This window comes from Oryctolagus cuniculus, chromosome 7, assembly GCF_964237555.1.
Source record: "Oryctolagus cuniculus chromosome 7, mOryCun1.1, whole genome shotgun sequence".
Lineage (NCBI taxonomy): Eukaryota > Metazoa > Chordata > Mammalia > Lagomorpha > Leporidae > Oryctolagus > Oryctolagus cuniculus.
Genome location: NC_091438.1, coordinates 23,331,313 through 23,403,401, shown reverse-complemented (window position 1 = coordinate 23,403,401; position 72,089 = coordinate 23,331,313). Strand labels below are relative to the sequence as shown.

The following is a 72,089-nucleotide window of genomic DNA, read 5'->3' as shown; positions in this document are numbered from 1 at the left end:
AGTTCCACTGGGCCCATTGATGTTAATAAACTCCTCGTCCCCCACTCAGCCTCTAGTGCCTGTTTGAACTAAGGGGACTTCTAAAATCTAGCTTCTTGTAACCATCTCTCTCTCGATCTCTCAATCTCTCTCTCTCTCTGCTTCTCTCTCTGTCTGTCTTTCTTTGTCTCTGTCTCTATCTTTATCTCTCCCTATTTCTATCTCCCTATTTCTGTGTATATCCTGTTGTTCTGCCTTACAAGTTGAAGAAAATAAGTGAAAATTCTCATTCACAATAACTACCAAAACAATCAAATACCTCAGAATAAACTTAACCAAGGATATCAAAGATCGATACGATGAGAATTACAAAATCTTAATGAAAGAAATAGAAGAGGATACCAAAAAATGGAAAAATCTTCCATGTTCATGGAATGGAAGAATCAATATCATGAAAATACCCATTCTCCAAAGAGCAATTTATAGATTCAATGCAATATCAATCAAGATACCGAAGATGTTCTTCTCATATCTGGAAAAAAATGATCCTGAAGTTCATATTGAAGCACAGGAGACCTTGAATAGCTAAAGCAATCTTGTACAACAAAAACAAAGCCAGAGGCATCACAATACCAGATTTCAGGACATACTAGAGGGCAGTTATAATCAAAACAGCACGGTACTGGTACAGAAACAGATGGATAGACCAATGGAACAGATAGAAATACTAGAAATCAATCCAAACATCTATAGCCAACTTATATTTGATCAAGCATCTACAACCAATTGCTGGAGCAAGGGCAGTCTAATCAACAAATGGTGCTGGGAAAACTGGATCTCCACATGCAGAAGCATGAAGGAAGATCCCTACCTTACACCTTACAGAAAAATCCACTGAACGTGGATTAAATACCTAAACCTACTGCCCAACACCATCAAATTATTAGAGAACATTGGAGAAACCCTGCAAGATATAAGTACTGGAAAAGACTTCTTGGAAAAGATCCCAGAGGCACACGCAGTGAAAGCCAAAATTAATAACTGGGATTACATCAAATTGAGAAGTTTCTGTACTGCAAATGAATCAGTCAGGAAAGTGAAGAGGCAACTGACAGAACGGGAACAAATATTTGCAAATGTTGCAACTTATAAAGGATTAATAACCAGCAACAGTGGGTTAGTGTCCCTTTTTCCCCACATCCTCGCCAGCATCTGTTGTTGGTAGATTTCTGTTTGTGAGCCATTCTAACCGGGGTGAGGTGAAACCTCATTGTGCTTTTGATTTGCATTTCCCTGATTGCTAGTGACCTTGAACATTTTTTCATGTGCCTGTTGGCCATTTGGATTTCCTCTTTTGAAAAATGTCTATTGAAGTCCTTGGCCCATCTCTTAAGTGGGTTGTTGGTTTTGTTTTTGTGGAGTTTCTTGATCTCTTTGTAGATTCTGGTTATTAACCCTTTATCTGTTGCATAGTTTGCAAATATTTTTTCCCATTCTGTCGGTTGTCTCTTCACTCTCCTGACTGTATCTTTTGCAGTACAGAAACTTCTCAATTTGATGCAATCCCAATAGTTGATTTTGGCTTTGACTGTCTGTGCCTCCCGGGTCTTTTCCAGAAATTCTTTGCCTGTGCCAATATCTTGAAGGGTTTCTCCAATGTTCTCTAATAACTTAATGGTGTCAGGACGTAGATTTAGGTCTTTAATCCATGTTGAGTGGATTTTTGTGTAAGGTGTAAGGTAGGGGTCTTGCTTCATGCTTCTGCACGTGGAAATCCAGTTTTCCCAGCACCATTTATTGAATAGACTGTCCTTGCTCCAGGAATTAGTTTTAGATCCTTGATCAAATATAAGTTGGCTGTAGATGTTTGGGTTGATTTCTGGTGTTTCAATTCTGTTCCATTGGTCTATCCATCTGTTTCTGTACCAGTACCATGCTGTTTTGATTACAACTGATTGTTTTTGTAGCTATTGTGAATGGGATTGATCTTAGCAGTTCTTTCTCAGTCATGGCATTACTTGTGTATACAAAGGCTGTTGATTTTTGTGCATTGATTTTATATCCTGCCACTTTGCCAAACTCCTCTATGAGTTCCAATAGTCTCTTAGTAGAGTTCTTTGGATCCTCTAAGTACAGAATCATATCGTCTGCAAAGAGGGATAGTTTGACTTCTTCCTTCTTGATTGTTGAGAATGCAAACTGGTCAAGCCACTATGGAAATCAGTCTGGAGATTCCTCAGAAACCTGAATATAACCCTACCGTTCGACCCAGCCATCCCACTCCTTGGAATTTACCCAAAGGAGTTTAAATTGATAAACAAAAAAGCGGTCTGCACCCTAATGTTTATTGCAGCACAATTCACAATAGCCAAGACCTGGAACCAACCTAAATGCCCATCAATGGTAGACTGGATAAAGAAATTATGGGATATGTATTCTTTAGAATACTATACCGCAGTAAGAAACAACGAAATCCAGTCATTTGCAACAAAATGGAGGAATCTGGAACACATCATGCTGAGTGAAGTAAGCCAGTCCCAAAGGGACAAATACCATATGTTCTCCCTGATCGGTGACAACTGACTCAACACCAAAAAGGAAACCTCCTGAAGTGAAATGGACATTATGAGAAATGGTGACTTGATCAGCATAGCCCTGACTGCTAATGGACAACTTAATACATTATCCCTCATAGTATTTTTTTTTGTCTGTTCTACTTAATATGACTGGCTTAATTCTGTAATTATCACACAGTTATTCTTAAGTGTTGAAAATTAACTGAAATGTGATCCCTGTTAAACATAAAAGTGGGAATAAGAGAGGGAAGAGATGTATAATTTGGGGCATGCTCGGGCTGACTTGCCCCAATTGGTAGAGTTGGAAACATACCAGGGGATTCCAATTCAATCCCATCAAGGTGGCATGTGCCAATGCCATCTCACTACTCCAAGTGATCAATTTCAGTTCACAATTGATCATAATGAAAGGACTAAGAGTCAAAGGGAGCACATAAACAAGTCTAGTATCTGCTAACACTAACCGATAGAATAAATAAAGGGGAGAGTGATCCAACATGGGAAGTGAGATACTCAGCAGACTCATAGAATGGCGGATGTCCTAAATAGCACTCTGGCCTCAGAATCAGCCCTAAAGGCATTCGGATCTGGCTGAAAAGCCCATGAGAGTATTTCAGGCATGGAAAGCCAAGACACTCTGGCAAAAAGATCTCTGTGAGTGAGATCCCAGTGGAAAGAACAGGTCTTCAAAGAGGGAGGTGCCTTTCTCTGAAGGGAGGAGAGAACCTCCACTTTGACTATGACCTTGTCTAAACAAGATAAGAGTCGGAGAACTCAAGGGGCTTCCATAGCCTTGGAAACTCATGACTGGTGCATAGGGAGATTATTGATGCCATAAACAGGAGTGTCAATTTGTAAAGTCAACAACAGGAGTCACTGTGCACTTACTCCTCATGTAGGATCTCTGTCCTTAATGTGCTGTACACTGAGGCTTAATGCTATAACGAGTACTCAAACAGTATATTTCACTTTGTGTTTCTATGGGGGTGCAAACTGTTGAAATCTTTACTTAATGTATACTAAACTGATCTTCTGTAAAAAAAAAAAAAGAAATTATCAATTCCCAACTTGACTCTCACTGGGATTAAACATGACAATAGGTCTGATCTGATTTCATCATCATTTAAAAAAAAATCATCTATTATTTTTCACTTTATGTTTCTGTGTGGGAACAAACTGTTGAAATCCTTACTTAAGGTATACTAAGCTGATCTTCTGTATATTAAGATAATCGAAAATGAATCTTGATGTGAATGGAAGGGGAGAGGGAGTGGGAAAGGGGAGGGTTGTGGGTGGGAGGGACGGTATGGGGGGGAAAGCCATTGTAACCCATGAGTCGTACTTTGGAAATTTATATTCATTAAATAAAAGATAAAAAAAGGATTAATAACCAGAATCTACAAAGAGATCAAGAAACTCCACAACAACAAACAAACAACCCACTTAAGAGATGGGCCAAGGACCCCAATAGACATTTTTCAAAAGAGGAAATCCAAATGGCCAAAAGACACATGAAAAAATGTTCAAGATCACTAGCAATCAGGGAAATGCAAGCAAAACCACAATGAGGTGTCTTGTCACCACGGTTAGAATGGCTTACATACAGAAATCAATTAAGTCTCGGGAGCCAAGATGGCGGAATAGTGACGGCGCGCACCGATAGTCCGGGAAAATTTAGTTTAATAAAAGGGGAGTTACGGTAGCCTCAGAAAAAAGAACCAGGAAAATATTGCAGAGGAAACCCTTCTGGATTGAGTGGTCGTGAATCGGAGGACCTCCTGGGAGAACAAGGTCGCCCACCGCGCGGAAGCTGAGCCGCGGGACCAGGCCGCGGAAGCCAAGCCGCGGGACCAAGCCGCGCAAGCCGAACCGCGGGACCGAGCTGCGCAAGCCGAGCCGCGGGACCGAGCCGCTGGAACGCGAGGTGAGCCGAACCTCAATAGCCCGAGACACTGGCAGGCAAGCGGAGAGAGGAGACTAGAGGGAACGACCCATGGGGGGGGGGAGGGACTTCACCAGGCTAACTGGAAGAGAGAGAGAGGAAAAAAAAAAGGTGACTGGTACGGACACGGGTTTCTGTCTCTCCGCTCACCACTCAAGGGCGAGCAAGACAAAGAGCAGGCACCATCTTGGACATACGTCATAAGCAGAGCGACCTCAGGTCTGCACCGGCCCTGAGCCTAGCAGAAAAACCTGACCCTGGGCGGGGCAAATTAACAGGAGATTAGGACCTAGTAAATTTGTGGTGCTACTGAACTGAGACTGTGAAAAAAGAGACGGTGGGGGAGAGAATTCACGTGAGCACTCTCCAGAGACGCTACAATTCCGTAACTTTGGCAACCCAGTGGGAGACTGAAGGAGAATTTGAGCCCACTCTGAGGGCCGAACAGATTCCCTGTGTGGTCCTCGGGAAAGAGCTTCCGATCTCTGGCTCCTGTGGGTATATCATTTGCCTGCTAACTACCTCCAACTTCATTCAGCTGTGCAGAATAACTTCCCTTTTGAATCAAAAAAAAAAAAAAAGAAAGAGAGAGAGAGAGAGGTTTACCACGCCTAACCTGGGAGTGTCACCTTTGGCACACCAAACAGAGCTCTCAGGCCACACCCATCTCAAGCCCTAAGGCTCCATCAAAAACAGATAGTCCACTTAATCTAGAGTCATAGTACAACAAGAAAAAGCACCACAGTGCAGAAACCAAATATCTCCAATATGCCAAATAACAAACGCAAAAACCGAGGTAATAAAAACAAGGAAGTCACCATGACGCCCCCAAATGAAAAAGACACCCCAATTCAAGATTATGAGGATGATGATATAGAAGAAATGCAAGAAGCAGATCTCAAAAAATTGATAAGAACATTAAGAAGTTCTCAAAAACAAATTCTTGAACTACAGAAATCCTTAATGGACAAGATAGAAAATCTCTCTCGTGAAAATGAAATATTAAGGAGGAATCAAAATGAAACGAAACAACTAGTACAACAGGAAAAAGGGATAGTGACTGAAGTGAAGAATTCAATAGATCAAATGAAAAACACAATAGAGAGCCTTACAAACAGAATGGGTGAAGCAGAAGAGAGAATATTGGACTTAGAAGACAGAGAACAGGAAAGGATACAATCAGACCAAAGAAAAGAAGAGGAAATTAGGAATCTAAAACATATTGTCGGGAATCTTCAGGATACTATTAAAAAACCCAACATTCGGGTTCTAGGAGTTCCTGAAGGCATGGAGAGGGAGAAAGGATTAGAAGGCCTTTTTAGTGAGATATTAGCAGAAAATTTCCCAGGTTTGGAGAAGGACAGAGACATCCTAGTACAGGAAGCTCACAGAACCCCTAATAAACACGACCACGTAATTGTAATTATGACACATTGTAATTAAACTCTCCACAGTGAAACATAAAGAAAAGATCCTAAAATGTGCAAGAGAGAAACGTCAGATTACTCTCAGAGGATCTCCAATCAGACTCACAGCTGACTTCTCATCAGAAACTCTACAAGCTAGGAGGGAATGGCGAGATATAGACCAGGTACTAAGAGAGAAAAACTGCCAGCCCAGAATATTATATCCTGCAAAGCTATCATTTGTGAATGAAGGTGAAATAAAGACTTTTCATAGCAAACAGAAATTGAAAGAATTTGTTGCCACTCGTCCAGCCCTGCAAAAGATGCTTAAAGATGTGTTACACACAGAAACAAAGAAACACGGTCATCAATATGAAAGAAGGTAAAGGAAGGAAAACAAGGAAGGAAAGCTCACAGCAAAAGATCACAGGGAATTCAAAGCATATTTTAGAACTTATCTTTGGCAAATGGCAGGGCAAAGTTACCACTTATCATTAGTCACATTGAACGTGAATGGCCTGAACTGTCCAGTTAAAAGACACCGATTGGCTGATTGGGTTAAGGAACAAAACCCATCTATTTGCTGCTTACAAGAAACTCATCTTTTCAACAAAGATCCATACAGACTGAAAGTGAAAGGCTGGAAAAAGATATACCATGCCAACAGAAATGAAAAAAGAGCAGGCGTAGCCATCTTAATTTCAGACAATATAAACTTTACCACAAAAACCGTTAAGAGAGACAAAGAGGGACACTACATAATGATTAAGGGATCAATTCAACAGGAAGATATAACAATTATCAATGTATATGCACCTAACTACAGGGCACCAGTTTATCTAAAAGATTTGTTAACGGACTTAAAGGGAGACTTAGACCCCAATACAATAGTACTGGGGGACTTCAATACTCCACTCTCAGAAATAGACAGATCAATAGGACAGAAGATCAATGAGGATACAGTAGATTTAAACGACACTATAGCCCAAATGGATCTAACAGATATATACAGAACTTTCAATCCTACAGCTAAAGATTTTACATTCTTCTCAGCAGTACATGGAACCTTCTCTAGGATTGACCACATACTAGGCCATAAAGCAAGTCTCAGCAAATTCAAAAGAATTAGAATCATACCATGCAGCTTCTCAGACCATAAAGGAATGAAGTTGGAAATTAGCAACTCAGGAATCCCTAGAGCATACGCAAACACATGGAGATTGAACAACATGCTCCTGAATGAACAATGGGTCATAGAAGAAATCAAAAGAGAAATCAAAAACTTTCTGGAAGTAAATGAGGATAACAGCACAACATACCAAAACTTATGGGACGCAGCAAAAGCAGTGTTAAGAGGAAAGTTTATATCAATAGGTGCCTACATCAAGAAATTGGAAAGGCACCAAATAGATGAGCTTTCAATTCATCTCAAGGATCTAGAAAACCTACAGCAAACCAGACCCAAATCTAGTAGGAGAAGAGAAATAATTAAAATCAGAGAAGAAATCAACAGGATTGAATCAAGAAAAACACTACAAAAAATCAGCCAAACGAGGAGCTGGTTTTTTGAAAAAATAAACAAAATTGACACCCCATTGGCCCAACTAACGAAAAAAAGAAGAGAAAAGACCCAAATCAATAAAATCAGAGATGAAAAAGGAAACGTAACAACAGACACCACAGAAATAAAAAGAATCATCAGAAATTACGACAAGGACTTGTATGCCAGCAAACAGGGAAACCTATCAGAAATGGATAGATTCCTGGACACATGCAACCTACCTAAATTGAACCAGGAAGACATCGAAAACCTAAACAGACCCATAACTGAGACAGAAATTGAAACAGTAATAAAGGCCCTCCCAACAAAGAAAAGCCCAGGACCAGATGGATTCACTGCTGAATTCTACCAGACATTTAAAGAAGAACTAACTCCAATTCTTCTCAAACTATTCAGAACAATTGAAGAAGAGGGAATCCTCCCAAATTCTTTCTATGAAGCCAGCATCACCTTAATTCCGAAGCCGGAAAAAGATGCAGCACTGAAAGAGAATTACAGACCAATATCCCTGATGAACATAGATGCAAAAATCCTCAATAAAATTCTCGCCAATAGAATGCAACAACACATCAGAAAGATCATCCACCCAGACCAAGTGGGATTTATCCCTGGTATGCAGGGATGGTTTAATGTGCACAAGACAATCAATGTGATACACCACATTAACAGACTGCAGAAGAAAAACCATATGATTATCTCAATAGATGCCGAGAAAGCATTTGATAAAATACAACACCCGTTCATGATGAAAACTCTAAGCAAACTGGGTTTGGAAGGAACATTCCTCAATACAATAAAAGCAATCTATGAAAAAACCACAGCCAACATCCTATTGAATGGGGAAAAGTTGGAAGCATTTCCACTGAGATCTGGTACCAGACAGGGATGTCCACTCTCACCACTGCTATTCAATATAGTTCTGGAGGTTCTAGCCAGAGCTATTAGGCAAGAAAAAGAAATTAAAGGGATACAAATTGGGAAGGAAGAACTCAAACTATCCCTCTTTGCAGATGACATGATTCTTTATTTAGGGGACCCAAAGAACTCTACTAAGAGACTATTGGAACTCATAGAAGATTTTGGCAAAGTAGCAGGGTAGAAAATCAATGCACAAAAATCAACAGCCTTTGTATACACAGACAATGCCGTGGCTGAGGAAGAACTTCTAAGATCAATCCCATTCACAATAGCTACAAAAACAATCAAATACCTTGGAATAAACTTAACCAAGGACGTTAAAGATCTCTACGATGAAAATTACAAAACCTTAAAGAAAGAAATAGAAGAGGATACCAAAAAATGGAAAAATCTTCCATGCTCATGGATTGGAAGAATCAATATCATCAAAATGTCCATTCTCCCAAAAGCAATTTATAAATTCAATGCAATACCAATCAAGATACCGAAGACCTTCTTCTCAGATCTGGAAAAATTGGTGCTGAAATTTATATGGAGGCACAAGAGACCTCGAATAGCTAAAGCAATCTTGTACAACAAAAACAAAGCCGGAGGCATCACAATACCAGATTTCAGGACATACTACAGGGCAGTTGTAATCAAAACAGCATGGTACTGGTACAGAAACAGATGGATAGACCAATGGAACAGAATTGAAACACCAGAAATCAACCCAATCATCTACAGCCAACTTATATTTGATCAAGGATCTAAAACGAATTCCTGGAGCAAGTACAGTCTATTCAATAAATGGTGCTGGGAAAACTGGATTTCCACGTGCAGAAGCATGAAGCAAGACCCCTACCTTACGCCTTACACAAAAATCCACTCAACATGGATTAAAGACCTAAATCTACGACCTGACACCATCAAGTTACTAGAGAACATTGGAGAAACCCTTCAAGATATTGGCACAGGCAAAGAGTTTCTGGAAAAGACCCGGGAGGCACAGGCAGTCAAAGCCAAAATGAACTATTGGGATTGCATCAAATTGAGAAGTTTCTGTACTGCAAAAGATACAGTCAGGAGAGTGAAGAGACAACCGACAGAATGGGAAAAAATATTTGCAAACTATGCAACAGATAAAGGGTTAATAACCAGAATCTACAAAGAGATCAAGAAACTCCACAAAAACAAAACCAACAACCCACTTAAGAGATGGGCCAAGGACTTCAATAGACATTTTTCAAAAGAGGAAATCCAAATGGCCAACAGGCACATGAAAAAATGTTCAAGGTCACTAACAATCAGGGAAATGCAAATCAAAACCACAATGAGGTTTCACCTCACCCCGGTTAGAATGGCTCACATACAGAAATCTACCAACAACAGATGCTGGCGAGGATGTGGGGAAAAAGGGACACTAACCCACTGTTGGTGGGAATGCAAACTGGTCAAGCCACTATGGAAATCAGTCTGGAGATTCCTCAGAAACCTGAATATAACCCTACCATTCGACCCAGCCATCCCACTCCTTGGAATTTACCCAAAGGAGTTTAAATTGATAAACAAAAAAGCGGTCTGCACCCTAATGTTTATTGCAGCACAATTCACAATAGCCAAGACCTGGAACCAACCTAAATGCCCATCAACGGTAGACTGGATAAAGAAATTATGGGATATGTATTCTTTAGAGTACTATACCGCAGTAAGAAACAACGAAATCCAGTCATTTGCAACAAAATGGAGGAATCTGGAACACATCATGCTGAGTGAAGTAAGCCAGTCCCAAAGGGACAAATACCATATGTTCTCCCTGATCGGTGACAACTGACTCAACACCAAAAAGGAAACCTCCTGAAGTGAAATGGACACTATGAGAAATGGTGACTTGATCACCATAGCTCTGACTGCTAATGGACAACTTAATACATTATCCCTCATAGTATTTTTTTTTGTCTGTTCTACTTAATATGACTGGTTTAATTCTGTAATTATCACACAGTTATTCTTAAGTGTTGAAAATTAACTGAAATGTGATCCCTGTTAAACATAAGAGTGGGAATAAGAGAGGGAAGAGATGTATAATTTGGGACATGCTCAAGCTGACTTGCCCCAAATGGTAGAGTTAAAAACATACCAGGGGATTCCAATTCAATCCCATCAAGGTGGCATGTGCCAATGCCATCTCACTACTCCAAGTGATCAATTTCAGTTCACAATTGATCATAATGAAAGGACTAAGAGTCAAAGGGAGCACATAAACAAGTCTAGTATCTGCTAACACCAACCGATAGAATAAATAAAGGGGAGAGTGATCCAACATGGGAAGTGAGATACTCAGCAGACTCATAGAATGGCGGATGTCCTAAATAGCACTCTGGCCTCAGAATCAGCCCTAAAGGCATTCGGATCTGGCTGAAAAGCCCATGAGAGTATTTCAGGCATGGAAAGCCAAGACACTCTGGCAAAAAGATCTCTGTGAGTGAGATCCCAGTGGAAAGAACAGGTCTTCAAAGAGGGAGGTGCCTTTCTCTGAAGGGAGGAGAGAACCTCCACTTTGACTATGACCGTGTCTAAACAAGATAAGAGTCGGAGAACTCAAGGGGCTTCCATAGCCTTGGAAACTCATAACTGGTGCATAGGGAGATTACTGATGCCATAAACAGGAGTGTCAATTGGTAAAGTCAACAACAGGAGTCACTGTGCACTTACTCCTCATGTAGGATCTCGGTCCTTAACGTGCTGTACACTGAGGCTTAATGCTATAACGAGTACTCAAACAGTATATTTCACTTTGTGTTTCTATGGGGGTGCAAACGACTGAAATCTTTACTTAATGTACACTAAACTGATCTTCTGTAAAAAAAAAAAAGAAAGAAATTTTCAATTCCCAACTTGACTCTCACTGGGATTAAACATGACAATAGGTCTGATCTGATTTCATCATCATTTAAAAAAAATCATCTATTATTTTTCACTTTATGTTTCTGTGTGGGAGCAAACTGTTGAAATCCTTACTTAAGGTATACTAAGCTGATCTTCTGTATATTAAGATAATCGAAAATGAATCTTGATGTGAATGGAAGGGGAGAGGGAGTGGGAAAGGGGAGGGTTGTGGGTGGGAGGGACGGTATGGGGGGGGAAGCCATTGTAACCCATGAGTCGTACTTTGGAAATTTATATTCATTAAATAAAAGATAAAAAAAAAATTGGCAAACAAAAAAGCGGTCTGCAGCCTAATGTTTATTGCAGCTCAATTCACAATAGCTAAGACCTGGAACCGACCTAAATGCCCATCAACGGTAGACTGGATAAAGAAATTATGGGATATGTACTCTTTAGAATACTATACCGCAGTAAGAAACAACGAAATCCAGTCATTTGCAACAAAATGGAGGAATCTGGAACACATCATGCTGAGTGAAATAAGCCAGTCCCAAAGGGACAAATACCATATGTTCTCCCTGATCGGTGACAACTGACTCAACACCAAAAAGGAAACCTCCTGAAGTGAAACGGACACTATGGGAAACGGTGACTTGATCAGCATGGACCTGACTGTTAATGAACAACTTAATACATTATCCCTCTTAATAGTTTTTTTTATCTGTTCTACTTAATATGACTGGGTTAATTCTGTAATTAATACACAGTTATTCTTAAGTGTTAAAAATTAACTGAAATGTGATCCCTGTTAAACATAAGAGTGGGAATAAGAGAGGGAAGAGATGTATAATTTGGGACATGCTCAAGCTGACTTGCCCCAAATGGTAGAGTTAAAAACATACCAGGGGATTCCAATTCAATCCCATCAAGGTGGCATGTACCAATGCCATCTCACTATTCCAAGTGATCAATTTCAGTTCACAATTGATCATAATGAAAGGACTAAGAGTCAAAGGGAGCACATAAACAAGTCTAGTACCTGCTAACACTAACTGATAGAATAAATAAGGGGGACAGTGATCCAACATGGGAAGTGAGATACTCAGCAGACTCATAGAATGGCGGATGTCCTAAATAGCACTCTGGCCTCAGAATCAGCCCTAAAGGCATTCGGATCTGGCTGAAAAGCCCATGAGAGTATTTCAGGCATGGAAAGCCAAGACACTCTGGCAAAAGATCTCTGCGAGTGAGATCCCAGTGGAAGGAACAGGTCTTCAAAGAAGGAGGTACCTTTCTCTGAAGGGAGGAGAGAACCTCCACTTTGACTATGACCTTGTCTAAACAAGATAAGAATCGGAGAACTCAGAGGGCTTCCATAGCCTTGGAAACTCATGACCGGAGGATAGGGAGACTACTGATGCCATAGACAGGAGTGTCAATTGGTAAAGTCAACAACAGGAGTCACTGTGCACTTACTCCTCATGTAGGATCTCTGTCCTTAATGTGCTGTGTATTGAGATTTAATGCTATAACGAGTACTCAAACAATATATTTCACTTTGTGTTTTTATGGGGGTGCAAACTGTTGAAATCTTTATTTAATGCATACTAAACTGATCCTCTGTAAAAAAAAAAAAAAGAAATTATCAACTCCCAACTTGACTCTCACTGGGATTAAACATGACAATAGGTCTGATCTGATTTCATCATCATTTAAAAAAATCATCTATTATTTTTCACTTTATGTTTCTGTGTGATAGCAAACTGTTGAAATACTTACTTAATGTATACTAAGCTGATCTTCTGTATATTAAGATAATTGAAAATGAATCTTGATGTGAATGGAAGGGGAGAGGGAGTGGGAAAGGGGAGGGTAGTGGGGGGGAGGGACGGTATGTGGGGGAAGCCATTGTAATCCATAAGTCGTACTTTGGAAATTTATATTCATTAAATAAAAGTTAAAAAAAAAGGAAATCAATTAACAACAGATGCTGGCGAGGATGTGGGGAAAAAGGGACACTAACCCACTGTTGGTGGGAATGAAAGCTGGTAAAGCCACTGTGTAAGATAGTTTGGAGATTGCTCAGAAACCTGAATATAGCCCTACCATACAACGCAGCTATTCCATTCCTTGGAATTTACCCAAAGGAAATTACATTGGCAAATAAAATAGCTGTTTGCACCTCAATGTTTATTGCAGCTCAATTCACAATAGCTAAGACATGGAAGCAACCTAAATGCCCATCAACAGTAGACTGGATAAAGAAATTATGGGATATGTACTCTATAGAATACTATACAGCTGTAAAAACTATGAAATCCAGTCATTTGCAACAAAATGGAGGAATCTGGAAAACATCATGCTGAGTGAAATAAGCCAGTCCCAAAGGGACAAATATCATATGTTCTCCCTGATTGGCGACAACTAACTGAGCACTTAACAGCAAACCTGTTGAAGTGAAATGAACACTATGAAAAACAATGACTTGATCAGCCCTTGTTCGGACTGTTGAGGAACAACTTATTATTTTATTCCTTTTATTTTTTCAGATTTTTTTGTATTTTTATTTAAAAATTAAAGTATTAGCAAACAATATCACATTAAAGATGAATCTATGGGTTAAGGCTTTGGTGTACTGGTTTAAGATGCCACTTGGGACACACACATCTCATATTGGAATGCCTGGGATCAAGTTCTTCTTCTGCTTCCATTATCTTCCTGCTAATGTGCACCCTTGGGAGAAGGCAGGTGATGGCTCAGGTAATTGGGTCCCTGCTACCCACAGAGAAGACCCGGATGAAGTTCTGGCTTTGGCCTGGCCCAGCCCAGGCTACTGTGGGCATTTGGAGAGTGAACCAGTGGATGAAAGATACCTATCTGTCTCTCTCTGTCTCTGCCTTTCAAATAAAGTGAAAAATAAAATAAAACTGTTAAAAGATTAGAAGACTGTAGAGTAGCATATGTTTAAGACATTCACATTCCATATCAGAGTGTCAGGGTCAGTACCTGGCACTTGTTCCTGACTCCAGCTTCTTGCTGGTGAAGATCCTGGGAGGATAATGTATTGGCTCAAGGAGTCAGATCCCTGTCACCCACATGGGAGACCTGGTTTGAGCTCCCAGCTTCCAGCTTTGGCCTGCCCAGCTCAGGCCATTGCAGGCATTTGGGAAGTGAATCAGCATAGGGGAATTCTGTCTCTCAAATAAATTGATTATTGGTTCAATGTTTGTTAAAAGAAGAAATATATCATCAGCTCTACAGATGCTAAAAAGGCTAATAGTGTTTTTTTGTTGTTGTTGTTCTATTTAATACCATTGGTTGAATTCTTTAATTAACACATAATTATTCTTAGGTGTTTAAATTTAACTGAAAGGTGATCTCTTTTAAATATAAGAATGGGAATAAGAGAGGGAGAAGATGTACATTTCGGCACATGCTCACTCAGACTTACCCCAAATGGTAGAGCTAGAAATGTGCCAGGGGATTCCAGTTCAATCCCATCAAGGTGGCATGTATCAATGCCATCTTACTTGTTAAAGTGATCAGTTTCAGTTCATAACTGATCAAAAAGATAGGATTAACTGTCAAAGGGATTACATCAGTAAGACCAGTGTCTGCAAATAATTGATAGAATTAAAAAAGAGAGAATGATCCTACATAGGAATGGGGATACACAGCAGACTCACAGAATGGCAAATGCCCTAAACAGCACTCTGGCCTCAGAATCAGGCCTTAAGGCATTCGGATCTGGCCTAAAAGCCCATGAGAGTTTCGCAGGCATGGAAAGCCAAGACACTGTGGCAAAAAATAATGACCTAAATGAAAGATCTCTGAGTGAGATCCCAGCAGAAAGAACAGGTCATCAAAGAAGGAGGTACCCTTCTCTGAAAGGAGAAGAGAACTTCCACTTTGACTATGGCCTTGTCTAAATAAGATTGGAGTTGGTGAACTCAGGAGGCTTCCATGGCCTTGGCAGCTCATGACAAGAGCCTTGGGTGATTACTGACATCATAAATAAGAGTGTTAATTGTTAAATCAACAATGGGAGTCACTGTGCACCTGCTCCCCATGTAGGACCTCTGCCCGTAATGTGTGTTGTACTATGAGAATTAATGGTGAAACTACTACTCAAACAGTACTCTATACTTTGTGTGTCTGTGTGGGTGCAGTCTGTTGAAATCTTTACTTAGTATATACTATGTTGATCTTCTGTATATAAAGATAATTGAAAATGAATCATGATGAAGAATGTGATGGGAGAGGAAATGGGAGATGGGATGATTGCGGATGGGAGGGAGGTTATGGGGAGAAAAGCTGCTATAATTCAAAAGTTGTACTTTGGAAATTTATATTTTTTAATTAAAGTTGAAAAAAATGAATTTTCTCACCATTCAATATCATCTGGGTTAGTGAGTTTTTGTTTAACCAAAACTTAATAGACTGAAAAAGGAGATGTCATTAATATCTCCCAGGAGCTGTGTCTCTTATACATGACTTAAAACATCTTGAACTTTTAAAAAGGACTAAGGGAGTAAGGGGAAGAGAGTGACCAAAGGGAAGGAAGACTTGTACTGTGCACATTCTCCAGTAAATCTACTATAACTAATAACAGAAAATGAAAGAAAGTTGAATATGAATTATTGAGTGAATACCAGGGTTCTTTTTTTAATAACATCAAAAATCACTGCTTTTAAGGTTCTCAGAATTGTGGGCTGACATTGTAACAGTGCATATTTTTGTGGGATCAAAGCTGAATAAAGGCAAGGATGAAGGAAAAGGAACTGTTAGGGACAGTGGGCAGGACTTTGGACTGTAAACAAAGTTTGGGCTAAATTTATGCAATTCATTAAGGAGTGGGAACACTCAGCTGAAATATGAATGACAAACTATAAATTGAAGGCCCTGGACTTTGGACATATCAGATATTCTTCTGTCTTAAGGATTTTACAGTACAATGAAAAAGAGTGACAAGAAGTAGTAAGTCCTGGATGCACAGAATGTGCTAAAATCAAATAGGAACAGCACTTAAGCCAGCCTTGAGTGGGCAGAAAACTTTGCTTAAGAACACGGGATTTAATATTAATATGCAAACTAAATGATGAATTGGGGCTTGTGTTGTCCCACAGAGGGCAAAGCCACTGCTTGCTGCTGATTGCTTTTCTGCCATCCCATATTGTAGTGCCAGTTCAAGTCCCAGCTGCTCCATTTCCAATCTGGTTTCCTGTTAATGCACCAGGGAAGGCACCAGATGTCCCAAGTGCTTGGGCTCCTACCGTCCATGTGGGAGACCAGGTTGGTGTTAATGGTACCTGGCTTTGGCCTGGCACACACCTGGCTGTTGCAGCTATTTGGAGAGTGAACCAGCTGGTGGAAGATCTATTTCTCTCTGTGTGTCTCTGTTTCTCTCTCACAGACTTTCCTTAGAAATAAATAAATAAATAAGTATTGTAAAATAATAATAACAACAGCATACTTTTTAAAACCCAAGTGATAGATTGGGACAGTCATCTGAAGCTGGTAGTGATGCATTTGGAAGGTGGGGGGGGGGGCAGATAGAGCTGCTGTGGGGAAGCATTGAGGCAGAGAAAGGCAGGGCCCATCAATGTGTCTCTAGTGGTAAAGAATGGTAACCAGTGAGTGTGGAGATTTAGATGCATGCTACGGTGTGCAGCAACAAGAAGTCTGCAATGTGTGAGGGCAAGGCAGAGGCATAAAAGGGTATAGCCAAAGAACGCCATTGTGCTGACTCCTTGTTTATTGAGTGTTCCTACCATAAAATGGTATGGATTTTGTCAAATGTTTTCTCTGTGTTAATAGAAATGGTCATGGGATTTTTTTCCTTCATCATCTTGATATGGTATAATAACTTGATTAACATTTATATATTGAACAAATAGTATATTCTTGGGATAAATTCTAAATATGTATAACTTTTGTATGGTAAGTACTTTTTATAGCATTTACTTAATTTCATACATTGCTCTGATTTGCTGGCATTTTGTTGACAATTTTGTGTCTAAATTCATAAAAGATATCTGTCCATAGTTTTTTTCCTTGTAATATTTTTATCTGAGTGATATCAACCTCAAAGAATGAATTGTGAAGTGCTCCTTCTGTTCCTATTTTTTGAAAATGTTTGTGAAGTATTGGTGTTAATTGTTCTCTAGATGTCTAATAAAATTCATAGTGAATTATCAGGTACCAGGATTTTCATTGGGAATGTTTTCTTAAAAATATTATTACTAATTTAATCTCCTTAACTGTTATAAGTTTATTCAGTTTTTTATTTCTCCTTGAATCAATTTCAGTAATTGTCTCTTTCTAGGAATCTCTACATTTTATCTACCTTATATAATTTGTCGGCATGCAGTTTTCTTAGTAATTTCTCATAATCATTTTTATTTATATAACATCAGTAGCACTGTTCTCTCTTTCATTCCTGACTTCAATAATTTTTGTTTTCTTTCCATTTTTTGCTCAGGTTAATGAAAGATCTATCAATGTTGTTGATCTTCGCAAAAGGCCAATTTTTAATTTGTTTTTTTTTTCTTTATTGCTTCTCTACTCTGTATTTTTCATTTCTTTCCATTCTAATCATTAGTGTTTCCTTCCTTTCACTTGCTATTGGGCTTACTTTTTTTCTACTTACTTAAAATGGAAGATGATCATATTAGTTTGCAATTAAGAAAGAGAGATAGATCTCTTCTATCAGCTGGTTCACTCCTCAAATGGCCACAATGGATGGGTCTGGGCCAGTTCAAAGCCAGGAGCCTGGAGCTGCTTCTGGGTCTCCCATGTAGATGCAGGTGACCAATGACTTGGGCCACCTTCCACTGCTTTCCCAGGCACATTAGCAGGGAGCTGGATGGAAAGTGGGTCAGCTGGGACTCTAACTGGCACCCATCAGGGTGCTGGAAGTTCACCACCTCCCTTAGGTGCAGGCATTGTGGTGCAGCATGTTAAACCACCACTTGTAATGGCAACATCCCATATCAGAGTGAGGATTCAAGTGTCAGCTGCTATGGTTCTGTTCCAAATCCCGGCTAAAGTGCCTGGGAAGGCAGCAGATGGTGACCAATACTTGGGTCCCTGCCACCTACATGAGAGACTTGGCTCCTGGTTTTGGCCTGGGCCAGACTTGGCTTTTGAGGCCATTTGGGAGTGAACCAGAGGATGGGAAAGCTCTTTCTCTCTCACACACACTCATGGACATGCTCTTCCTTTCAATTAAATATATAAAACTTCTTTCTTAAGTTCACCACCTCCCAACATGGCCACACTGAGGAGCAAGCCTCCAAAATATGCATCCTTGGGAAACAAATCACAGCCAAACCATAGCAAGGTCTTTACTGAAAAGGTTCCATTTGAGGTAGGAGGAAAGGAGTTTCAAAATCCACTGGTCCTGGGATTCCTCTGGGGACTTGAGCTTGCTCTCAGTTTCCGCAGATCATGTCAGCAACTCAACCTGCTTCCTTGCAGGAATTTAGCCAAATTTTTATGAGATTTTTCTGTCTTTTTTAATTGGGAAGTTTTTTTAAACTTTTATTTAATGAATATAAGTTTCCAAAGTACAGCTTATGGATTACAATGGCTTCCCCCCAATAACTTCCTTCCCACCCTCAACCCTCCCCTTTTCCACTCCCTCTCCCCTTCCATTCACATCAAGGTTCATTTTTGTTTCTCTTTATATGCAGAAGATCAGTTTAGCATATATTAAGTAAAGATTTCAACAGTTTGCACCCACATAGAAACACAAAGTGAAAAATACTGTTTGAGTACTAGTTATAGCATTAATTTACATTGTACAACACATTAGGGACAGAGATCCTACACGAGGAGTAAGTGCACAGTGACTCCTGTTGTTGACTTTACAAATTGACATTCCTGTTTATGGCCTCAGTAATCACCCTAGGCTCTTGTCATGAGCTGCCAAGGCTATGGAAGCCCCTTGAGTTCACTGACTCTGATCATATTTAGACAAGGCCATGGTCAAAGTGGAAGTTCTCTCCTCCCTTCAGAGAAAGGTACCTCCTTCTTTGATGACCTGTTCTTTCCAATGGGATCTCACTCGCAGAGATCTTTCATTTAGGTTTTTTTTTTTCCCCAGAGTGTCTTGGCTTTCCATGCCTGAAATACTCTCGTGGGCTTTTCAGCCAGATCCGCATGCCTTAAGGGCTGATTCTGAGGCCAGAGTGTTGTTTAGAACATCTGCCATTCTATGGGTCTGCTGTGTATCTCACTTCCCATGTTGGATCATTCTCTCCCTTTTTGATTCTATCAGCTAGTATTTGCAGATACTAGTCTTGTTTATGTGCTCCCTTTATCTCTTAGTCCTATCATTATGATCAATTGTGAACAGAAGTTGATCACTGGGACTAGTGAGATGGCATTGGTACATGCCACATTGATGGGATTGAATTGGAATCCCCTGGTATGTTTCTAACTCTACCGTTTGAGGTAAGTCAGCTTGAGCATGTCCCGAATTGCACAACTCTTTTTAAAAGCTAAATTCACTCAAAAACCGGATACTTCAGTGTATCTTTCTCACTGTAGGGAGAGAAGTGAACATAATGGTGTTCCTCTGAGGAACAAAAAGGGGAGCTGGTGGTGCTGCATGAGCCCATGTGAAAACTAAGCCCATGCTTGTTGCATTAACAAAACAGAGACCACGAAAAGGAATAGCGTCCTCAGCAGTGACATCTGCTCTCCAGCCAGAGATCGGGAGTAGCTGGACATCCCGCATGTAGTGCATTTATTGGTTGTGTCAGTGTCTCCTAGCATCAACACAATGGACATTTTGGGTCAGAGCATTCTTTCTTGTGGGGGACTGTCCTGTGCATTGTAGGATACCCATGAGTTCCCTGAACTCTACTATCGTTAGGAGCACCCACACACTCTTGGGACAGCCAAAAATGTCACCTGAAGGGTAAAATCATTCCCATTTTAGGACTACTGGATTAAATCAGTGACATTACTTTGAAGAGGCAGGATGCTTAGTAGATGTCCTGATTGCTAGTAGCTGTGGGAAGACACATATTCCTGAGAGAATTGAAAGACAGTCCTGCATGGCCTGCTCAGAGGTGGCTCATTGGTGTGGAAGTGGTGCCTTCTTCCAGAATCAAATAAATACACTGGGTCTGTGACCTCTACATGGTGCTGCATCTCCACAGGAAAAAACATGGGTTTGAGAACCAGGAAAAGAAGAAGCAAGAGAGGCCATACTCATCATCGCTCTCAATTATGCCCTTAAGATTTTTGTCCTTCTTCTCTTGGGGTTCTGTGGAGAAACAGGATAAGCACCACTCTGGATGCCTGTAACCAATACTGAAGTACCTGGTTCAAGTTCCAGCTACACCATACTTCAGTTCAGCTTCCTGCTAATGATCCTGGGAGGCAGCAGATGATGGCCCAGGTCCATGGGCCCCTGCCACCCACATGGGAGACTTGGATGGAATTTCTAGGTTCTGGTTTTGGCTTTGCCCAGCTCTGGCTGTAGTAGGCATTTGGAGAGAGCACTCGTGAATGGAACATCTATATATATAGCCCCACCTTTCTTCCTCCCTCCTTTCCCTGTCCTGTCATTCTGCCTTTCAAATCAATCAACAAATCTTTTGTTTTAAAAAAGATTTGTCATGTTCAGCAAAAGTCACATTAAACTATAAGCAATGTGGACACTTTGTATTCCAGAAACCCACAAGCATGAAGAGCCATCTCTTCCAGTTTAAAGGAGCCCGGTTGGTACCAGGAAGCAGGACTGCTGTTCAGCAGCGGGGGTACCAGGTACACCTGTGGGACTCGACTTGGTCATCTCTGGCCTCTCCTGTGCCCAGCTGTAACTGTGAATGTGCAAATGAAACATCCCCAGCCCTTCACAAAGACTGTGGCTACCAGGGACTCTGATCCCTCAGGAAGGAGGATTTTGGTCACACCAGTGAGGAAGCACCAAGAGCATTAGTGGGAACTGAAAGGGAGGAGAATAGAGAACATACAGTGAAGGAGAAAGGCAGTGAACTCCAGTCACAGCCCACGAGGGGACCTGACAACGGAGCGCAAGTTCACCCTAGAAACCCTCCGCTTTCAGTTTCCCCACAGGGAGTGTGGAATCCTGAAGGAATGGCTCCTCAAATGTCTGTGGAGATGTGGATGTGTGTGGAGCCTGCCAGCCAGCTACGGCACCCAGGAAAGTGTAGCACTCCTGAAGGTTCTCCTGTGAAGTAGAAGTTGCCGTTCAGCAACAGGGAGAGCAGGGAGCCTCCAGCTGGAACATTTCCAGGAGTCAGTTCAGCTTCTGAGCCCAAGTTATGCTCTCCCCAGGGAGTTCCTGGCCTTAATGCTGAGCACAGCAAAGCTTCTAGTGTCTGCTCAATGCAGTACTTGGCCAGGGAACTCCCTACTGAGCTGGTGCAACTTTGTCAAATGGGAGGCTCTCCTGCCCCTCCCCACTTTCCCTTTGCAGGTGTCAGGCCTACATCACAGACCAAAGGCTTTCCTTGCCCAGTTCCGCTTCTCCTTCCTTTGTCTTTCAAGGGCACTGATCACCACCAATCCTCTTTCTGTCCTAACTCACTTAGCATATACTTCTTGGAGCAACTGGCACCACAGTACTGTCACCTCATTCAACAGCAGACCTAAATTAAACAGCAATGTGTTTTTATGCTGCCTGTGAGAAGGTGCCACTTTACTTTGTAACCCACACGTCTCCACCTCATGCAGGCTCCAGGGTAGCCTGCTTAGCCCTGGGTAGCACATTTGGATTTGTTCCTTCCTTTAGACAGAAGGGAAGTTTTGGAAAGTGTAGAAGGACAGGGGGAGGCACAGAATGCCTTCCAGACTTATTCCTCCCATGTTTCTTGTTCTAATCCAGTTACATTTCTTTTCCCTTGCTGTAATAAATTGTCCAGAAGAGAGGGCCCTGAGCTGGCAAAAGCCTGCCATCCCCATTGCTGTCACCCAACCTAAAGGTCCTCAGGCAACAAAGTTGCAAAAACCTCACCTGACGGATGTCCTAAATAGCACTCTGGCCTCAGAATCAGCCCTTAAGGCATTCGGATCTGGCTGAAGAGCCCATGAGAGTATTTTAGGTATGGGAAGCCAAGACACTCTGGCAAAAAAAAAAAAAAACCTAATTGAAAGATCTCTGTAAGTGAGATCCAAGTGGAAATAATGGGCCATCAAAGAAGGAGGTACCTTTCTCTGAAGGGAGGAGAGAATTTCTACTTTAACTATGACCTTGCCTAAATAAGATCAGAGTTAGCAAACTAAAAAGGCTTCCATTACCTTGGCAACTCATGACAAGAGCCTAGGGTGATTACTGACGCCATAAACAAAAGTGTCAATTGTTAAGTCAACAACAGGAGTCACTGTGCACTTACTCCTCATGTAGGATCTCTGTCCCTAATGTGTTGTACAATGTAAATTAATGCTATAACTAGTACTCAAACAGTACTTTACACTTTGTGTTTCTGTGTGGGTGCAAACTGTTGAAATCTTTACTTAATATATACTAAATTGATCTTCTGTATATAAAGATAATTGAAAATGAATCTTGATGTGAATGGAATGGGAAAGGGATCAGGAGATGGCAGGGTTGTGGGTGGAAGGGGAGTTATTGGGGGGAAAAGCCACTGTAATCCATAAGCTGTACTTTGGAAATTTATATTTATTAAATAAAAATTTAAAAAAACCCTCACCTGAGTCAAGATATTTAACATCACAATTCCCTGTTCATGGAGGTGTACTCTTTCCATAAATCAGAAAAAATAGGAGTCAGAAGAATGTTAATTTATAATAGAGCTCATTTTTATTATTTGATTCAAATGAATGTATTTACACAATCATTTTCTAGAAGTTATTATGTGAAGGGTTGGGGAGCATCCAAAAGGGATTAATCATGAGAGTCTATTCCTATAAATGAGTTAATCTTGAAGATAGCCTGATATTGTTGGGAAGAAAAACAGGTGACATAGATCCTGTCCTCAGGTATGTATAGAGTGGTTGATGCTGAAAACATCAGAGAAAATTACATAGTTTTCACCTCACATCTCATCCACACCAAGCTTCTCCCAATAGAATCTGCTCAGCCCTTGATAAAGCACCACCATGTTGGCAATCAAGTGCAAGTTTGATAGTGGAATTCCAAGGTCAGTGGAGCTAAGGGAGCCAGATGGAATGAAGCTAGCAAGTTGATGTCCACCAGGAACTCCTGGGCTTCTTGACAGGAGATTCAATACACCTCTAATGTGTTTAGCCCATTATTATCTGAAGGGAATACAAAAGAGTTTTTAGTAACCTTACCTAGAGAAAATCTAGAATTACACTTAGGTTATTAGAACCCTAACTGGAGAATTGGTTCTCTAATCATGGTAATTTTATTGTGCTGGTGACTTTTCTTATAGTCTATTTCAATGTGATGCTGATCAATACAGTCTCAAAAGATTCACACCCATTTCCACAAGCAGTGGAAGACTGTGTCCCACTTTACATGCAGGTATGCAATAAGAAGAACACTAAGAGATAGTCACCACATGAGGAAAGAAACTCACTGGCCCCAAGGAGCCAGTGAGGATACACAGGACATCATGGAACCAGCAGGCTTGCAAGACAGCCCTGGACATCCCAGATGTCCTGCATTGTTGGACAGTGCCTATGACCCAGGAGTGTGCTGGATATTGCCCTGATCTATGTATCTGGATTCCCTGGTTTTTGTGTAGCTATGTGTATTCTGACTCCCTAGTTGTCTCTGCCTTGGCCATGGGTCTGTCCTGACTCCAAGCTACCTACATAGGAAAGGTGATTCTTGTGAGCTGGCCTGACCCTCAGTATTAGTCTAATTTTGAAACATTTTTTTCAGGTTTCTGTATTTTATTCCCCCTTTCTTCTTTACAGTCCCCTAATACCTGCCTCAGCCACATAGGTAGTTGTATCCTCTGAATAGCTGCAGCATCACAGCCTAGGATGCAGTTCTCTTTCAAGCACTGAAAGTCATGGACTCCCCTGCCATCCTGACAGTTCTACCCCACCCTCCCCTCTTTAACTTCTGGATGCTTCTACCTTGCAGAGACACCAGGCACTTCAGCTACCTACTTTAACAGATCTTTCAGACTACTTATTAATGTTTGGAGACTGTGCCTTTGCTGGGCATTTTTAATGCGCTTGCTTATATCCTTCCAGGTATGAGGATACTCATGTCCTCCAAGACTTCTCCTCAGGTCATTGGCCATTGTCAAAAGAGCATTCATCTGTTCTTCCTGGGCTTGGCCAGTCTCTTTGTTATTAAAAGCACAAACTCGCCACCCACTTTTTCTAAGTACATTCCTAAGGGCTTTGTTTTCTGTGTTCCGGACATAATCATCAATAGTCCCAGATGCAAGATCTTCCTTCCGCGTGAACAGCACAATCGTGTATTTCATGACATCCTCCCCAAAGATGGCCTCTAGTTTTTCCACTGCTCTTTTGTCCTCTTCAGTGAATTGTCCCAGCTGGAACACCAGCACCAGAATGATGGCTCCTTCTTCACAGCAGAACAAACAGCGCTGGACCTCTTCCTCTGGCCAGGATGAGTCCTTTCCCTTACTGGGCATCTGGAAGAGTGAGGGTGTGTCCACAACCACAATGTCCTGCCAGTCCAACGTCCTCCTGCTGCTCTGGCACTTCTTGGTGACTGCCTGGGGTTGCAGTTGAGAGAGGAAGACGGGGCTGCCCAGGAGAGTGTTCCCAGTTGCACTCTTCCCAACTCCACTCCGTCCCACTAGGATAATGTTCAGGGTTTCTGTAGAAAGGAAATCAGGAGATTCGTGAGCATGGTCTGAAATGGAGTCTGACATCCAAAGTTATTCCCTATAACGCAAAGCTATCAAGCATGGAGGATGCCCAGACAGCATCAAGGCCTCCTCCAACCAGACAGGTTGATCCCCACACATGTGGGTGGTGCCCCAGGTCCCTGAGTCAGCATCAGGACATGGATTCCAGTCTCTCTCCAGTGCTCACCATTGAACACGCTGTGGATCCTATCTGTGAATCTTCTCTGATCTTAATTTCTAAGACTTTTTCTGGCTCCACTCTACCTGAGAGTTTCACTGACCTTATTCTCCATTCCTTGCACTGGGTCAAGTCTACAAATCTAATCCCTTCATCTTCTATCAATGATTATGTCTTCCCATTGCCAACTGATGTTAATTATAGAAAAATCCCCCTGGGTGTTTGAGAAATAGTTAAAATTGAATGAATTGGATTTTCTTGCAAAAGTAACCACATATATCATCAATGGTTCATCAGTTTCCTTAGTTGTATCACATTAAAAATTCATTTCTCATTAAAGCCACATTGCACTTACTTGATGAGTCAGAAGTCACATCATGGTTTAATTACTAATATCCTCTAACACTGTTGTGTATGGTGTCAGTGATGGAGAAGAATAAGTTTACCTTTAAATGAAATTTACAGAGGCACTGAGAACTTATGACATACATTCTTCGGGATTTTTCCTACGCCTTCACACTTGTTCTACAATGGTCCATTGAACATTCTTTCATACCAGTGCTTTCCCATAATAAATTCTTCTTAAGAGTATAAATATCCACCTCAAAACAAAGGAGGAGTGTCATCCCATGCTCTTCTAACTATGGCAAATTGTTCAATTAATTATCCTGATCCACAATCTCACAGTTATATTTATAGGATAAGAACAGGATCAATTATTTGACATCTCCATGTTTTTCAGGATTTCAGTTATCACATTGTGCCTACAGATGATCTGGCCTCAATTATATCTGAAATCTGGTGTAGACTCTTCATCCCACAGTATCTAGAATAATGAACCTCCGTTTCCTTCAACCTTCCTCTTGTCTACTCACAACTGCCACGCTCCATCAGTTTCACTCTCCTGCTTCAAATTGCTAGTGCACTCTGGAATGTCTTCCAACTTTGAACTCAGCCATGCAACTCACTATCCCACCTCCAAATCTCTTTCAAATTGAGCTCTCCTTGCACAACCTCTCTTGACATTCCCACATATCTATACTTTGAGGAGATGCCCTAGTGCCTGACCCTCCATGAAGAGTATTAAAAGGCTCAGTAAACTGAATCTCCTTTGGGTTTGATGTTCTTTCTGGGTGAGGGTATTTGAAGCAGAAGATAAGAGGATAGGAAGAATGGGACAGTTGTCAACTCAGGTTAATGGAATATGTAGCACTGAGTGGATAAGGAGTCATTCAGTAGTAGAGAGGGAAGAGCGGCTGGGCTACTAAAACCCATTCCGTACCACATGGAACCATCCACTGTGAGCATTCAGGTTCCCTGCCCTGTTCAGTCTCTGGATTATAAGCATCCAAGTACCTTAGAATGCTAAGTGTCACAGCCACTTACACTTTCTTTCAGATGACCTCCCACTTCCAACAGAGAGAAAAGCAAAGAACCTAGAGAGTGGTTGACCTAAAAAGAATCAGTGGAATAAACCAATGACATAAGACTATCTCACCACAATCACTAAAATGGCAAGCCCTGAGCAAGGGTACACTGTGGAGAACACAAGATATCAGAAACAGTCAACAAACTCCCTAAAGGCCCTTACTATCCAGCTGAAGCAATCGCATGAGGGTCATGGCAGATTTAAAGATGAGTTCTGGGAGGGTACGCAAAGGTCACAACTTTAGTACAATTTGAGGAAGAAAGAGAAAAAAGAGTTAGTCATAGGAATGCCCGATCCTATGTTCTCATGCCTTTCAGAAAATGAAAATTCCCTGCATCATCTGTACAGAAATGTTTTCTGTCTGCAGTTTCACCTTGTTTTCTGAAGACACAAGGCTTGCTTGCCTTCTGGTGCACCATCCTCTGGATTTTGTGCAGGAGCTCGTCTACCTGCCTCTGCTCCTCTTGCCCCGTTGCCCGGTAATTAAAGGTGCTATATCTGAATTCACACTTCTGGAGGAGCTCATAGAGAGCTCCATCTCCTCTTCTTAAGAACACATCCAGATCCTGATCCCCTAAATCTTCTATCCTGGTGAGGAGAATGATCGTGTATTCGATGAAGTTTTCTCCAAAACATCTTCGGATGGTATTTAGCACGGCCTTGTCTTTCTCGGTGTAGGAGCCCAGTGGGACCACCAGCAGGAAGGCATGGGGTCCTGGAAAGGTGTGCTTCCTGAGCTCTGATTCAACATCCCTGGAGGATGAGATGTCCGGAGCATCAATGATCAAAACTTCCTTCTCTCTCCAGATTCTTCTCTCAGATCTGAACCTCTGGGTTACAGGCTCTTCACTGAAACGAGTCTCAAAGATCCGCTTCCCCAGAATACTGTTTCCTGCTGCACTTTTTCCAACACCACGCTTCCCAAGGAGGAGAACCTTCAGTTCTGAGGCCTCTGGGTCCTGCTCAGATCCTGTGGCCTGAAGTTGCCTCTCTTCTGGGCCTGTAGACAAAGGGACACATTGAGAGCCAATTCCTGAAGGTGAATGTGGGTGTGGACAGGTTTTATGGTTCCTCAACTCTGACGATTCTTACAGAGAATGGCACTGGCTCTGAACCAATAGAACTCAAGGCCCAGAGAGAAGCTGTCCCTTAAGGTAAAGCCCACAAACTGGGCTTGGTTTTCCCACAGTTATGAACCTGCTACATTTTACATTAATCAGGCTTGAGCCTTAGGGCTCCTTTCATTTTGTATCTGATTTTAAAATTCATAAAATATATATTCATTAAATAAGATTATACTCAACAACTTGGACATCTGATGATCTTATGACTTGATTTTTCTTTAGAGCATTTGGTGATACTCTTGTGGAGTAGTGGTCTTTCTATTTTTTTACTGCTTCAATATTATGGTGTGTAGTGTATTAAGCCTGTTATTATAAAGTTAATTGAAATTATGTTAGAGTGGAGAGTGGGATGGAGGGAAGTATGGTTATCTTTTTAGAATTTTATCTATAAAATATATGAAATTGTTTTCTTTATATTAATAAAAAATTTAAAAAGAGTAAACCAGTGAACTGTAGATATAAAATGTGTATGAATTTCAAATTTGGTAAGTAGAAGAAGCCAGACACAAAACTGCATACCATCACATGGCATTAAGAACAGGCAACATTGTTCTATCTTGATAGGAGTCTGAACAGTGCTTTTCTTTGGGAATGTGTAGTATGAACTGTTAATGCGATGGATATTCTTGATCCTTTATATCTTTAACTAGGGTGTCATCTTTATGTATAGTTGGAAAAATCATTAGTCTTATTATTTAATAATTGTGCATTTTTCTCTAGATAAATTTCGCCTCAATTAATTGGTGTAAAAATCTGCAAACCTCACCCTAAAACTATCTCTGCACACATCCCAGGCATCTACTACTTGTCCTGTGAGTCAAGGTTGACAATAGAGCTATGTACTGATAAAAAGATCAGATTATCAGCTACAATGAACACTCACTGAATCTAAGTCAAAAAGGGCACACTTGGGAAAGGATTGTTACTCAATTTCCAAGCGGTACCAGGGAGGTGGAATAGACACAGCATGTAAAGCAATGCAGAGCAGCTCAAACGCTAGTGACACCAGTGTTTATGTTGCTTTGGACAAGTAGTACTCCCTGTGAATCTCAGATCACACACTGGAAGAGGGAGAACATCGAAGCTCATGCCATAGAGCTGGTGAATCGTCTAAAGGGGAGAGTGTGTGTAAAGGCTCTGGTACCATAACTGACAGAGAGGAGTGTCCACAGACGGCTAATGGGTAAGGAGGAGCTTAAGTTGAGCCTTAGAGCTCCCCTTCCTCTCTCTCACACTCCCCCTTTCATCTCTCAGCCTTCAGGATTCTGGCACATACAATAGTATCTTCCTTACTCTTTAGCCTATAAAACTCCTGCTGGTCATTTAGGCTCCTGAGTAAACATGGCATCTTCACAGGAGCTTCCCCTATATTCTGCATATTAGATGCCATGTATTTTCCTTTAAGGCTCTGACCAAATAACCATTCATTATTTCTCCAATATTGGCTCCTGTCAGTACAGGAGAGACATTGTTGTGTAATGGTTAGAAGTATGCACTGAGAAGTAAAAAGATAACCCCTGAGAAACAGGAGTGGTCTGTCAATCACAGTTAGGAAGTGGTACCCTCCTATTCATAGCAGCATGTCACAGCATAACAGATGTGAGCACTCTGTGGCTACAGCCACTCCACAATCCTGTCCTGACACGGCAAAAACAAGAGTATTGCCAAAACATCCCCTCTCCTGTCTGAAGGGACCACACTGACTTCCTGACAGCTCTAGCCTCACCCCACTTTGAATCACCATTAAAGCAAGAATTACTAATGAATCAGACCAACATTCTGCTGCTATGAACATTCTTCAAAAACAGCTAACAAGTCCATATCCTGTGACAAACCCTCCCCAATACCCTCGGTCTGAGGTGCCTGGAACAGCTTGAGGAATTTTCACCAAAAGCAGAAGTTTAGTCTCCAAAGCCTTATGGTATCATGCAAATTGATTAGACACTCATTCACATTACTTTGTTTAGAGGTGGGGGCCTTTGAGATGTGATCAGACTGCATTAGGCTGCTAGGGTGAAGTCTCCAGTAGTAAAACCTGGTGACTCTTAAGAAGCCATGGGTACACAGACACCTGCTCTCCCTGTCTCTTGCCGTGTGATGCTGTGCCACCTCTGGACTCTGCCAGTAAGAATGCCATCACCAGAAGTCAAGCCTGTGGGACCCCCTTGATCTGCACTGTTAAAGTTACTCTGTTTCACTTCTGTTACACTAATGAAAAGCTGACTAATGCAGTGACCTACAATTCCCGATGGTCTGTTGTGCTCCATCTGGAGTCAATAAATGAAATTTTTTTCAGTAATAAAGGGTCTTGGCTGATGGACATCGACAGAATTTTTAAGTCCTACTGTCTGAGTTCATATATCTATAAATCAAGGATGTTGATATAAGACACAGTTTATTATGAGAACTAATATATAGGAGGCCATTTCTTTTCTTTTTTTAAAGATTTATTTATTTGGAAGTCAGAGTTACACACAGAGAGAAAGAGAGGCACAGAAGAGAGAGAGAGAGAGAGAGAGAGTCTTCCATCTGCTACTTCACTCCCTAATTGGCCGCAATGGCCAGATTGTGCTGATCTGAAGCCAGGAGCCAGGAGCTAAGGAGTTTCCTCTAACTCTTCATGGAGGTTCAGGGGTCCAAGAACTTGGCTCAGCTTCCACTGCCTTCCCAGGCCATAGCAGAGAGCTGGGTAGGAAGTGGAACAGCCGAGACTAGAACCAGTGCCCATATGAGATCCTGGCGCTGCAGGTGGTGGCTTTACCTGCTATGCCACACTACGCTATTTCAAAAAAGCTTTGGTGAAATTAGATTACAGATAAGTTTATTTTATGCAGCTGGTATTATGGCAGAATTGGTTAAGCCACTGCCTACTGGTTCCAGTCCCAACTGCTCTGCTTCCAATCCAGCTCCCTGCTGATGCACCCAGGAAAGAAGAAGCTGATAGCCCAAGTACTTGGGACTCTGTACTCGGCACTCATATGGGAAACCTGGATAGAGTTCCAGGCTCCTGGCTTCAGCCTGGCCCGGCCCTAGTCATGGCAGCCATTTGGGGAATGAATCAGCAAATAAAAGCTCTCTCTCTCTCTCTCTCTCTCTCTGTGTGTGTGTGTGTGTCTCCCTCCCTCTGTCTCTCTCGCTTTCATTCTATCCCTTTGTCTGTGAAGCTTCCTTCAAAAATATAAAAAATATAAATCTTTTCAAAAGTATGTTATTTTAGTGCATTTTTTCAAATGCCTACATTTTTCTCATAATGGACATTTTTTTGTTTTTTTTTTCTTTTATTAAAAAAATTATTTAAGCTATACAAATTTCATTTATTTCATATATACAGATTTTGGAGCATAGTGCCATTTCCCCCATTCCCTTCCTCCTGCCCACACTCCAACCCTTCTTCCTCCTCCCTCTCACATTCCCACTCTTAGTTTTTACAAAGATCTAGTTTCAGTTTACTTAATGATCATACAGCTATCCGTACACTAAGTAAAAAATTTCAGGAGTGTTTTGAGGACCACTGATATCTATGACTTTTCATGCTGTGAGAATTAAATTACGTAGTTAATTTACATCATATACTAGCACATTACCTCAGCTACAATTATTATCAATGTTATTAAAATTATAACTTTATTATCTTGGAGCATTCCATGGGCACAGAGACTATGTCTTTTATTCACTGATGAATACTCAGTTGTGGCACAAGGTGGCGGAAATAACCTGAAAGTCCACCCTTAATGATGGCTGCATTTGTTGCATGTGTCTGACACATTGTGGGACAAATAGCATCTACCAAGCAGAACGGGGTGGATCCAGGTACTGGCTTGTGCAGATGTACTAGATGTATCATTAATGGTGATCACCACATGGACACTGCTACTTCAGGGAATCCCACGAGTTGGTGCTGTCCATGAAGGAGTGATTTCTGCTTTCCCATCACAAGGCAAAACTAGCATAGAACAAGGGGTAGGCAGTTGCCACAACAATTATGATACTGCTTGGGATGCCCACACTCAATAGCAGAGTGCTTGGGTTTCAATCCTGGCTATACTTCTGATTCCAACATCCTGCTAATGTTCACCCTGGGAGGCAGCAGGTGATGGTTCTAGTACTTGGGTTGGTTCTAGTACTTCCACCCACATGGGAGACTCAGGATGAATTTCAGACTCCTGGCTTCAACATAATCCAGCCACAGCTAGTGTGGACATTTGGGGAGTGCACCAGTAGATGGAGGCTCTCTCTGTCTCTGTATCTCCCTGGCTTTCAAATGAAATGAAAAATAAATAAACACAAATTTTTTAACATGGGTAGTGCTAGATCCAAGGCCCAGTAGAACAGGTTGAATTAGGAAAGAAAGCACAGGTGGCCAGCCCAGCTCTATAACATATCAGAGAAGGCCATGAACACCTGCAGTGTTTCCAGAGCCTTCATTGACGCTTTACCAACTCACAAGTGCTGGGAATTCCCTGGGGAAAGGTGTCAGCACCCACCTACGCTAGGTCTAATGATGGATTTTTGTTCTGAGTTATAGAAATAATTTTTTCTCTTCACTTTGGCTGCTTAACACATTTAAATGAATGCAGATTTGAGCTTAATATTTTAAAGAATCAACTTACCATGTGGATGGTCCCCCTCCTGAGGTGGGGCTTCATTCATAAAATCCTACAAGAAAAAGGGGAAATGAGTACCACAGATTTGAAATCTCATCTTTCACAAAGAGAAGAAATGGAGACACAAACACTCATATACAGTAATTCAGAGTAAGCAACTGATTAAGATGTGGTCAAATCAAAGCCATGGTGATGCCCTCACTGGGACACAAAGTCACCTGTCCAGAATTTTAGATCCTAGGGATGTCACTGTGACAAGTTCCAGGAGATGCAGATACCTCCAATATCTTCTTCCCTCGCTGTCTTCACTGTGGATGTGAGTATCTTCTAACATGATGTTCAGAATATTTGGAAACCCCATTCTCTAACAGAAACAGCAGGATAGAGTGCCAAACATATAACTGACACCCCTCCTTCTGCCTGGTGGATTGTTATACTCACTCCCAAATAGAAATGATGATACTCACCCTTGATGTGCCTGCTATCTTTAGAAGCTTCATAGACTTCATTTTAACTTTCTCTCTTAAATCTCAGTGCTACCCAATGAAGCTCCTCTGTGCTTTTTATATCTTGTCTTGCACAATATTTTTGATAGCTTCAGTTATCTGTCTCCATGGGTCTTTTCTATTCTACTCGATTATCAGAATTTTTTCACCTTACATAGTTCACTTTGAATTCTTTGGTGTTCTTTAAATGCAAAACATGTTCTAATGTCAATGTGTAAGATTTAAAAATCAATAACCTTCCCATCTCCAATCCACTGAGACAGTAATGGCTGTGAACTGATACATATCCTTCTATGCTTTTCCAGGCTTTATATACAAACACATATGAAGATACAAAGCCTTTTGTTCTGAAATCTACTTAATAAAATATCTTGGTCATTTATCCATTTAGCTGTTGCTTATAGCAATTGTGTGCATTCCCACTAAACTAGGGTCTTTTTGCTTTTTAATTGTTAAACTTATTATTTGATCAGCTATCGGACTTTTTACTGTAACATAAATTTAGAAGATGTTATCTCAAATACTAAAAAAAGAAAGAAAGATGGAAGAGACAGCAAGATGGAGAAAGGGAATATCATTATATTTTTAGAATTGTATCTATTAACTATATTGAATCTGTTAAAACTATGAGAAGCAATGACTTGATGAGTCCTTGTCCTGCCTTTTGAGGAACAACTGACTATTTTATTCCTTTTAGTATTTTTTTGTTCTACTTAATACCATTGGTTGAACTCTTTAATTAACACACAATTATTCTAGGGATTTAAATATAACTGAAAAGTGATCCCTGTTAAATATAAGAGTGGGAATAAGAGAGGGAGGAGATGTACAGTTTGGCACATGCTCATTCGAACTTACCCCTAATGGTAGAGCTAGAATCGTGCCAGGGGATTCCAATTCAATCCCATCAAAGTGGCATGTACCAATGCCATCTCACTAGTCAAAGTGATCAGTCTCAGTTCATAATTGATCATAAAGATAGGATTAAGTGTCAAAAGGATCAGATAAACAAGACTAATGTCTGCTAATACTAACTAATAGAATTAAAAAGGAGAGAACGATCCAACATGGGAAGGAGGATACACAGCAGACTCATAGAACAGCAAATGTCCTAAACAGCACTCTGCCCTTGGAATCAGCCCTTAAGGCATTTGGATCTGGATAAAAAGCCCATGAGAGTTTCGCAGGCATGGAAAGACAACACACTGTGGCAAAAAATAATGACCTAAATGAAAGATCTCTGTGAGTGAGATCCCAGCGGAAAAAACAGGGCATCAAAGAAGGAGGTACCTTTCTTTGAAGGGAGGGGAGAACTTCCACGTTGACTATGGCCTTGTCTAAATAAGATCGGAATTGGTGAACTCAAGAGGCTTCCATAGCCTTGGCAGCTCATGGCAAGAGCCTCGGGTGATTACTGACATCATGATTAAGAGTGTCAACTGTTAAATCAACAATGGGAGTCACTGTGCACCAATCCAGATGTAGGAGTTCTGTCCTTAATGTGTTGTACTATGCAAATTAATGGTAAAACTACTACTCAAACAGTACTCTATACTTTGTGTGTCTGTGTGGGTGCAGTCTGTTGAAATCTTTACTTAGTATATACTAAGTTGATCTCCTGTATATAAAGATAATTAAAAATGAATCTTAATGAAGAATGTGATGGTAGAGGGAGTGGGAAATGGGATGGTTGCGGGTGGGAGGGAGGTTATGGGGAGAAGAGCCGCTATAATCCAAAAGTTGTGCTTTGGAAATTTATATTTATTATATAGAAGCTGAAAAAATTATTTAAAATTAATAAATAAAGTATGAAAAGGGAAAGAAAAATAAAGGAAGGAAAGGAATATGATTATATTCTAACAATTGCATTGAACATGTTAAAAATAAAAACAAAAATAAATTATGGCTTAAAATGACATATCCTCTATATCTGTACAAATTAATAGAGTTAGCTCTATGTTTTTCTCTTCAGTAGGTACAATTTATTACATAGTAGTGGCATACATTACTAATAGGATCATCCCTTTATTGATTGGCCTCTGGATAATTTCTATTAATTAAAAGTGCTATAATTACTATTTTTGTACATATTAAGGGATTTCAAAGGTTCATGGAAAATGGGCATAAAAGATAACAATATAAACTTTGTCAATGTAGCTCCATCAGATTCAAGACACTTTTGTTGGGCAAGCATTTTGGTCCAGCTGGTTAAGCTGCCTCTTGCTACATGGGCAACCCATATTGGAACACTAGTTGAGGTCCTAGGTGCTCTGTTTCTGATCCAGCCACCTGCTAATTTGCCTAAGTAGGCAACAGGTGATGGCTAAACTACTTGGGCCCTTGCCACCATGTGGGAGAAGTGTATGGAATTCCTGGCTCCTGGCTTCAGCCTGTCATGGCTGTCATGAATGTCTTCAATACCCCTAGAAACTATTGTCATGACCCTTCCTCTTATGTTTTGACTGGAGCACTTCCACCCCTAAGCGGCCATTGCATTCATTAAACTTTTCTCTATAGTAAAGTCATGCTTCATTTACTATTAAAATTCTTTGAAGCAATGCTTCAGGATCTTTAGCCCACTTATTGAAAATTTCTATTGAAAGGTCTGCTTTTGTCTATAGCTGATTTGGTCAGAACAACTTTGGCACTTAGTGAGTAAGAAGTTTGCTCAACCTAATTTTTCAGTCATAATTGTTTAAGCTGAACCAGGAGACATGAGGATAGTGTTGGCCATTATTTCTGATATTAACCAATGGTGCTGCTTAATGAGGGTGTAATAAAGATTAATATTTTTCCTACAAAATTCACGTGGATGATCTGCTGCTATGGCCTACATCTTCAACATCATCTTGTCCCTTCTCGGAACAAATTATCCATTAGTAAACTGCTCATTTCTTGGGGGGCATTAGCCACATAAACTTGTCACAAAGCATGACCAGCCTTCTGCTCAAGCTTCAGCAGTTTATTCTTGCTTCAAGTTTTAATAGAATTCATGTTGCTGTGAAAGGGTTTGTTTCCTAAGTGACATCTTACCCTTCTAAGTTACCTGAACTAGATCCTGTCCAAACATTTAATAACAAATTAGTACTGGATGTTTGTGGTGCAAAAAATTTTTTGAACCCATTTGTGTTTTTCTTTTCATAATACACATTATCATGAAGTTTCAGAAGAGCCTCATATATCTTTATACATATAAATATCTTTTATTTCCAGGGCACAGTAGATGTCTGGCTCTGTGTCTTGTTAAAGATTTTAAAGTGTTCATCATTTATTTGATTTTTATAAATCTTTATTATGTAATGGTAGCAATTTATAATTATTAAACATATACCAAGTTTCAAATGTTTGTTAACAACCTTGTAAGTATCTCATTTAATCTTTACAAAATTCCTAATATACTTATTATCTCTATCTTAAAGAAGAAAAACTAAGACACTCTGGTGAGCAAAAGATACATGATTTGTGTTTTCATGGAATTTTGGGGGTGCCAAACACTGCAAATTTACTGATAGGGATCCCTGGATATGGTGGTGGCTAGTGTGAAGGGTGCCATGAGGACAGGGCAGCTGCAGGAGCTCAGTCCAAGAACCCAAATGTCAGGACAGTCAGGGAAGTCTCTCTGAGCAATTCATTCTGCATCCCTTGTTCTGACATCTTTCTTTGACACAGCCTTCAACAGAGGGTCAGATTGGCACAAAGGAAAGGAAATTCAGTCCTCGAAAATAAGAGAAAAAGTTACCAAAGCTCTCTTGTGCCTCAGTTTCCTCATTTGTACAATGTCTGGCATGGGTTAGATGGAATGATAGTGGTTGAGGGGATAGAGAGAAGCAAATGGATTCCAAATACATGAATCACAAGCATGGTGACTTCTTGGCTATCAGATGATTGCTAGCAGTGGCATCCAAGCTCACATCTTGGTGGCCATAGTTATGGAGAACATGGTGAGCATTTACTGAGCTGAGAATAAAACTGAAGTCTTAGAGATTTAAGATGGAAGATCAAACATTTGGATGTGTCAAGTCAGAGATAAGGGAGCCGTCTTTATAGACGTCAAGTAGCAATCGGGTAAAGGGGTGAGAACTCAGAGAACAGAACTGGGTTAAAGTTGCTCATTTAGTCATAGATGAAGCTCAAAGTCATAAAAAGGTGGGACTATCTGTCGAGAGGGTGTCAGGATTGCTAGACGGACCAGAACCAAGCCTAGGGATGCCAACATTTGGAGGTTGGAAATTGGAGGAGGACTCAGCAGTCTTTAAATTAACCAGATGGAGAGGACAGAAAATTAGAAAAAGTCACTTTATTGAAGCTGGGAGAACATATCCAAACCAATAACTTTGCATCCAATCGCATAAGGGATCAAGTAAGATAAAGTCTTTTATTTGTTTGTTAGTTTGCCAACAAAGTCCAAAATCCCTAGGTTGATATTTAAAGTAGCCAACAGTCTTGAGTCTCTTAATATTCTAGATTATGTACAAATTTCTCCTTAAATAAAATTTATATTCCAATACACAAACACAATATTTCATTTATTTGTACCAATCTTCATCTTACTAGCTCTTATGACATGGAACTTCTTAGAGACCTTAACACAAATTCTTACCTGGAACCTGCTGCCTTCAGTTCTGAAGTGCACATAATATGGTCCTCGGCTGTCATCCACCAAGCTCTGGACCTTGCAAAGGAGCTGCAGCACCTGGGTGTCCTGCTCACCCCCATCTGCCAGGTTATTGAAGGCACAGTATCGGCCTCCATTGTTTTGAACCAACTCCATAAGAGACCTCTTGTTTTCAGTGTATTGTTGCAGCAAGTCATCCGTCAGATCATCCTTCCAAGTGAAGACAATAATGATATGCTTCTTGGCTTCAGCACCAAACACCTCCTGGATGCCCTCAATAGTCTCCTCATCCTCTGTTGTATAATGGCCAAGAGGAATTACAAGGAGCAGCGCATGGAGGCTGGGAGCAGAGAGCTCCAAGCACTGCTGGATGTTGCGTTGCTTGTCTTCAGCACAAGCCATTGAGGAGAAAAGGTCAGGGGTGTCAATAACCACAACCTGCTTCCCTCTCAGGACCCTACTTTCTCTCTGGCACCTTGTAGTCACTGGTTGATCACTGAACTTGGACTCAAACACCGGTTTACCCAGAATGGTGTTTCCTGTGGCACTTTTCCCACAGCCACGTTTCCCCAGGAGAAGGAGTCGCAGTTCCGGCATCCCACAGTCCTGCTCCAAACTGGTCTCCTGACACATGTTTCTGCTAGTCCTGTTGAGACAAGAAGCAACGCACAAGCATTCAACTCACACAAAATGGATAGGAGAACAGCGAGAAAGCTCATTTTGGGATGGGCATTAAACTATTGCTTAAAGACTCCTGCATTTTGTTAAGGACTCCTACATTTCATATGGGAGTATTTGTTCGAGTCCTGGCAACTCTCCCTCCTAATGCACCAGGGAAGTAGCAGAACATGGTCCAAGTTCCTGGGGTCCTACCATCCACGTGGGAGACTCATGCAGTTCCTGGTTCCAGGCAGCAGCGTGGCCCAGCCCCAGCTGTTCCGTCCGTCTGGGGAGTGAACAAGCAGATTCAGGATTTTCTCTGTGTCACTGTCTCTCTCTGCATGTGCATGTGTGTGTGTGTGTGTGTGTGTGTGTATGGTGACTAAGCTTTTCAAATAAATAAATAAAAAAGAAAGGGAAAGGAAAGAAAGCTCATTCTTTTTGTCTTCAATCCACAAAGGCCAATTTTTAAAAACTATAGGAACAGATGATTCCTCAGATGTGCAAAATCAGTGTAGGAACACAAAGTAAAGGCAATGTGATTTCCTCCCCCCACCCCCCGAAACATGGTAATGCCTTAGATTCACACTATCAAGAAAGGGAGATTGACAAAATGATTGATAAATGACTAGGAAGTTTAAGTATAAAATACTAAAGAGACAAAAGAGAGTAGTGACATGCAGTTAAACAAAATTAGGAAATTTATGTATGATATGAATGAACATTCAGCAAAGAGATAGGGACCTTGAAAAAGAAACACCAGAGTAATCTATACCACAGATCAAATCAATTCAATAGACACTTAACAGAACATTAACAGCAGAGTAAAGATTCTTTTCATGAGCACATGGAACATTATCTTGGATGGATCATATAATATGTAACAAGACAAGTCTCAGATTTCTAAAAAAGGATATCATATCAACTGTATTTTATAACCACAATGGGATAGAAATGGAAATTAAAAAAAGAAACTAAAAAATATACAAATGCATGGAAATTGATCAATATCAAAATCAATATACAAAAATCAGTAACTTTTCTCATAATTCCCTTATTAACTCACTGCAAAAAACCCTATAAAAGTAATCCTATTCATTTTAGTTACAAAAATATTTTAAAATAAATTTAAACAATGATGTGAAATACCTCCACAATGAAAATTACACAACGCTAATGAAAGAAATTGAAGAAGAAACAAGAAACCAGAAAGATCTATCTTGTCATGGATTGGATGAACTAATACTATTAAAATATTCATAATATCCAAAATGATTTATAGATTCAATACACTCCTTTTCAAAATATCCATTATGTTCTTAACATAATCAGGAAAAAACCTTAAAATTCATATGGAAACACAAAGGACCCCGAACAGCTAAAGTAATCTTGAGAGAAAAAAAAAAAGCTGGAGGCGTTACAATACAAGATTTCAAGAGATACTACAGCACTGTTAAAACCCAAACAGGATGATGCTGGCATAAAAACAGACACATAGGCAGTGGAACAGATTAGATATCCCAGAAAAAAGTCCATGCATCTGCAGCTTATTTATCTTTGACAAAGCTGCTGAAAACACTCCTGGAGAAAGGATAGCCTCTTTTATATGTGGTGTCAGGGGAACTGATTTTCTACAGAGAAATTTGAAAGAAGATTCCCTGTCAACCTGTACAAAAATCGATTCAATATGGATCAGAAAGCCAAATTTAAAACCTGAAATTATGATGCTTCTAGGAGAAAACATAGGGAAAATAATTCAAGAACTTGGTATGGCAATGAATTTTTGGACAAGAACCCAAAATTTCAGGCAATAAAAGCAAAAGTAGTCAGGACTATAGCAAATAAGTAAGTTTCTGCACAAAAAAGGAAACGATCAACAGGGTGAAGAGATAACCAACAGAATGGGAAAAATAATTGAAAACTATGCATCTGATACAGGATTGATATCCTGAATATATAAGGGGCTCAAGAATTTCAACAACAGAACAAAGAATCCAGTTCAGAAATGGACAAAAAGTTCTCAGCAGACATTTTTCAAAAAATAACAATTACAAATGGCCAAGAAACACATGATGGTGAGGATGGAGAAAGAGAAACCCTATGGCCTGGACGTTGTGGTGCAGCAGGCTAAGTTGTCACTTGGGATGCCCATATCCCACATTGGAATACGAGTATGAGTGCTGGCTACTCCACTTTTGATCTATCTCCCTGCTAATGTGCCCGATAAGCAGCGGATAATGGCTCAAACACTTGAGTCCCTACCACCTATGTGGGACACCAGAATAGAGTTCTTGGCTCCTGGCTTTGGTCCAGTTCAGTCCTGGCTATTGTTGCCATTTGATGAGTGAATCAGCACAAGGAAGATGTCTCTCTCTCTCCCTCTCCCTCCCCCACAACCCCCTACTTCCCCCTCTCTCCCCTCCCTTCCCCTCTTCCTCTCTCTCTCCCTGCCCTTCAAATAAATAAATTAAACAAACATTTTTTTAAAAAGAAAAGAAAATGTAACTGTAATGCACAATTCGTGGGAATGTAAATTAGTGCAATCATTATGGAGAACAGTAGAGAGGTTCCTCAGAAACCTAAAAACAGGTTGTCATATGACCCAGCTACCCCACTCCTGAAATTTATCTGAAGGAAATTAAATCATGACTTGAAAGAGATACTTGTATTCCCATGCTTATCGCAGCACTGTTTGCAATAGACAAGGTATAGTCAACCTTGATAATCACTGATGGATGAATGGATAAAGAAAATGAGGTAAATACACACACTGGAATGATATTCAGCCACAGAAAAGGGTGAAATCCTGATTTTGCAGCAAAATGTGTGAACTAGAGATCATTATGGAAAGTGAGGTAAGCCAGCCAGACACAAATACCACATGTTGTCTTCTCATTTATTCCTGTGAGGGTGTTTTTAAGGGAATATACATTTACATCCAAGGACTTTGAGTACAGCAACTTTCCCTCTGTAGTGTGAGGCAGACTTCATCCAATCTGGTGGAGGCCTGAATCGAGAGAAAGGCTAATCTGCTCTGAGCAAGAAAGGATTCTTCAGCAGGTACCTGCAGACCTCATCTGCAACATTGGCTCTTGCTGGTTCTCCAGCAAATGGCCTTTGACTTGAAATGCAACTCTTCCCTGCATCTCCATGTCTGCTGGCCTCTGCTATCTAATGTTGGACTCACTAAGCCTCCACAATCATGTCAGCCAATATCTTAATCCTCTCCCCCTTCATCTCACCCTTCTTCCCTCTCAAGGGTAGCTCCACCCACAGAAAAATGTAGGCAGGCAAGCTTCCAGAGCCCAGCATGAGGGAGGACCTTAATCCTAGCCCCGTGGCTTGGTCATCAGGAGGAAGGAAAGGGTTAACTGGTGAGGGGCAGGTTGGCTTAAATGGAGGTGAAAGCAGAAATATCATTTTTGTAAATTATTTTTGTAAATTATTGTAAATAATTTGTAAATTACCCTACAAAATATCAATTTTGTAAATTATAAATGAAATACCAACTGCACAAAGGCTGGGAGAAATTAGAAGACTGAATATGGAAAATCAGCATTCCTGTCTCCTGTTTCCCAGCAGCCCCAACCGCACTCAGTGCCTTTTCTCTGGGGGCTGCTCTGTGGACCCTTGCAAAGTCAGAGGGGTCCTGAGATTGCTTTTCCTGGCCCTGTTCCTGCCTCTTACACCACACCTTCATCTCAGCCCTCCTCCCCCTCCTGGGTGCACAGCAACCCTAGTGGCCCACCTCCTCACACAGCTGCCAGACATGGGCCTCCCCAGGGAGTGTGCTGCACTTGCCACACCTGCTCCCCAGCAGGTTGGAGACACATTTAGCACCAGGAGGAAGCTCTCTCAGACACAGAGGCAGGCTGCCTTTCATATGGCAGCCTTTCGCCAGCCCCACACACGTGCTGTAGCACACACACCAACACGCCATATACATGTCACGCACATACCTGGGTTGCCTGCACTGGTCTCTCACACTCTCAGAACTGCCACATTCCACTGGATTCTGTGTCTCCATTTCTCAGCTGTGTGGAAACCTCTGCTAGGTCCCCTCAGGTAGTACCCAGCTTCTCAGGGCTTAATCCCGCCAATGGGAGGATTTCTGGGTGGTTCAGAGCAGGAAGGGGCTTCTAGAAATTAGTTTCATATCCACAGAGACACAGGTGCTGTCGGAGAGGAAGCTCAGAATGGCAGCGGCTACAAACACGAGGCGCACTCAGGCTCAAGGAGGAGCCAGCATTGTGCAACACACAGTGGCCCAGGGCTGCCCGTCTTTGGGTGTCACCTCACAGCAGAAGGCACAGCCCCTAGCACAGCTGCTGAATGAAGGGCAGGGGAGAGACGCAGGTGGAGGCTCGGCCCAGGGGCTGTGGGAGCCAGGTGCTGCTGCTTGGCTCCAGCAGCAATCTGTACACACAGCCAGGGAAGCAGGTGCTGGTGGGTTCCCCGGAGGCTTGAGCCACGCCAGTTCTAGGGTGGCTCTCAGAGCAGATATTTCTTCCTCTTGCTGGTCCTCTCCACTTCCTCCTTTACCCTAGACTTGGTCGAGAGAGGAAGAAACAGTTTGCTTTCTCCCACAGACTCCCTGGGCTCTGTCAGCGCTGCAGTAGCCTTTATAGCTCCCTTTGCTGAGGCCTCACTTCCCTCCCGGAGGGCGTCCCTAAAATCCGCAGCTTGAGTAGCTCAGAGCCCAGAGGGAGATGAGAGCTTTTCCCCAGCTGGTAAAACATGGCAAGTACTAGAACCTTGCAGCTTTCAAAGATCTCATAAAATGAAGCCCCTTTATGAGATCAGAGTGTCGCAAAGCCCCAGTCTCTACTTTTTGACGGAGTCAAACATGGAACATCGCTTTCTTTCTTTTAACCTGGGGTGAAAAACACCTCACATGAAGATTACGGCATTAACGGGTGTAAGGTGTGCAGTGCAGTGGTGCACCAGATTCCTGGACCTAATCCTGCAACACGGACACTCCGGATCCACTAGACTCTGACTCCCTTCCCTGTCGGCTTCCCCCTCCTCTCAGCCCCAGGTCACCACCTTTCTGCCTCCTATTGCCGTGATTTTTGATAACTGCAGAGGCTTCACAGAAGGGAACACACAGCACCTGCCCTTGTGTGCCTGGCTGCTTTTGCATATCACAGTGTCCTTGAGGTTGTCCCCGTGAGCAAGATCTTTACTTAGGATCCACCACTCCGGAAGCAGTGAACTTGAACTCCTATGGATTTTATAAATGTCTGAGGTGATGGTGAGCTTTCAAAAAGGACCTCTCAATGGGGATGGGGGTCGCTAAACACAGGGGATGCTCAAGGCACAAAATCTCTCAGTTGTCACAACTATGAGTTTTGGGGTGCTGCTCTCTGCCTGTCACCTTCCCCTGGGCTGCTTCATGAGTTCACCGGGAGACCTCCTTTACCTTATTATGACCCTGGAGGAAAACCCTGTTATGCTGTGTGGGTCAAGGTTTTGGGCAAGGTAAAGAAGAGGCCGTGGTGGGGAAAACCAAAAAAGCCTCTCCCATCCTCGACTCCACGTAGTTTCTCAGTAAAAGGAGAACCCATTCTAGGAAGTTTCACTTTCGTTAGCCTCTAAGCTAACGCACGTACAAGCAACTGATTAAAATGATGAGACAAAAAACATTAAGCCAGTTCAGGCAGTTCATTCCAGATGGGTTACTGCCAGACACAGAGGCCACTGTGCTGGCAGAGTTAAAGGCCCCGCAGGATACCATTTCACCCAAAAAGGGAAGACATTAAACTAAAGGAAGCCTTGGGGCTGGCGTGGTGGTGTAGCAGGTGAAGCAGCTACCTGCAGCACCAGCATACCACGTGGTGCTACATCATGTCCTGGCAGCTCCTCATTGATCCAGCTCTCTGCTGATGGCCTGGGAAAGCAGTGCAAGATGATGACACAAGAGCCTGGGCCTGTGAGCCAATGTCAGAGAATCAGAAGAAGCTCTTGGTTCCTTGCTTCAGATTGGCCTAGATCTGGACATTGTGGCCATTTGGGGAATGAACCAGCAGATGGAAGACCTCTTTCTTTGTCTCTCCCTCTCTCTCTCTGTCTGTAACTCTGCTTTTCAAATAAATAAGTAGGTCTTTAAAAAAAAGAGGAAAAAACTCAAGCAATCTTTCTGAATTATTATTTGAGACACAGTGAGCATGTGCCCAACTGCTGATTCATATCTCAGATGTCCACAATGCGTGGGACTGGACCCCATGAAGCTGGGAGCCTGGATTGCAATCCAAGACTTCCATGTGAGTGGCAGGAACCCACGTACTTGAGGCATTACCAGTTGGAGGAGTTGAACTCCAGAATGGAGTGCTGGTGTCCTAACTGAAATCTCGCATCCTTTAATGAAATATTGAGCATTTGAGGGGTACCTTGAGTAAAGTCAAAGCTGCAACTCCTCTGGGCCCTAGTAAATTGATTTTTGCAAAATTGGCCAGTATAAGGCCATCACAAAACACACCAAACCCCAGAGTAAGGGAAAGAGTTTATTGATAGGTTAAATCAGACAGGTCAGAGGGAAGAGGCAAAGAAGGAAAAAGAGGACACGTGTCCAGGAAATGGGTCTTATTCTACTTTTATGAGGGGCGGGTAGGGAATTAGAAATAGTGAATCTCATTAGGGTTAGGGTGGAGCTGACACTGGTGGTTGGACCACGGGCCTTAGGAGTGAAGCCTACTGTGCAACGTGGCTACAAGGTCCAGAGCCCAAGATGGTGTTGGGGGCATAGGTGGCGCCATAGATAAGATGGCACCTTTTACTAACAACCAGTTGCAAAATCTTTCACCTTATTGGCCCTTGGAGAATGGATTTCTGAGTAGGAAGCTGCCTCTCTGATCCTGGATTTGCAATGATCTCAGGAAGGATGAGAGCTCCCTGCCCCTTAGTGGCTTTGTGACTCATGACAGATGCAGCAGGTGCCCACCCAGCAAGGTAGGAGTAAACCCGACTGGAGGAGTTGAACAAGTCAAAGACACAGGGAGGAATCTACTGGAACCAGGCCCAAGGCAGGCAAAGGTGAGCAAAACAATCTCAGCTCAGAGAGAGGGGAAAGAGGCTACCCTTGTGATGGGACACAGTGGCATACAGTGCACTGGAGATGACTGGAGACGTGCTCAGGGTGTCATGGGAGGGAGGGGGAAGTGCTGTAAACCCTACAAAGGGGAAAAACAGCCACAAGGGAAATAAACATAGATCACCCATCTGCTTTGGCAGATACTGCAATAGATAAGGTTGTCAGGCTGCTTAGGGAAGGCACTGTCTAAGAGCTGTGCAGAAAGACGCCTGTAAGGTGATGGGGCGAAAGGCAGTGTGAGAACTGCAAATGCCACAGGCATCTGGTGCTGAGAGCAGCTTGGTGTGTGGGGGAGAATGGGTCAGACTGCGGGCAGGGAATCCAGTGAGGACCTACTGCAGTGGTCCCAGCTAGAGGAGGACGTGCATGAAAACACTCACAGTGGAAATGCCCTGCAGGAAAGGGAACAGATCAACGATCTATTTAGGAAATAGAAGCAATGAAGAGAATTATTAAAAAGAAGAATTCATGGCTTTCACTGCAATTGCTCCAGTTGCCTCCCGGAAGGGGAGGGCTAGCCACAGCACAGTTTTTTTCTTTGGAAAATAATAAGGAGACATTGTTAGACATTGTTGTTAGACATTGGCCCACTTCAAAATGGAACATTTTTGTGTTTACTACAGTTTGGACAGATGGCAGGAAAATGCCTTGTAAGTAATTTCATGTATTTTGACAATTCTCGAATGGAATTCAGGGTCTTACTCAAACAACCCATGGAGATCAATGTTGTGCTGTTGCAGGTTAAGTTGCTGCCTGCTCACCAGCATCCCATATGGGCACCGGTTTGAGTCCTGGCTACTCCATTTTTGATCCAGCTCCTTGCTAATGCACTTGGGAAAATAGTGGTAGATGGGCCCCATGGCTTAAGTTCTTGGGCACCTACACCCATGTTGAAGACCCAGAGGATGTTCTTGGCTCCTGGCTTCAGCCTGTACCAGCCCTGGCCATTGCAGCCATCTGGGGAGTGAACCACTGGATGAAAGGGCTCTCTCTCTCTCTCTCTCTCTCTCTCTGTCTCTCTCCTTATCTGTAACACTGCCTTTCAAATAAATAAATAAACAAATGATCTCAAAAAACCCATGGTTGTAGCAATGACAATAATGTGAAATAATATGCTTTTTCAAAAATTCCTAACTTGAAGAACAGGTGCTGTTTCTGATTTACTTAAAAGGAAGTGATCACACTGGGCTGACTGGGTGCAGGGTGCCCAGAGAACACATCATTTTCTAGTGGCTCTGTGGCAAGAGGGCTTTGTGAGAAGATGAGCACATCACGTGGGGACATTGAACTTGAGGCTTCCAGGGAGGGCAAGCAGAGGTCAAGAAGATCAGGACTGGTTCCTGTTTCCCACCATTACTTGCAACAACCACCTGCTGGAAATGACTGAAGTTAAACAGGATACAGATAGCTTTAAATTTTCTCAAAAGCATCCAATGACACGGAAAGACAATAGGAAACTACCAGGCCAAAGCAAGAACCCTGAGTGGAGGCAAGAGCAGAGGGTGCCTTTTCCTGAGGGCATTTGACCATCCTGGAAGGTGGAGATCCTTTGCTTTGTGACCTCAGGGAAAGGGGAAGAGCAAGCGAAGCTCCAGTGGGAGACAGCAGAGAAAAAACTGCACTGGGAAAATTCAAAATACATGAGAAAGACTTTGTGTGAGGCTCCACAGGGGGGAAAGGCCAAAACTCAATCTTAAATCAACTCCGCTGAAACACTGGGTGCGAGGGTCATGACACACTGGAGAGGGCTGCTGAAAAGTCCAGCAGTGTGGTAGAGGGAGGATGACCAATGGGATTTGTGCAGCCCAGTGACTTATTCCTGACTGCAAATGTGTTGCTCTGTCACTAGCACACCTGTGCCAGTGAACAGGTGCAGATTAGGCTCCTAACTTCCCAGAGACTGGGAGATGGGGTACTCTGTCCTCGATGCTTATTTCTCAAAGGTGTGACTTCCTTGCCCTTAGAAAGGACAGCCCTGGGCTGTGAAACTGTCAATGGGCTTTCAAAAGACCTACATCTCTGAGGGCCAGAGGAAGAACTGACAAGTTTTCTAAAGTAACTGCTCAAAGCAAAGAGAAGTCAGGGCCTGGAGTCAGGAAGAAGCCTGTCCAAAGCTTGGTCAAACCCAGGGGACCAGGAAGGTCAGCATGGCCAGAGCCTAGCAGGAGGCAGTTCCTCCTCCTCCTCCTACACCCAAGTGAAAGGCTGGGCTCCTGGAGCATTGCCCGCTCGGGGAACTCAAGTAGAAGGGGAACAGCAGTGCCTCCTCTGAGTGGCTCGGGGGACTGAAGTCTTGAACTCAGTTACTGGAAGTGCTGATGAATACTGATCACAGAGAGGGTGTGAACCAATGCAAATCCTCCCTGAAGGTTTTGTTAGGATCTTCACTGTGTGGCTCCACATTGGTGTATAAATAATTTTAAAGACAGCACCCAGACCACAGCTGAAATTAGCCAAGCACATCTGGTGAATCACAGCCCTCATAAACCCACTGCTCACCAGCACCAGGCCTGGCCTGCACAGCTTGGCCTTGCTGCTTGGAGGCCTACAGAAATGCTGGCTGGCTGACTTCTAAATACATGTTTGTCGTCCTCACCTGGGCTCTAACGCTGGGTGTCAGCACTCTGTGTTCACCTGGACGTTCACTTGCTTTCCCATTCTCTGGACAATTATCCCCTGCTTTCTCTTCTCTTGTAACAATCTCCCCCCTCCCCCATTATCTGCCTTTACTTTCTCTTTCTCTAAGAAAACAGGAACAGTCAGAAGAGGACTTCCCAATAATCCCCGCCCATGGACTCTGCTTTCCTTCATATTAATATAAATAAACCTTTCAGGTTCCCCGGTTAGGTCCAGTTCCTGCAAGTGGGCACCAAATCTTCTCTTCTCACCACCTGAGAGCTTTGCTACAGAATTTCTTCCCCTCTCCCCTGTACCATCAACACTCCTTTCCTTCCTGAACCATGGCCATTGGGATCCAGCCATGCTAACTTCCTCCCACATTTACAAAGGGATACTCCCCAACACCAAACCCCACCCCCCAGAAACCACCTAATTTCTCTTTCTGCAAATTAAGTATCTCATTGTAGGGTCTCCAAATTCTCTCCTCCCATTCTTCATGTAGGCCATGGCCATCATGCATTTACCCCACCACTCCAGTAAAAAGACTCAGAGTAGGGTCTGCAACAATGATGTTTCATTGCAGGTAGAACCAGTTTGGTCTTACGTTACCATCTTATCCAGTTTGTGCTTCTGTTCCGTAGTCTCAGCTTCACCTGGCTGCCCCTCCCCATAACACTCTGATGTCCCTGGTACCTCTGTGGCTGTTCCTTGTCCATCCCTTTCTTTGGTTCCTTCTTTTCATCTCTGTCCTCTACACTTCTGAATCTCAATGGCTCAGTCTTTGAACTTCTTTCCTACCCAAGTTCACTCTCTAAAGATTACATTCAGGGTCAGCACTGCGGCTCAGTAGGCTAATCCTCCGCCTGTGGTGCCGGCACCCCGGGGTTCTAGTTCTGGTTGGGGTGCCGGATTCTGTGCCGATTGCTCCTCTTCCAGTCCAGCTCTCTGCTGTGGCCCAGGAGTGCAGTGGAGGATGTCCCAAGTCCTTGGGCCCTGCACCTGCATGGGAGACCAGGAGGAAGCACCTGGCTCCTGGCTTCGGATCAGCACCGTGTGCCAGCTACAGCACGCCAGCCGCAGTGGCCATTAGAGGGCGAACCAATGGAAAAGGAAGACCTTTCTCTCTGTCTCTCTCTCTCACTGTCCACTTAGCCTGTCAAAAAAAAATTACATTCAGATTAACAGCCTTAAACAGTATCTATTGACATCTATTGGAATACAACAGAGCCCACAAACTGACCCTTGCTTGTGTGTAACTTGATATAGGATTAAGATAATGTGACATGTAACTGGTCTTTAAATGAAGTGGGGGAAAAGTCGTCATCTATGTTGGAGAAAAATGAATTGGCACCCTAACTTATACAACACAGTAAAATTAATATATTCAATTTATAAATGGCAAGAACAAAGCATAATACTTCAATGCAAGTTTGGGAAAGATACGAGTCAGCAGGGTGTCTTATCTAGTGTTCGTGAAAGTGAAAACTAGTACAACTGGTACAACCAATTGGCATTACTGGTTGAGTTGATACTCAGATATCCTACAACCCATGTGTATGGCTTCCTGGATATAAAGGAGTTCAATCAGAGAGGTACAAAGTGTTCACGGCAGGGGATGCAATTGTCACAGCAGTTAAAACATTGCTTGAGACACCCACATCCCTTATTTGAATGCCTGAGTTCAAAGCTCAGTTCTGCTTCTGATTTCAGCTTCCTACTAATGTGTACCCCAGGAGGCAGGAGGTAATGGCTCAAGTATTTGGGTGCCATATGGGAGCCACAGATTGAGTCCCAAGCTCTTACTTTCAGCCTAGACCAACCATGGCTTTTGGTCACTGAACCAGCACAGAACATCTCTCTATCATTCTCTCTGTCTTTCAAAGAAATAACTGAATAAAAATTTTAAATGTTCGTGGAAGAATGGTTTATGAAATAAAAATCCTAAAAACAACCAAAATGCCCAATATCAGGAGACTGTATAAATAATTTGTAGGGTAACGACACAATAGAATAATGCACAGAAGCCAAACCAAGTGGTCTTCATATGCCTGCAATGATGTGAACTGATCATGACAATATGATTGGAGAAAAAGAAACATCCCCAAAGATTACATGCACTGGATCCCACCTTATAAAGTAAAAAACAACTTCAGTTAAGCCAGGTACTTTACAGAGCAACAGAAAGAGAAAGAATGAGCCCTTAAGCAGGTGGCTCTGTTGGCAGCCTCTGCCCCAGGCTTCATCCTCAGCCCTTGATGAGAAACCATCTTGGAAAGAGGTGGCATCCCAGGCTATAATCCTCTAATCCTAAAGTGTTGGAAGGGGGCTAGAAAGAGAATGGAGAGGGTAGTTTCTCCATATTCAGATGTTTCTTCCACACAGAGAATGAATTTTTCTACCACCTTGATGTTGTTACAATGACATATTCCCTTGCCATCTGGGCTGCTGACTGGTGAAGCAACGGCAGAGGTTTTAGTAAGCTTTCTTCCAGGCTATTCGCTCATCTTTCTCCCAGACTGCAGCTGTCAACCCCATCTGCACCTACCATGAACACACATACCCTGTGATTTTTCACATCAGCATTTTTTCTGTACGTCTTGGCTTTGGAGGAGGGGGGGTTGGTTTTTGCTATTGGTGGTGATGGTGCTGGTTCCTGAAGTCCTGCTTTTCTCCCTGATTTGGTTCAGAGGTGACTTAGCACCCAAAATGCATCAGCAGATTTGCAGGACCAGGAAGCCTTCTACCTTCCCAGTAGAAGCAGGAAGCTACCTTAGGGTTCTGTTAGCAAGCAGAAGTATTCAAAAGGAGCCCTGTGAGTAAAACTCTTCACCAGAAACCCAATGGATTGTTAACAAAAATGTGAATCCACAGGCAGGTGTTTTTGTCCTGTCTCATTCCATTTCCCAAGAGAAAACACAGGTATATATGTTTCTCTGGTCTCTGTACCTGTGGGAGATGACTTGGACATTCCCTGTAAGATCAGAAGCAGCCCGTGATTGTTAAATGGCAGGGAGTATGGGTGTCACAGGTGCCCAGGGTGCTGGGGTCACACTTGGAGGACCTGAAGGGTCCCTTACAATGGAGAACAGTGAAGGGCTGTTACAATAAGCCCAGTTTATCATCAGCAAGACAAAGCCTGTCCCCCCACCTTTTATTATGATGATACTGGTTCTTCTCTCAATTCCTGGTGGTAAAGGCAGAACAGGGTCAAGTTGCATTTGGAATTTTCTAGAGAGACATTGGTCAAGCACAAGAGGCCTGGAGGCCAAATCAGGAGTGAAGCTTGGAAGTTTCTAACCCCTGGGTGATTCATTGTGGTAGCAAAACATACTTTTGGAGATTAAAACAGTAGGTCCAGGGCAGTTAAATACTGGTAAGAGAACTGAAGTTGAAATGAAGAAAACCACTAACAAATAAAGGTCCGAAGACAGTGCTAACTCCTCTGAAAATCTACAGTAACTTTTCCATCTCCCCAGGGCATTTCTAATACCTTACAACTGTTTCTTCTTCCTGGATTTTCTGCAAATCCCCCTAATTTTTTCACCATGATAATGAGGACTTCTAGGATGACTGAGTGCCCTTCCCTGCAATGTTCCTCTCTGATATTCACAGTTTATTTCCATATCTTCAGACCATCAAACACCTGGTCCCTGATTTCAGGTTCTATGTCCATCTTGCTTGTGATCATGTCTCTAGCTTCTGAAACAGACCCTAGCACATAAGACAGGGGTGGGTTCACTTAGCCTGTAGACCACAGAAGACCTGTAAAATAATTTGGTCTCACTCTGCCAAGGCAACCACAGGCAGGACTCAAAATTCAACAAATCCACAGCTGGTTTATTTTTAAGTGATGATTTTGAATGGTCTGTGAATGATATTATAAATATCCAAATAGCCCTTGGCAGAAAAAGGTTCCATGGAAACTAGTGGCATCTGATAAACTGGCACATGGATGTATGAATAAAAAATTATACATCCCTGTATTGTGGGTTTCTTGACACACCCCAGGAATTAAACATTACTTGTGGAGATCTTATATTATCACTGAGTTGAATTTCATAGAATGTCTCTTCTTAGATTGTCAATGGAAGAACAGAGACTGGATCTGTCAGCCCTGGGGTTTGCATCCATATTGACTCTACTCAGAAACACAGAAAGCAGGTGCTCAGTGGGGAAAACCATGACCCACTCAAAAGAAGGGTAAGGGGAGGGGGTGTTCAGGAACCTGGTTGTCCAGATTTCAGGGTTCAAGCTCAGGGCTATGGCCACTATCCTAATGGCTGGACTCTTTCCACTCCACAAAAGTCTCTCCCTCCAATGGCTCCAGACAGTAGGGGGCACATGAAAATGAAACACGAGGGTGAAGGAGAGAACCAAGTGCTAATCCTGTGAAAGCTCTGTCCAAACCAGCAACACTGCTGCTACCATGAAAAGTGCCCTTTTTTGGCCGGCGCCGCGGCTCACTAGGCTAATCCTCCGCCTAGCGGCGCCGGCACACCAGGTTCTAATCCCGGTCAGGGCGCCGGATTCTGTCCCGGTTGCCCCTCTTCCAGGCCAGCCCTCTGCTGTGGCCAGGGAGTGCAGTGGAGGATGGCCCAGGTGCTTGGGCCCTGCACCCCATGGGAGACCAGGAAAAGCACCTGGCTCCTGGCTCCTGCCATCAGATCAGCGCGGTGCGCCGGCCGCAGCGCGCCGGCCGCGGCGGCCATTGGAGGGTGAACCAACGGCAAAGGAAGACATTTCTCTCTGTCTCTCTCTCTCACTGTCCACTCTGCCTGTCAAAAAAAAAAAAGTGCCCTTTTTTGATATTTAAAGAGTGGATGTGTCTTTTCCACAATCCAACTTGGAGCCACTCCCCCAACCATGCAGAATCCTTAAATCTAATGTCTCATGGGTTTGTCTCCAAGTTCTACCTTAAGAAAAGCAGTGCAGAGGGAGGTCAGAGAGATTGGTTGGACAAGTGAGGGGACAAAAGCCCCATTGTCATTGGCTGGAGTCCCCAAAGTGGATTCATTGGAGCAAGAACAAGTGATCATAAATGGAGGACAGGGTACAAGGAGGCCCTAGTGTCCTGAGTCACTCTGGGAAGAATCCCCATTCTCCTAATAGACAGAAATGGTCCCATCTGGCCTCCTGGATGATGGAAACGACATCTTTCCTTCTTGGGAGGTGCATTTCTTTCTCTTCTCTGTTCTACATCTGGGTATCCAGACTCTGCAGCATTTGCTTGGCACGGCTGCCCTCACCCTTGACCCAGTATTCCCCATGCTTCACCTAAACATGTCCATCCTGTGTGTGGAGAAAGAAGGGTGGTGATTTGTGGTTGTGCTCACCACTTTGCCTCAGGTCTCTTCCATCCAATGTGTACAACACAAGATACTGCCTGGGGCCTCAATACCAAGATGGCTAAAACAGCTGCAAGGTTCCAGAACATACACCTGGGCCCCTTTTCCTCCTGCTAGAATCATGTCAGGGCTCCTAACACTTCACTCAACCATGGCATTCTTGTCCCTCTCTCTCTTGAAGAGTATTCTGGGGAGATTGACAATATCTCACAATTAGGAAGTCTCTGAGTCTCCCAGGTCCACCCATGGCCCTACCTGGCCTGAGGGTAGTTAGCTCCCAGCAGCCCCAGCAGCTCTGACAGAGAAACGTTTCCAGCAGAAGCAACTCAACAGCCACAATTCTTGGATGGGGAGGTATGAAGGCAGTGCTGAGGGTGAAGAGGGAGCAGGTGCAGCCATCACTGCCACCTCCAAACTCAGCCTACACCAAAGCCACAACTGCTAGGGCTTAGGGGCCCTCCTCTGATGTGGGCACTTACTCAGGCCTCAGCTGACCTCTAACGATTGGGGTTACTGTTAAAAGAATGAAACTCCTGCCAATCTGCCTCTGAGTTTCTGGGGTGTGTAGTAGCATTGGCCCAGCCCCTAGGAGCTCTGGCCTGGGCAGACCCCACCCTAGAGTTTCTTCAGAGATCCTGGGAGGACAAGTTCTCCGGCATAGGACCCTACCACAGCTGCATCTGTGCCTGGACATTGTACTTTCACCACAGGGGATCCCTGGGATTGTTCCGCAGACAGGAAGTGGATGCCTGGCTTTCTAGTTCAGCTTCCTGAGATTGCCATTCCTCCTCATGCATTTTGGTGGCCTGGTTCCCAGCTCAGGAGGCCTGAGAAGAGTGGTAATGACATCACTTTAGAGGGTGAAATGCCTCCAGTCTTCCCTTCTCCAGCCCCACTTGCCTCCTCTGGGAAAATGCTCCACCTTGGAACAACATCCTGGGGCAGGATGAATGATCCCTACGACTGCTGGCAAAATTGACCTCCTTATCAGGAGGACTCCTGCAGCCTCCCCACTTGCTCTGCTCAGGAGAGCACTGTGAGGGCTCTGCCTGTATCATCCTCCTGGTGTCCTAGCTCCTTTCTGCAGGGACTGGAGGCCTCTGTGCTCTCTGCTGCAGCGCAGAAGGAAGAAGGGATGGACCTGGTGGCAGGGTGGGTTAAGCCCAGGCTTGGGTCACTGGCATCCCATACGAGAGTGTCTGGGATAGAGTCCTGCCTTCTCTTCCAGATTAGTTTCCTGCAAATGGGTACCCTTAGAGACAGCAGCTGATGTCGCACGTATTTGGGTCCATCCCACCCACATGGGAGATGCAGATTGAATTCCTGTCTTCTGACTTTGGACTGAGCCAGTCCTATTGCCTCTTGGCTGTTGTAGACATCTGGGGAAAGACCCATCAGATCAAAGATTCTCTCTCTCTCTTCCTCCCTCCATCCCTTCCTACTTCCATCCCATTTCCAATAAAAATAAATGATTTTTTAAATGAAAACGGGAGCAGCATTGTGGCATGGTGTGTTAAGCCATCATTTGTGATGCTGGCATCCCTCATGAATGCAGTCTGAGTACTGCTTATGTTTCTGGGAAGGTAGCAGGAGATGGTCCAAGTACCTGGGCCTTGTCACCCACAAGGTGGTAGAGCACCAGGCTCCTGGAGTTTTCCTGGAGCAGACCTGGCCATTACTGCCATTTAGAGATTGAACCATCATATGGAAGATTTCTCTATATATTGTGGAAGATAACATCAAGTAGTCTTTGTTTTAATTATTTTCCATGTTTCTCATCTCCTCCTGCTCCGAGACTGCAAGACTTCCTCACTGGCTCCTTTTTTATATCCAATCATGCAGATCTGGAGACCATTGGCTCTGACCAAGAATTTGACATTGATAAGATCCTAAATTGTCCTCTGGGTAAGGGAGTAGGGTAATTACTTTTGTTTCTATACAATATGGGATTTGTGTGTCCTGTTGAACTACTAGATTTGAAGACAGCGGTCACAGGAAAGACTTGAATTTCCCATGACCCAACTTTCTAGACAATGAGAGACCCTATTGAGCAGTCCCAGGTTAGGGTTGCTGATGCAAGAGCTCAACTCTCCAAGCCTCTCTGTGGTACTTCTCCCCTCTCAAGTCTTCAGTGTTTACAGCATGGTACTGGGGTGGGGACAGACTAAGGGATAGTGGAATGACAGAGTCAGTTTATTTATCTTTTCAACAAGCTCTCTAGGGTATGAGGTACAGGTCAGTCTGCAGTTTTGAGCAGATTTTCATAGTGGGGATACAAAAGCTCCCACTTAAGAGTGCATTACAACTAATAAAGAAGAGTCACCAGGGTTTTTCTGTAAGTAGTTGCATAATTTTCTTCTTTTCCCTATATTCTGGCAGAATTGTTTTGAAATGTATACTCTTTTTTGAAAGTTAATACCTCGAAGTCGGCTCCAAGATGGCAGAATACGGAGGGAGCTCACTGATAGTCCAGGAAAATATAGTTTCATAAAATTGCAGATAGTGTATTCTCAGGGAAGAGTCAGGGAAAAAATGGCAGAGGAAACTCTTCTGAAATTAGAGGGACATGGTGGATCTACCTGGAGGACAAAGGGTGCCCATGGTTCAGAGACCCAGCTGCCGAGAGTATCCTCCACACCAGCACTGGAAAGAGAGGTGAGGTGAAACCACAGTAGCCTGAGATGCTGGTGGAAAAGTGGCAGGAAAAGCCTAGAGGGAACAAGGCTTGAAGCCCCGTGGGGGAAAGTACACCAGCCTAAGTAAAGGAGAGAAAAAAATAAAAGGGACAGTATGGACATGATTCTCTCTCTCCACTCACAAAAGTGTGAGAGACAATAGAGCAATAGAGTAGGTGCGATTTTGGAACATACGTAACAGCTGTACCAGCTTGGGTGTGCGCCCACCCTCAATGAAGCAGAAAAACCTGACCCTGGTGGGGAGTAATAAAAAGAGACTCAGACCCAAAGAATGTGTGGAGCTTATGAACTGGGACTGTGAAAAAAAAAAAAAAAGAATTGAGGGTGTGTGGGAGAGCTCACTGTGTGTCTGAGACATGAGTAGTCTCGGTGGGAGATGCCACAAGATTGGACAGCATTGGCTACCCAGTGAGAGACATTGCAGGGGAATCTGAGCTTAAACTGAGGACTGAACAGATCCTTTGTGTGGTCCTTGGGACAGAGCAGACGAATATTGTACCCACTGGAGCTAACGCTCAGGCACTGATCACCATCGAAGAGAATTCAGCTGAGCAGAATTACTTCCCTTCCTTCTGAATAAAAAAGAAAACAGAGAGAGAGAGAAGATTTACCATGCCAAACCTGGGTGTGTCACCTTTGGCACACACTTAACCCTGAAGAACTGAACAGAGCTCTCTGACCACACCCACCACAAGCCTCTAGAGAGTCGCCAAAAGCAGGCAGTTCACTTAATCTAGAGTCATAGTATAATAAGACAAGCCACCACAGCGGAAAAAAAAAAAGAAGAAACCAAACAATATCTCCTCAATGCCAAACAACCAATGCAAAAAACGAGGAAACAAGAAAAAGGAACTCATCATGATGCTCCCAAATTAACATGACACTACAATACAAGATAATGAAGATGATAAGATAGAAGAAACGCAAGAAACAGAGCTCAAAGATTTATGATAAGAACATTTAGAGGTTATCAAAAACAAATGCATGAACTACTAAAATTCATGTAGGACATGACAGAAAATCTCTCTCATGAAAATGAAATCTTAAGGAGGAATCAAAGTGAAATGAGGAATTTAGTAGAACATGAAATTGAGATATTGAAGAGAAATCAAAATGAAATGAATAATTCATAGAACAAATAAAAAACACATTTGAGAGCCTTAAAAACAGAATCAGTGAGGCAGAAGAGGAAATATTGGAGTTAGAAGAAAGAGCAAGGAAAGTATACAGGCAACCCAAAGACAAGATGAATTGAAAAAGAGGGAATTCTCCCAAATTCTTTTTATGAAGCCGGCATCACCTTAATTCCTAAACCTGAAAAAGATGCAGCAGAGAAAGAGAATTACAGCCCAATTTCCCTGATGAACCTAGACACAAAATCCTCAATAAAATTCTGGCCAATAGAATACAACAACACATCAGAAAGATCATCCACTCAGACCATGTGGGATTTATCCATGGTATGCAGGAATGGTTCAACATTTGCATTCAGTCAATGTGATACACCATATTAACTACTGTTGAAGAAAAACAATATGTTTATCTCAATAGATGCAAAGAAAGCATTTGATAAAATACAACAACCTTTCATGATGAAATCTCTAAGCAAATTGGGTATAGAAGGAACTTTCCTCAATACAATCAAGGCAATTTATAAAAAACCATGGACAGCATCCTATTGAATGGGGAAAGTTTGAAAGCATTTCCACTGAGATCCAGTACCAAATAGGGTTGCCCACTCTCACCACTGCTGTTCAATATAGTACTGGAAGTTTTATCCAAAGCCATTAGGCAATAAAAAGAAATTAAAGGGATACTAATTGGGAAGGAAGAACTCAAACTATTCCTCTTTGCAGATGATATGATTCTTTAATTAGGGGATCCAAAAAACTCTACTAGGAGACTATTGGAACTCACAGAAAAGTTTGGCAAAGTGGCAGGATATAAAATCAATGCACAAAAATCAACAGCCTTTGTATACACAAGCAATGCCACGGCTGAGAAAGAACTGCTAAGATCAATCCCATTCACAATAGCCACAAAAACAATCAAATACCGTGGAATAAACTTAACCAAGGACGTTAAAGATCTCTACGATGAGAATTACAAAATGTTAAAGAAAGAAATAGAAGAAGATACCAAAAAATGGAAAAACCTGCCATGCTCATGGATTTGAAGAATCAATATCATCAAAATGTCCATTCTCCCAAAAGCAATTTGTAGATTCATTGTGATACAAATCAAAATACCAAAGACATTCTTCTCAGATCTGGAAAAAATGATGCTGAAATTCGTATGGAAACACAGGAGATCTCGAATAGCTAAAACAATCTTGTTCAACAAAAACAAACATAGAGGCATCACAATACCAGATTTCAGGACATACTACAGGGCAGTTATAATCAAAACAGCATGGTACTGGTACAGAAACAGATGGATAGACCAATGGAACAGTATAGAAACACCAGAAATCAATCCAAACATCTACAGGTAACTTATATTTGATCAAGGATCCAAAACCAATTCCTGGAGCAAGGACAGTCTATTCAATAAATGCTTGGAAAATTGGATTTCAACATGCAGAAGCATGAAGCAAGACCCCTACCTTACACCTTACACAAAAAATCCATTCAGCATGGAATAAAGACTTAAATCTATGACCCGACACCATGAAATTATAACAGAACATTGGAGAAACCCTGTAAGATATAGATACCGGCAAAGACTTCTTGGAAAATACCCCGGAAGCACAGGTAGTCAAAGCCAAAATGAACTATTGGGATTGCATCAAACTGAAAAGTTTCTGTACTGCACAAGGAACAGTCAGGAGAGTGAAGAGGCAACCGACAGAATGGGAAAAATATTTGCAAACTATGCAACAGATAAAGGGTTAATAACCAGAATCTACAAAGAGATCAAGAAACTCCACAACATCAAAACAAACAACCCACTTAAGAGATGGGCCAAGGACCTCAATAGACATTTTTCAAAAGAGGAAACCCAAATGGACAACAGGCACATGAAAAATGTTCAAGATCACTAGCAATCAGGGAAATGCAAATCAAAACCACAATGAGGTTTCCCCTCACCCGGTTAGAATGGCTCACATTCAGAAATCTACCAGCAGCAGATGCTGGCGAGGATGTGGGGAAAAAGGGACACTAACCCACTGTTGGTGGGAATGCAAACTGGTAAAGCCATTATGGAAGTCAGTCTGGAGATTTCTCAGAAACCTAAATATAACCCTGCCATACAACCGAGCCATCCCACTCCTTGATATTTACCCAAAGGAATTTAAATTGGCAAACAAAACAGCAGTCTGCACCTTAATATTTATTGCAGCTCAATTCACAATAGCTAAGTCATGGAATCAACATAAATGCCCATCAACAAAAGACTGGATAAAGAAATTATGGGATATGTACTCTATAGAATACTATACAGCAGCAAAAAAAATGAAATCCGGTCATTTACAACAAAATGGAGGAATCTGGAAAACAGCATGCTGTGTGAAATAAGCCAGTCCCAAAGGGACAAATATCATATGTTCTCCCTGACCAGTGATGACTGAGCACCTAAAAGGAAACCTCTTGAAGTGACATGGATACTATGAGAAACAATGACTTGATCAGCCCTTGTCCTGACTGTTGAGGAACAACTGACTATTTAATTCCTTTAAGTATTTTTTGTTCTACTCAATACTATTCATTGAACTCTTTCATTAACACACAATTATTCTTAGGTATTTAAATTTAACTGAAAAATGATCCTTGTTAAATATAAGAGTTGGAATAAGAGAGGGAGGAGATGTACAGTTCAGCACATGCTCACTCGGTGTTACCCCTAATGGTAGAGCTAGAAACCTGCCAGGGGATTCCAATTCAATCCCTTCAAGGTGGCATGTAACAATGCTATCTTACTAGTCAAAGTGTTCAGTTTAAGTTCATAATTGATCATAAAGATAGGATTAAGTGTCAAAGGGATTATATAAATAAGTGTCTGCAAATAATAATTGATAGAATTAAAAGGAGAGAACAATCCAACGTGGGAAGTGGGATACACAGCAGACTCATAGAATGGCAGATGCCCTAAACAGTGCTCTGGCCTCAGAATCAGCCCTTAAGGCATTCAGATCTGGCTAAAAAGCCATTGAGAGTTTCTCAGGCATGGAAAGCCAAGACACTCTGGCAAAAAAAAAAAAAAATGACCTAAATGAAAGATTGTGTGTGAGGTCCCGGCAGAAAGAACAGGTCATCAAAGAAGGAGGTACCTTTCTCTGAAGGGAGGAGAGAACTTCCACTTTGACTATAGCCTTGTCTAAATAAGATCGGTGTTGGTGAACTCAAGAGGCTTCCATAGCCTTGGCGGCTCATGACAAGATCCTCAGGTGATTGCTTACATCATAAATAATAGTGTCAATTGTTAAATCAATCACAGGAGTCACTGTGCACCTACTCCCCATGTAGGATCTCTGTCTTTAATGTGTTTTACTATGCAAATTAATGGTAAAACTACTACTCAAACAGTAATGTATACTTTGTGTGTCTTGTGGGTGTAGTCTATTGAAATCTTTACTTAGTATATACTAAGTTGATCTGTATATAAAAATAACTGAAAGTGAATCTTGATGATGAATGGGATGGGAGAGGGAGTGGGAAATGGGATGGCTGTGGGTGGCAGGGAGGTTTAGGGGCGAAAAGCCTCTATAATTGAAAAATTTTACTTTGGAAATTTATATTTATTAAATAAAAGTTCAAAAAAGTATGTTAATACCTCAACCACTATGAAAATTGAAATTTACAGGGTAATGAGACAAGAGTCAGCATCTCCATCTGCTTATTCTCTGAATATAGGAGAGTAGTAAAAAAACAGCCCAGATTGTTAGAGTAACGGAGGGCATGGGGGAAGTCATGGTGCTGAGCTCTACCCAAGCTGTCTAAATTCAGTTCTCTGTGGTCCCTGCATGACCTGTCTGAGTGGGACACGTGGGTAAGTGCCTCAAGCACAAGCATCACTCTCAAATCACTGTCCGGGAGCTTGCCTCACTTTTCTCCCTGTTCCTAATCCCAAGTGGATTTTTAAAAAGATTTGTTTTGGGGGACTTGTGTTGAGGCACAGTGGTTTAAATCACTGCTATAAGAGTAAAGGTTCAATTCCCGGATGTTCCATTTCGGATCCAACTCCAGGCTAATGCACCTAGGAAGGCAGCAGGAGATGATCCAAGTACTTGGGCACCTGCCACCCATTTGGAGGACCCAGATGGAGTTCCAGGTTCCTAGTTTGGCCTGGCCCATCCATGGCTGTTGTGGCCATTTTAGAAGTGAACCAGCATATGGAAGATCTCTCTCTCTCTCTCTCTCTCTCTGTGTCTTTCTTTCTGCCTTTCTGTCTCTGTAATTCTGCCTTTCAAATCAGTAAGTCTTTTAAAATATGTATAAGATTTATTTATTTGAAAGGCAGAGTTAGAGGAGAGGGAGAGGAAGAGTGAGCGAGAGAGATATTCCATCTTCTGGTTCACTCTCTAAATGGCCTCAACAGCCATTGACAACAGTGGCTACTGTGGTGACCCTTGTGTGCGTGTGTGATCCAGGATTTTGTCATGTTCCCCACTGACTTTGAGTCTCACTGGGAGGGTTGACAAGGGGTGGGGCACCCATGTAACACTATGAGGTGCCCTAGCTTCTCAGTATATCACAGGCTCCAGGGCTCAAGCTGCCAAGGTGGAGCATCCATAGGCAGCTGGCTCTGGGAACATCTCTGCTGTCTCCCTTGATGGGTCAGGCCAGTGGGCTGAGTAGATCCTCTGCACCCTGTAACTGTGAGAGCTTTCTGTGCTGAGAATGTGGAAACTCTACATGATAGGGTACAGGGTGTAGCTGGGTCTCTGGGCAATTACTGTGTGTGGTGCCACAGGCTCAGAGCTCCCTGATTGCCCGGGGTGGGTCATTGCTGTAGGATCCCTGCTCACACTGAGAACTGCACAGATCCTTTGTGTGGTTCATGTGGCAGCATAGGTGAATATTGTACTCATTGTGGGGTAGCCCTGGGCATTGATCACATTGGAAGGGAGGAGCTGAAGGTGTGATTATACCAACAGAGATGATCATACCCACCCCCTGCTGATCTACCATACCAAATTTAGGTGTTACCCTGGATATTCATCACACCCTGAAGCACTGACCAGAGCTCCGTGAACACACCCAACACACACCACAGGGTATTCACTAAAAGAGCAGGCACACCACAAAGCCATAGAGGCAAAGTTCAAAGATAAAGGCCATCAGAGGAGAAAATCAACAAGTATTAAAACAAATGTCTAAAAATAAATGCAGGTTCAAGGAACAAAAATAAGGAAGATAGCATGACTCTCTCAGAAGAATACAAGAACACTTCAATATTAGAATATGAAGATGAAGACATTGATTAAATGCCTCAAAAGGAGTTCCAAAGATTGATCATAGGATTATTCAGAACGATAAGAAGGAAATTCATGAGTTATAGGAATATATACATGACATGGAAGAAAAATCTTACCATGAAATGGAGATTTTGAAGAGAAATCAAGCTGAAATAATCAAAGTAAAAAATTCAGTATGTCAAAAATTATAACAGAAGCCTTAATAACAGAATTGGTGAGGCAGAAGAAAGAATATCCAAGAGAGAAGACAAATCTAATTTCTTCGATTTTGTCAGACCAAAATAAAAAAGAAGAAATTAGAAAAATTAAAAACAGTGTAATACTATCAATGTAATACTATCAAATGATTCAACATACAGGTCTTAGTAGTTACCAAAGGTGTGCAAAGAGAGAACTGATTAAAGTCCTAGTCAGTGAAATGCAGAAAATTTCCCTAATTTGAAGAAAGGGACAACCAAGTACACAAGACACATAGAATTCCTTACTACATAACCAAAAAAGATCTGCACTATGACAAATTGTAGTCAAACTTTCAAGAGTAAAGCAGTAAAACTTCTGCTGCTTTCCCAGGCACATTAGCAGGGTGCTGGATTGGAAGTGTAGCAGCCAGGACTAAAGAGGTAAACATAAGTGATGCTGGCACCAAAGGCAGTGGTTTTACTCACTATGCCACAATGTCAGCCCCTTGGCTAGACTCTTTACTGAAGTCATTTTCCTCTGTGGTGTGAAATCTGACACTGCTGCTTAGATGATACAGATGTGTACATGCACATAATCACTTGGAATGACAACCGTTTTAGCAGTGTTTTCATAGACTGTCTTTCTCTAATCTTTCTGTTGAGATGTCTCTATTTGTAGGTACTACACTACCTATTTGTTCTATCAATTCCAAGTTGATTGGTTTATTCTTTTCAGCAATGCCCTGGAATATACATTGTTTCATGGTCTTCTTGCATTTGATTCCATTTTCAGGGGTAAATGAATTTGGTTCCAGATGCAAGGATGGTTTTAGGGGTTAGTCCTGAAGTTTTCGCTGGCTCTGAAAGGGCTATTCTTACTTGCCTATTTCCATGGTTATTGCTGACAAACTTTGAGCCTCTCTCGTGAAGCTCATAGACTTTATACATCTTCTGTAAATTTCTTGTCATCAAAATCTTTGTTATCTTAATTAAAAATTTTATTTATTTGAAAAGGAAGGGGGTTACATACAGACACAAAGATCTCTCATCTACTGGTTCACTCTCTCAATTTCTGCAATATGGTTGAGGCTGGGCCAGACCAAAGCTAGGAGCTCAGAACTTAATCTTATCTCCCATGTGAGTGGTAGGGACCCAACCACTTGAGCTATCTCCTGATGCCTCAGAGGTTATGCATTAGCAAGAAATCGGAATTGGGAGCAGAGCCAGAACTTGAACCCAGCTGCTTTGCTATGTGGGATGTAGACTTCTAAGGGTTGTCTTAACTGCAAGACCAAATTCTCAGCCATAATTATTTTCACTATATTTGACTTGGAATTTGTCCACATTTTATTTCAAATAAACTTATTTTTTGGTAGAGACACTTGGATCTTTATATTGTTTTTATCATCATTTTCCTTTAGAACATTTTATTTGATGATAGTTTTAAGTTTACAAAGCAAAAATTGTGATGTACTAGTAAAGAGACTTCCCAAATACTCATCTCATTTTCCCTATTAGCATCTTATATTAGTATATTTGTAACAATTAATGAACCCACCAGGCTTTCCCTATCTTTTTATTCAAACTCCTTTTATACATAGCACTCCTCTCAACCTCTAGTAATTAACATTATCTGTTCAGATTGAGATTTTTTTTAAATTTCAGCTTCCACATATAATGGAGATCATGTGTTATTTGTCTTACTGTGTCTGGCTTGTTTCACTCAATATGGTTTCCTTCAGTTGAATCCAGTTTGCTGAAACAACAGGGTTTCATTCTTTTTATAGCTGAGCAGTATTCTATTGTGCATGTGTACATTTTCTTTATTTATTCATTTGATGATTCACACATCTTGGATGATTCCATATTTTGGCTATTGTTAACAGTGCAGCTATAAACATGGTGGTACAGGTATCTCTTTGATACAATGAGTTTGTATCTTTTGGGTGTTTAGTGATGGGATTGCTAGGTCATATGGAAGAAATAAAAGAAATAAGAACAGATATAATAAAATAAAAATAATTTCAAAAGATCAACAAAATGAAAAATTGTTTCTTGATAAGCTCAACAAAATAGACAAAACTTTAGCCAGGTTAACATAGAAAAAAAGAGAAAACCTCAAATACATAAAATTAGATGTGTAAAAGGAGACATTACAACCAGTACCACAGAAATACAAAGGATCATAAGAAACTATGAAAAACTATTTGTTAACAAATTGAAAAAACTTGAAGAAATGGATAAAATCCTTTCATTAAACCTACCAAGATTAAATAAAGAAGATACAGAAAAACTAAACAGATGCATAGCAAGCAACGAATGTGAAGCAGTAAATAATTCTCCCATCAAAGTAAAGTCAATGAGCTGATGCATTACTAGTGAATTGCATAAAACATTTAAAGAGGGAATCTATATTATTATAGACTGCTTTCCTCCATGAACAAAACCTCTGAGTCACAGCTCCAGGCCCTGGGCAGGGAATAACAACCAGTGCTCTTCTTCACTTGCTTCTCTCAGCACTCAGGTGCCACCATATGAGGGGTCTGAAATGTGGGCAATGGGGGTTCCAGCAGCTGCCTTATCCAGAATGGGCCTCCACCTCATGATAAAAAGACCAGTGCCACTGGCTGCACACGTCATGAGTTTAATCTCCACAACTCAGAGGTACAGAGGATCAGAAATGCTGTCAACTTGAAGCTGCTGGTGAGATGCTGTCTGCTTTCCTTGGCAGCTGAGGGGAGAGGGAGCCCCAATTCCTTGGCCACTTTGGCCCAGAGTTGTGCCTCCTTACTGATCTGAGGGTAGGCTGTTGAAAGAAGTGCTTCACGACTCAAGTGTCACACATTCTCACTGTTCTCACCAAAATTTAGTCAGTTTTCCTGAATGAATACCTTCACATTTGCTGTGTTCCCTTATGACAATAGTCAAAAGGACTCACTTTTTAAGAAAACACCAGTTATTATTGTTCCATCTGATAACATGTCACACAGGATTCCTCATGATGTATAATGGATGTAGTCTGTCAGTAGTAACAGACCAAACTTTGGTCACACTGGTAACTCCCTGCTTCTCCCTTTCTGCTAAATGCATAGATTTTATAGAGATTTGTTTTTCCTTCTTGTTAGTGGCCCTATTAGAATGAAAAGCTTCTAAACAGAGATGCAGATATCATTTGCCATTGTTTCCCAGGCTGTTATCTTACCTGCAAGTCCTTGTTCTCCTACTACAAGTAAATAGGTTATACTTGCAGGGGATAAGAGAAATGCTGGTGTCTGGTTTTTTCAAATAGTCACTTAATGAACTTCACAGCTTAAAAATGAGTCATTTACATGCAACTTTCACATTATCTTTCTTCATGATAAATAATAATCAAAAACAAGGAGGCTGTTCAGCTCTTCATTAGCTGCTTAGGTTTTCAGAAAGTCTTTGTTAGAATATATAGAAAGGTGGCTGGCGCTGCGGCTCGCTTGGCTAATCCTAGGTTCTAGTCCCGGTTGGGGCGCCAGATTCTGTCCTGGTTGGTCCTCTTCCAGTCTAGCTATCTGCTGTGACCCGGGAAGGCAGTGGAGGATGGCCCAAGTGCTTGGGCCCTGCACCCCATGGGAGACTGGGAGGAAGTACCTGGCTCCTGCCTTTGGATCAGTGTGGTGCGCTGGCCACAGTGTGCCGGCTGCGGCGGCCATTGGGGGGTGAACCAATGGCAAAGGAAGACCTTTCTCTCTGTCTCTCTCTCTCTCACTGTCCACTCTGCCTGTTAAAAAAAAGAATATATAGAAAGGTAACACCACCAATTAGCACCTATTGCAATTTAGAGCAGCGTATATTTTGTTCAGCTCATGCCACAGTCAAAAGTGCAAGCTGCTATGCCTGCCCTGAATGAGGCCATGGTGTGGATGTGGAGACTCAGGGGAAATTCTTTGCTTCACCCTTGCCCAGCATCAACATGAAGAAGACCCAAGGTGGCGTTTGAGCATAGTTCAGTGCAACCTTCACAGTAACGTGCTTTCTTGACCAGGACTTACTCTTCAGTTTCTTCTGAACATTTTGTTGGTACAAAGAAGGCGACAGCGGCCCCATAGCTTGCATTTCTGTCTGTAAGATGGCCACAACTGTATTTGACAAATAAGACAGGATGGTGGGAGGTGAGTCAGGAAATGGCATGACAGGAAGGATGCATGCTTTTCTATGCACAAGTGTATTTACAATAAATCCTCTTGTTGCTCATTTCTTGAAGATACAGGAGGTTATAGGAAATAAAGAACTGTGGTGAAATGCTGAGGTGTGTATTATAATGGTTCTGTTTTCTTTTGTTAAGGTTTGATTTACAAAACTTATTATTTGTAATAAACACTGCAGAATAATTTATTTATGGGAATGTGAGAGTGAAGTAAAGAAAGAAAAGATAGCAAATTGAAATCGAAATGAAGAATGAAAACCGTAGCAAGAATTGTGCATACCACACTTCAAATTGCAGAGACAGGAAGTTACTGAATGCTATTGGATGGTTATGGCAGTCTCTTAATTCTTTCCTCAAAGATGTTCTCCTCTGCAGCCTTTTCTGCCATCATTACTATTGCAGAGTGGCCACAAATTCAGGGGATATCCAAGCAACCTTCTGGACCTTAGGCAGTTTAGGCAGGTAATGAAGAGATCTGATGTGGCTGATAGTAACAGAAGACTGCAAGAAAAGTGTGCTTCTTTGCTTGTTGCTTCCTTGGCTATTCTGTACCAGGTGGTAAATAAAACTGGTGTCTGACTAACATTATGCTGATGACCATGCAGACTCTATGCATTGGGAAAAACAGAGTTTGGACTAATGTTGCTCCCTCACACCAGACTATCAAGCAAAGTGATCCAGGACTGATCTCTCTCTCTCTTCTACTCTCCTTTGGAGGATCACTCTTTTGGGCATAACATAGTTTGTAACTGTGAACCCCAGCACCTGAGCAGTACTGTAGGTCAATGGGCTGGGGCTTATGCATTGTGCCAAAAGGAGTGCTTGGGGATTTGTAGTCAATGGGCAAGGCCTAATTATTGCACTATTGTACAATGCCATTATACACATCACACTTAGGTAATCCGGTGCTTCCCTGTCTTTTATCTTAAAATATATTAGAGTTCAGAAATATTATTTTTTTCTGAATCCACAGATATCACAAACCTCAGAATTAGATCATGAACACTTTCCAGTTGACATTATACTTCACATATTCATGGAAGACAGTCATTGTTGGTGTGCTGTTCTGAAAATGTACTACTGAAGGTCTCAGAACAAAACAAATGTCATTTGGGCTCTGAAGGGTTCTATTCAATGCAAATCTAACAAATTTCAGTAATCCTGTGCTGCTGGTGTAGCCTAGAGATAAATGTTTTTTATATATGGGGTCTTCCCAAAGTTTGTGGAAAATGCATATTCCTAACCATTATGAAAATCTGCATTTCAAAAGCCATTTTTGCATCCCAATAAATGCATCTTTTTCAATAAAATCTTTGAAGTACTCTTATTTTTTCTTTTTTCTTTTTTTTTGACAGGCAGAGTGGACAGTGAGAGAGAGAGAGAAAGACAGAAAGGTCTTCCTTTGCCGTTGGTTCACCTCCAGTGGCCACCGCGGCCGGCGCGCTGCAGCCAGCGCTCGGCGCTGATCGGATGGCAGGAGGCAGGTACTTCTCCTGGTCTCCCATGGGGTGCAGGGCCCAAGGACTTGGGCCATCCTCCACTGCACTCCCTGGCCACAGCAGAGAGCTGGCCTGGAAGAGGGGAAACCGGGACAGAATCCGGCACCCCGACCGGGACTAGAACCCGGTGTGCCGGCGCTGCAAGGTGGAGGATTAGCCTAGTGAGCCGCGGCGCCAGCCTGAAGTACTCATATTTTTTTTCTTTTTTTTTAACTTTTATTTAATGAATATAAATTTCCAAAGTACGAATTATGGATTACAATGGCTTCCCCCCCATACCGTCCCTCCCACCCACAACCCTCCCCTTTCCCACTCCCTCTCCCCTTCCATTCACATCAAGATTTATTTTCGATTATCTTAATATACAGAAGATCAGCTTAGTATACATTAAGTAAGGATTTCAACAGTTTGCTATCACACAGAAACATAAAGTGAAAAATAATAGATGATTTTTTTAAAATGATGATGAAATCAGATCAGACCTATTGTCATGTTTAATCCCAGTGAGAGTCAAGTTGGGAGTTGATAATTTTTTTTTTTTTACAGAGGATCAGTTTAGTATGCATTAAGTAAAGATTTCAACAGTTTGCACCCCCATAGAAACACAAAGTGAAATGTATTGTTTGAGTACTCGTTATACCATTAAATCTCAATGCACAGCACATTAAGGACAGAGATCCTACATGAGGAGTAAGTGCACAGTGACTCCTGTTGTTGACTTTACAAATTGACACTCCTGTCTATGGCATCAGTAATCTCCCTATGCTCCAGTCATGAGTTTCCAAGGCTATGGAAGCCCTCTGAGTTCTCCGATTCTTATCTTGTTTAGACAAGGTCATAGTCAAAGTGGAGGTTCTCTCCTCCCTTCAGAGAAAGGTACCTCCTTCTTTGAAGACCTGTTCTTTCCACTGAGATCTCACTCACAGAGATCTTTTGCCAGAGTGTCTTGGCTTTCCATGCCTGAAATACTCTCATGGGCTTTTCAGCCAGATTGGAATGCCTTTAGGGCTGATTCTGAGGCCAGAGTGCTATTTAGGACATCTGCCATTCTATGAGTCTGCTGAGTATCTCACTTCCCATGTTGGATCACTCTCCCCTTTATTTATTCTATCAGTTAGTGTTAGCAGGTACTAGACTTGTTTATGTGCTCCCTTTGACTCTTAGTCCTTTCATTATGATCAATTGTGAACTGAAATTGATCACTTGGAATAGTGAGATGGCATTGGTACATGCCACCTTGATGGGATTAAATTGGAGTCCCCTGGTATGTTTCTAACTCTACCATTTGGGGCAAGTCAGCTTGAGCATGTCCCAAATTATACATCTCTTCCCTCTCTTATTCCTACTCTTATGTTTAACAGGGATCACATTTCAGTTAAATTTCAACACTTAAGAATAACTGTGTGATAATTACAGAATTAAACCAGTCATATTAAGTAGAACATGAAGTACTCATATTTAAAAGCATTAAAGCATGTTTTTCTATTTTTTTAAACTTTTATTTAATGAATATAAATTTCCAAAGTACAGCTTATGGATTACAATGGCTCCCCCCCCTCATAACTTCCCTCCAACCCGCAATCCTCCCCTTTCTCGCTCCCTCTGCCCTTCCATCCACATCAAGATTCATTTTCAATTATCTTTATATACAGAAGATCAGTTTAACATATATTAAGTAAAGATTTCAACAGTTTGCACCCACATAGAAACACAAAGTGTAAAATACTGTTTCAGTACTATTTATAGCATTAAATCACAATGTACAGCACATTAAGGACAGAGATCCTACATGAGGAGTAAGTGCACAGTGACTCCTATTGTTGACTTAACAAATTGACACTCTTGTTTATGGCCTTAGTAATCACCCTAGGCTCTATTCATGAGTTGCCAAGGCTATGGAAGCCCCCTGAGTTCACTGACTCTGATCATATTTAGACAAGGTCATAGTCAAAGTGGAAGTTCTCTCCTCCCTTCAGAGAAAGGTACCTCCTTCTTTGATGACCTGTTCTTTCCACTGGGATCTCACTTGCAGAGATCTTTTGCCAGAGTGTCTTGGCTTTCCATGCCTGAAATACTCTCATGGGCTTTTCAGCCAGATCCGCATGCCTTAAGGGCTGATTCTGAGGCCAGAGTGCTGTTTAGGACATCTGCCATTCTATGGGTCTGCTGTGTATCTCACTTCCCATGTTGGATCGTTCTCTCCCTTTTTTATTCTATCCGTTAGTATTTGCAGACACTAGTCTTGTTTATGTGTTCCCTTTGGCTCTTAGTCTTATCATTATGATCAATTGTGAACAGAAATTGATCTAAGGTTGACATTGTAGCACAGTGAGTAAAGCTACCTCCTAAAATGCTGGCATACCAATGGGCATTGATTCAGTTCCCAGCTGCTCCACTTCCAATCCTGCTCATATGTAAAAGCTTGAGAAAATCAACAAAAGATAGCCTAGGTGCTTCGACCGCTGCTGCTCATGTGGGAGACCTGTAAGAAGATCCAGGCACTTGGATTTTTCAGGCCCAGCCCTGGCCAATGCAGCCATCTAAGGAGTTAGCCAGCAGATGCAAGAATGCTATCTCTCTGTCTCTCTCTGTAACTCAAATAAATAAAATTTTAAAAACATTTTTACTGTATTTGAAGAGAGGGAGGGGGGAGGGAGAAGGAGAGGAAGAGATAGAAGACAGAAGAGTTATCTCAAAATGCTTGCAACAGCTGAAGCTGAGTCAGGCAGAAGGGAGGAGCCAGGGTACTCAGTGTGGGTGTCTATGTGGGTGGCAGGGACCCAAGTACTTGATTTGTCACTTCTTAGGGAGCAAATTAGCATTAAGGTAGATTGGAAGCAGAGGAGCTAGGAGTTGCACCAGGCACTTGATAGTCATAAGAGTCACACAAAGTATCTGCCAATGTTTTCTTATTTTTTTCTTTTTTTATTTTTTATTTAGTAGATGTAAGTTTCCAAAGTACAGTTTATGCATTACAATGGCTTCCCCCCACCATAATTTCCCTCCCACTCACACCCCTCCTATCTCCCACTACCTCTCCCATTCCATTCACATCAAGATTCATTTTCAATTATCTTTATATATAGAAGATCTATTTAGTATATATTAAGTAAAGATTTCAACAGTTTGCACCCACATAGAAACACAAAGTGTAAAATACTGTTTCAGTACTATTTATAGCATTACTTCACATTGGACAACACACTAAGGACAGATCCCACGTAAGAAGTAAGTACACAGTGACTCCTGTTGTTGACTTAACAATTTGACACTCTTGTTTATGGCGTCAGTAATCTCCCTAGGCTCTATTCATGAGTTGCCAAGGCTATGGAAGCCTTTTGAGTTCGCCGACTTCGATCTTATTCTGACAGGGTCATAGTCAAAGTGGAAGTTCTCTCCTCCCTTCAGAGAAAGGTACCTCCTTCTTTGATGGCCCCGTTCTTTCCACTGGGATCTCACTCGCAGAGATCTTTCATTTAGGTCTTCTTCTTTTTTTTTTTTTTTTTTTACAGGGTGTCTTGGATTTCCATGCCTAAAATACTTTCATGGGCTCTTCAGCCAGATCAGAATGCCTTAAGGGCTGATTCTGAGGCCAGAGTGCTATTTAGAACATCTGCCATTCTATGAGTCTGCTGTGTATCCCACTTCCCATGATGGATCGTTCTCTCCCTTTTTGATTCTATCAGCTAGTATTAGCAGACACTAGTCTTCTTTGTGTGATCCCTTTGACTCTTAGATCTATCAGTGTGATCAACTGTGAACTGAAATTGATCACTTGGACTAGTGAGATGGCATTGGTACATGTCACCTTGATGGGATTGTATTGGGATCCCCGGCACGATTCTAACTCCACCATTTGGGGCAAGTCCGACTGAGCATGTCCCAAATTGTACATCTCATC

General features: G+C 42.1%; 1 protein-coding gene across 2 annotated transcripts; it reads right to left on the bottom strand.

Moving 5' to 3' along the window:
- Positions 1-23,027: 23,027 nt before the first annotated feature.
- GIMAP8 (GTPase, IMAP family member 8) lies at positions 23,028-42,887 on the bottom strand. Of its 2 annotated transcripts, XM_070076849.1 has the most exons (6): positions 42,125-42,887; positions 38,379-38,451; positions 37,491-38,151; positions 32,391-32,436; positions 27,030-27,656; positions 23,028-25,018 (listed from the first exon to the last, which is right to left on the bottom strand). In XM_070076849.1, exons 2-6 carry the CDS (start codon positions 38,396-38,398, stop codon positions 24,330-24,332), a joined length of 2,043 nt encoding a protein of 680 aa, XP_069932950.1. In that variant the 5' UTR covers positions 38,399-38,451; positions 42,125-42,887; the 3' UTR covers positions 23,028-24,329. The 2 variants fall into 2 exon arrangements, with proteins under 2 accessions (XP_069932950.1, XP_002722558.4); XM_002722512.5 differs by lacking the exon at positions 38,379-38,451 and having other exon boundaries at positions 42,125-42,886.
- Positions 42,888-72,089: the final 29,202 nt, after the last annotated feature.

Bases quoted from the DNA above. Each gene is read 5' to 3' on its own strand.
- GIMAP8 (XM_002722512.5), bottom strand. From the start codon at position 42,192: ATGGAGACACAGAATCCAGTGGAATGTGGCAGTTCTGAGAGTGTGAGA. The intron at 32,437-37,490 runs GTAAGAATTTGT...TTTTTCTTGTAG, and splicing joins CTGAAGGCAGCAGGTTCCAG to GATTTTATGAATGAAGCCCC. The intron at 25,019-27,029 runs GTGAAACTGCAG...TCCTTTCTACAG, and splicing joins TTGTGTCTTCAGAAAACAAG to AAACCCTGAACATTATCCTA.